The following is a 64,399-nucleotide window of genomic DNA, read 5'->3' as shown; positions in this document are numbered from 1 at the left end:
AGCTGTAAAGAGGGCTTCAGTGACATCTATAGGAGTCTCATTCTTTTAAAAATTCAAAGCACGTAATGGCTAATGGTAGCATTTATAAAATCTGAGTAGTAGACGCATAGGTATATGTTATGACATTTTCTGCACTTCTATATGTTTAAAAACTTTTTTTAAAGAAAGTATGGGGGGCAAAAAGACAATTTACATAATCCAGAGGGAATTTCACAGAACTCACTGTGGGGACGAAGCCATGGGCAGGTGAGGGCAGAACGACCAGGAGGTTTGGTGAGAAAGTGGACAGAGGGGGAATCGGGAGTGTCGCCCGCGACTGGTGGGGGTGGCCAGGTGGATGACTGTGGCATTCATGGATTTAGGGAACACAGAGAGCAGTGGGTACATGGGAGCAGCGCAATGCCAGGGGGACATCCAATAGAGCCATCACGGGCAGCGGGCCCCTGAGGTGTGTTCCCAGAGAGAGGCAGCCACCTGTCAGTGATGGTTCAAGCACAGAGTAAAATGGCCAATGGGAGGGGGCCAGACAAAAAGAGCCACGCCGGCACTCACAGCCAGGCAGAGCAGCAGAAAGCGCTGGAAACAGGAGAACTGCAAGCATCGCTACGTCAAAACAGCCGAATTTTAAAAAGCAAACAGAGGAAAAGGTTCACAACAAATAAAACAGACAAAAGATTGCTATTCTGAATAGTTACAGTGTTCTTACCATGAATAAATTAAAAACACCAAGATTCTGATCACCAAGCAGGTAAAATACTTGAATAGATGATTCACCAAAGAGGAATTAAACGTGTTAACAATCCTATGTGGGAAAAAATTTAAAGAAATGAACCTGAAGCTTTTCACTTACCACGTTGCTGGTGTGGTGCTGATGACAGTAGTTTGGGGGATTGTTTTTAATGAAGTCTTGCTGGTGAAGAAGTGATGACGTGCATTGCTGGTGTTGGTGATGGTATGTGATTGCACGGCTTTCACAAAAGCAGCTTGAGAACAGGCGTCAGAGGCCTAAAAATATCACATACTTTGCTTGCATCTAATTGGGTCAATTTATGCCAAAGGTATTTTTATTTATAATAGCAAAAAAGGAGACATAATGTGCAATAAGTTTAGTCTCTCCACTGCGGAAAACGTAGTTCCCACAGATCATCCTTACAGAGTTTATAGTAAGATGAGGAAATGCTCACGTTATTATAAAGAGACAGAGTTTCACTCTTTTCGCCCAGGCTGGAGTGAAGAGGCACGGTCTCTGCTCACTGTAACTTCCACCCGTCACCGGGTTCAAGCGATTCTCCTGCCTTAGCCTCCTAAGTAGCTGGGATTATAGGCGCCCGCTACTATGCCTGGCTAATTTTTGTATTTTTAGTAGAGACGGGGTTTCGCCATGTTGCCCAGACTGGTCTCAAACTCCTGACCACAAGTGATCCACCCACCTCGGCCTCCCAAAGTGCTGGATTACAGCTGTGAGCCACCACGCCCGGCCATAATATTATTTTTAAAAACAGAATTTTTTTGATCAGTGCTAAAGGAGAAAATTAACGGCTTATCCCATATGCAAAGATGAAAGAGAAAAATGTAATGATCTCAATAGATTTAGATAAAGTATTCAGGGAATTCAAAGTTTATTCACACACACAAAATACACCAATAACAGACTGTGAAGAAAAAAGAACCCGTTCATAATAACAATAGTGGTAGAAATCTACGTGGTACTCAGAAATAATTTTAATAAAGTATGCACTTGTACATTTGTAAAGAAAATTACAAATCATGACTAAGAGAAATAAAATATTAATGCAAACATGGCAAGGTGTTAAACTGCTGAGTTCAAGTGGTCCTCTTGCCTCAGCCTCCCAAAGTGGCTGCCTGACTTGAATTTTGAGACAGGCCTGGGCAACATGGCCAAAAATACAAAAAAATCAGCCAGGTGTGGTGGTGCACACCTGTGGCCCCAGCTACTCGGGAGGCTGAGCAGGAGAATCACTTGAACCTGGAAGACGGAGGCTGCAGTGAGCCAAGATCACGCCACAGCACTCCAGCCTGGGCAACAGAGTAAGACCCTGTCTCAAAAAAAAAAAAAAATCAGGCATTTGTTACAATTGTCATACTTACACTAATTTTATGTATGTTCAAAATAGTTTCTTATGAATTTTAAATGAAAATGTATTTAATTTGCCGTAGCTGTTACATCTTCCATCACAAAGAGCTGTAACTGCCAGGGTGCAAGTGCCGGTGCTTTTTCCTGTATTTTATCATCATCATCCTCAGCTGTTCACTGGCTGCTGACCTGGGGCTCCGAGCTGCTAGGCCTGTGGGAACCCCATGACACGGGAGAGAGCCAGTGGCAGTTCCACCGCGAGCAGGTTCAGAATAGTCGCCAATCCATGTCAATGCTTGTTGTGCTACAACGGCGCCACCTACTGGTCGGTTCTGGTTCTGACATGCGTCCCCGGGTCTGAAGGGACACCACCATTGGGTATTGGGTATTGGGTAGTCTGTTTCTAGCCACTCTGTGTAAAGAGAATAAAGGATTCAGGACTGGAGCGGATTACAGTTGCTCAGCTCCTTTCTCAGTTAGCTGAAGCAGACCAATGCCTTCCCCTCCAGAGAATTTCGATTGTGCTTTTCCTCCCGCCTTGCAGAGGTTAAAGGAGTGGAGTCCTATGTTCTGGAGGGCTCCCTCCCGGCATCCTTGCCAACACCACGGCAATGTTTGAAGCTCTTTAAAAATCATGCCTCAAACCCACATTTGAAGTGAGATTTGAGGGGGAGAACTATTTCTGTAGTAGGATAGGAAAAAAACCGCATGAAATGAGAACATACTTTTTTCCGTTTCAAAGCAAGTTGGTCAGCGATGCTATGTAAATGTGTTGGGGTGGTTTTTAGAAATCGTGGAATGTTAGGGCTGGACAAGACCTTAGAGATATGTTACTAATTCCCCACGAGGCATTTGAATATCGAAATGTCCAAGAATGTAAGTGTGAAACTAAGAACAAAATTGACCCAATAATACTATATACTAAAATTACTAAATTTTACTAAATATACTAAAATACTAAATACTAGTATTTCTAGCACTACATACATGTGTTCCCACACCATGCGATGAGGCGTACCTTTCTTCTTCCATGCTGTTTATCAATTCTCTACATCTGCACAACAGCAGACCACTAACGAAGCTGACTGCTTACTTGTATTGATGGTGAAATCATCAACAGCCTGAGTACTTTGTGCTTCAGAATTACTGAAAATCAGGCCAGGCACAGTGGCTCAAACTTGTAATCCCAGCACTTTGGGAGGCCGAGGTGGGAGGATCACCCGAAGTCAGGAGTTCAAAACCAGCCTGGGCAACATGGCAAAACCTTGTCTCTACTAAAAATACAAAAATTAACCAGGCGTGGTGGCACATGCTTGTAATCCCAGATACTCGGGAGGCTGAGACAGGATAATCACTTGAACCTGGAAGACAGAGGTTGCAGTGAGCCAAGATGATGCCACTGCACTCTAGCCTGGGCGACAGAGTGAGACTCTGTCTCAAAGTAAAATAAAACAAAATAAATAATAAAATAAACATTAAAATAAATTACTGAAAATCTATATCTTCATGGAGCAATATTTGTGTCACAGAGGCTACAGAGCATCCCCTAGTCACTTCCTTCAATTAGTTTTATGATTTACTTGGATAACAATGTAATGATCATTGCCAGCATTTTGTGCTGTAAGTTGTCAAGCACTGCACTTGGGGCTCTAGTTACAGTAGCTCATTTAGTCTTCTTGATGATCCAATATGTCAGATACTCTTTGCACCCTTTTTACTAATGAAAAACTTGAAGTTCAGAGAAGCTAAGATACTTTCCTAAGGACACACAGCAAATGGTAGGAGGTAGAGCTGATATCAGCAGCTAGGCTGCCTGAGGCCAAGGCGGGCTTACTTAGCCACAAAGCAGCAGGTAGCAAAGAAGCCCTGGCCCAACACTGCCCACAGGTGTACTGGAGAGATCCCTGGATTGGTCCCTGTCCTTCACAGTTGGAACCCAATACCCATCAGCTGAAGGACTCAGACAAGTCACCCCATGAGCCTCAGTTTATCCATAAAATGGGACTTAAAACCTACCTCACAGCATATTAATGGTACTTTCGCCGTTAATATGAAAAGTACATAATACAGTACATGGAAATGTACATAATACAGTAAAGTACATAATACAGTAAATGGAAATTTGCTTGATGAATGCCAACGTGCCACACAAATGTAAGTTGTCTGTATTACAATATCTTTCCCTCCTAGTTTTAGTTAACCATTTTTGGAAGCTTGTTTTTTGCAATGACTATCCTTACTCAGCAAAGCTTCTGAAATGTTCCTTAATTATGATCTTATGAAATGTTTGTTTGTGTGCCCACTGTGTGACCATCTAGCAAGTCAGTCATTCTTAGCTACTCTTTAAAAGTCAAAAAATAAAAGATGTTGGCAATGTTGCAGAGAAGAGAACGCTCATACACTGTTGGTGGGAATGTAAATTATTCAGCCCCAGTGGAAAGCAGTTGGGAGATTTCTCAAAGAACTAAAAATACAACCACCATTCACCCCAGCAATCCCGTTCCTGGGTATGTACCGAAAGGAAAATACATTATTCTACCAAAAATACATCTGCACTCACATGTTGATTGCAGCACAGTCCACAACAGCAAAGCCGTGGAATCCACCTAGGTGCCCATCAGTGGAGGACTGGATAAAGCAAACGGGGCTTCTCTTTGCAGCAACGTGGATGCAGCTGCAGAACATTATGCTAAGTGAATTATCACAGAAACAGAAAACCACTTACAAGTGGGAGTGAAACGATAGGTATACACAGACATAAAGATGTAAACAATTGGCCGGGCGGGGTAGCTCACACCTGTAATCCAAGCACTTTGGGAAGCCGAGGTAGGATGGCTTCAGGCCAGGAGTTTGAGACCAGCCTGGGCGACATAGTGAGACCCTGTTCCTACAAAACATAAAAATAAAAAATGTGACTCATGCCTGTAATCCCAGCATTTTGGGAGGCCAAGGCGGGCGGATCGCCTGAGATCAGGAGTTTGAGACCAGCCTGACCAACGTGGAGAAACTCCATCTCTACTAAAAATACAAAATTAGCCAGGCATGGTGGCGCATGCCTGTAATCCCAGCTACTCAGGAGGCTGAGGCAGGAGAATCACTTGAACCTGGGAGGCAGAGGTTGTAGTGGGCCGAGATTGCACCATTGCACTCCAGCCTGGGCAGCAAGAGCGAAACTCCGTCTCAAAAAAAAAAAAAAAAAAAAAAAAAAAAAAAGTCATTCTTAACTCATTTTTACCAAATGTAATGTTAAAAAAAAAAAAAAAAAAAAAAAAAAAAAAAGATGTGTCCTGACTCTCAGTTTTATGAGCCATTCTGAATGGGTGCCATGATGTGGAGCCAGATTAAGATGGGGATTAATGGAAAAGATTTGGGTGTTTACTTCATATTTTTCCCATTAACATTCAATCGTCTTTTCTTGTAAACTTTTAAGAAAAAATTAAGTAGATCCATTAATGAATAAAATGATGTTATTGGTCCACTAAAAGGATGTGAGTATGGAAAGTGAGGTGCGATAAAACTGACAGATGAAATATCTGGCAGATGAAATAATACACGTGATTTTTGTAACTGATACAGTGTAAAATAAAAGCAAGACATGTATTCTTGTGTGATTTTTGTTTTTTTGTTTTTTGTTTGTTTTGAGACGGAGTCTCACTCTGTTGCCGAGGCTGGAGGGCAGTGGCGCAATCTCGGCTCACTGCAAACTCCACCTCCTAAGTTCAAGTGATTCTCCTGCCTCAGCCTCCTGAGTAGCCGAGACTACAGCTGCCACCATCCCAGCAAATTTTTTTTTTTTTTTTTTGGTGGAGACGAAGTTTCCCTATTTTGGCCAGGCTGGTCTCGAACTCCTGACCTCAGGTGATCCACACACCTCAGCCTCCCAAAGTGCAAGGATTACAGGCGTGAGCCACCGCGCCCAGCTTCTTGTTGTCATTATGACAGGCTGCTGAGGGTTCTCTGGACGTGGGAGAAGGTCCCGTGCCGCAGGGTGGGAAGCCCACAAGGCGCTCCAACCTTAGCCCCAGGAAATGGAGACAGAGAAGACAGAGCTGCCTCCTCACTCCTGCGCGTGGACCCAAGAAAGGTCTTCTTCCCCCCAGATCACGCCTCCTACGCTGTCTTTATTGAGAGCAGGTTTTGACAAGGACATGAAGGAGGACGGTGGAGAGAGAATGGGGTCAACCAAGGGCCCTAAGTGATTGTCCCACATTAGTCTCTTACCCTGGGCTGGTGGTGACTTACCCCTTGACAATTTACCTGCCTCTGAAGGTCATGACGTGACCAGAGCAGGGAGATGATAGACTCAGCAGTGACAGTCAACTCCCCAGAGGTGACAATAGGGGTTGGGGAAGGCCGGTGGCAATGGGCGCAGGGCTGGCCTCTGCTGTGGACTCTTCCCAGGACCTTGGTGCAGCCAGCTGCCTCATCGCAGGCCCAAAGCTCTGCCATCTGGCTTCTTATGATTTCTATTTCGAGGCTCACAGCAAGACCGTCCTCCCCACTCCTCCAGATGTTCCTGTCTCTGCAGACACTGGAGCAGAGGAGGGTGAGAGCCAGTGCTCAGAGCTTCCCAGCCATTTGCCTTCAGGGCCCATGGGCTTGTGAGGAGTCAGGGTGACCCTCATCCAGTTTGCCCGGGACTGACGGGTCCCCCAGGATGCAGGACTTTCAGTGCTAACACTGGGATGGTTCTGGGCAAGCTGAGTGATGGGTCACCAAGGATTCCCAGGATTCCAAGTGGCTCCGGGCTCTTTGTCTCCCTCCATTTGGAGACTGTGTCCAAAGGACACAGTCTTTCTGCACCCACAAAAGCGTTCAGTGGCCTCATGGCCCAGGGGCTCTGTGACTGGGTCAGCTGCAACTTGGGATCCCTGATATTTTCTCCCTGGGGCAAGAGTGATGGGTGCTTGGCAGCCACTGTCACAGCCTTTGATGTGATAACAGCGCTGTCGTGGGCCACAACCCCCAGCGGGGGCTGAAAACAGCCACAAGCCTGCCTGGACTCGCAGCCACACTGAGATTAGTGCCAGCGAAGTGCCCTCTGTAGGTGGGACAACTGTGCACCCTCGACTCACTCTGCGAGGAGCATAATGACAGCCCTAAGGTGCCAGGGCCTGGGGTCGCGGAGCTCCCATAGCCGAGGATAGTGCTGTTATCACATCATGCCCAGCACTACCATGCCCACCTAATTTTTTTATTTTTTGTAGAGACAGGGTTTCACCATGTTGCCCAGGCTGGTCTTGAACTCCTGGCCTCTACAAGGCCTTTACAAGTGATCCACCCGCCTCGGCCTCCCAAAGTGCTGGGATTACAGGTGTGAACCACCACTGAGCTATCACTTCCGGCCAGACACCACTTTTTTTTTTTATCCACTCATCGGTTGATGGGCACTTCGGTTGAATCCATATGTCTGCAATTGTAAATTGTGTTGCAATAAACATATGCATGCAGATGTCTTTTTTTAATTAGTATTTAATGACTGAATTTCCTTTGGGTAGATACTCAGTAGTGGAATCGCTCCATTGAATGGTAGATCTACTTTTAGTTCTTCGAGAAATCTCTATACTGCTTTCCTTAGAGGCTGTGTTAATTTACATTCCCACCAGCAGGGTATGGGCATTCTTTTTCTACCACATTCGTGCCAACATCTATCATTTTTTGACTTTTCAGTAATGGCTATTCTGGCTGGGGTAAAGTGGTATTTCGCTGTGGTTTTAATTTGCATTTCCCTGATGATTAGTGATATTGAACATTTTTTCATACATTTGTTGGTCATTTGCATATCTTTTTGAAAAATGTCTGTTCATGCCATTTGCCTACTTTTGTAATGTGATTATTTGGGGTTTTTTCTTGCTGATTTGTTTTAGTTCCTCATAGATTCTAAATATTAGTGCTTTATCAGAGGCATAGCTTGCAAATATTTTCTCCCATTCTGTAGGTTGTCTGTTTCCTCTGTTGATAATTTCTTTTGTTGGGCAGCTTTTTAGTTTAATTAGGTCCCATTTATTTTTGTTGTTATTGTTGTTGCATTTGCTTTTGGGGTCTTAGTCCTAAATTCTTTGTCTAGGCCTGTTCAGAAGAGTTTTTCCTAGGTTTTCTTCTAGAATTTTTATGGTTGCAGGTCTTAGATTTAAGTCTTTCATCCATGTTGAGTTGATTTCTGTATACAGTGAGAGATGGGGATCCAGATGGGGATCTACACATAACAATCCAATTTTCCCAGCAGCATTTATTGAATAGAATATCCTTTCCCTAGTGTGTGTTTTTGTGTGCTTTTTGAAGATTAGTTGGATATAAGTATTTGGCTTTATTTCTGGATTCTCTATTCTGTCACATTGGTCTTATGTGTCTATTTCTGTATCAGTACCATGCTGTTTTAGTTACTATAGTCTTATAATATATAATTTGAAGTTGGGTAATGTAATGCCACCAGATTTGTTCTTTTTGCTTAGGATTGCTTTAGCTATATGTGCTCTTTTTTGGTTCCATGTGAATTTTAGGTTGAGGGTTTTTCTAATTCTGTAAAAAATGACCTTGGTATTTTGACAGGAATTGTATTGAATCTACATATTGCTTTGGGCAGTATGGTCATTTTCACATTGATTCTTCTAATTCATGAGCATGGAATGTTTTTCCATTTGGTTATGTCATCTATGATTTCTTTCATCTACTTGCTTTCATAGTTCTCCTTGTAGAGACCTTTCATCTCCTTGGTTAAGTATATTCCTAGGGTTTTTGTTTGTTTGTTTGTTTGTTTTGTTTTGTTGAGACAGAGTTTCGCCCTTGTTGCCCAGGCTGGAGTGCAATGGCACGATCTTGGCTCACCACAACCTCTGCCTCCAAGGTTCAAGCGATTCTTCTGCCTCAGCCTCCCCAGTAGCTGGGGTTACAGGTATGCACCACCACGCCCAGCTAATTTTGTATTTTTAGTACAGACGGGGTTTCTCCATGTTGGTCAAGCTGGTCTCGAACTCCTGACCTCAGGTAATCCATCCGCCTTGGCATCCCAAAGTCCTGGGATTACAGGCATGAGCCACCGCACCCGGCCTTTTTGGTAGCTATTATAAAAGGAACTGAGTTCTTGATTTGACTCTCAACTTGGTTATTGTTGGTGTATAGCAGTGCTACTCATTTGTGTACATTGATTTTGTAACCTGAGAATTTGTTTATCAAATCTAGGTGTCTTTTGGATGAGTCTTTGGGATTTTCTAGGTATAAGGTCATATCATGGCAGAGATAGTTTGACTTCCTCTTTTACAATCTGGATGCCCTTTATTTCTTTCTCTTGCCTGATTTCTCTGGCTAGGACTGTCAGTACTGTGTTGAATAGAAGTAGTGAAAGTGGGCATTCAGGTCTTGTTCCAGTTCTTCGGGGGAATGTTTTCAACTTTTCCCCATTCAGAATGATGTTGGCGGTGGGTTTGTTGTATGTGGCATTTATTATTTTGAGCTATGTTCCTTCTATGCCTAGTTTGTTGAGAGTTTTTATCATAAAGTGATGCTGAATTTTATGGAATACTTTTTCTGTATCTATTGAGATAATCGTATGGTTTTGTTTTTAATTCTGTTTATGTGGTGAATCACACTTATGGACTTGTGTATGTTGAACTATCCCTGCATCCCTGGGATGGAACCCACTTGATCATGGTAAATTATCTTTTTGATGTGCTGTTGGATTCACTTTGCTAGAACTTTGTTGAGGATTCTTGTATCTGTGTTCATCAAAGATATTGGTCTGTGGTTTTCTTTGCTGTGTTCTTTCCTGGCTTTGTTATCAGGTGATATAATTGGCTTCATAGAATGAGTTAGGGAGGGTTTCCTCCTTAATCTTTTGGAATTGTTTCTGTAGGATTGATAGCAATTCTTCTTGGAATATCTAGTAGGATTTGGCTATGATTCCACTGGGTCCTGGGCTTTTTAATGTTGGGAGATTTTTTTATTACTCATTCAATCTCACTGCTTGCTATTGGTCTGTTCAAGATTTATATTTCTTCCCGATTCAAGCTGGGTGGAGGTGGGATTTGGGGTTAATTTTGTTTTGTTTTGCTGAGGTCAGTGGGAAGAGTCAGCTCAGAAGCTGAAAAGCAGCCTGGAATCCCAGTCCACCAACCCCTTGCTTTTCCCCCATCTAGCCCAGCCTCAGTTTATTCTCCCAGCAAAAGAAAGAAACCAAAGCACTACTGGCAGATCTTCACAGGTTTATGTGTGGGTCTGAGGCCTGAGCCAACTAAGCACATATTTTGAACATCCCACTTTTCAACAATAAAAAATTATTTCTCATTTCCTTTCTGCTAAATTAACAAGATTCCAGCATCTATTTCTGTAACAGTTATTAGGCTCTCAGGTCCCTCCTCTGGAGAGAGAAACCCCAATTAGGGGCCTTCAAATGCTAACCAAACAACCTTTCATGCAGATTAGAGTACTTTTTTTTTTTTTTAGACGGAGTTTTGTTCTTGTTGCCCAGGCTGGAGTGCAATGGCACAATCTCAGCTCACTGCAACCTCTGCCTCTGGGATTCAAGAGATTCTCCTGCCTCAGCCTCCCGAGTAGTTGGCCACCACATCCGGCTAAGTTTGCATTTTTAGTAGAAACGGGGTTTCTCCATGTTGGTCAGGCTGGTCTCAAACTCCTGACCTCAGGTGATCTGCTCGCCTCTGCCTCCCAAAGTGTTGGGATTACCAGCGTGAGCCACCACACCGGCCCCTAGAGTTACTTATAAATGCGTTCATACTACTATTTACACTGAAATCTTTTTAGCCTAAGTAACCATAAAGATAACACAAAACCAACCTTTGGCAAGTTGCTTCCAGCACCTCAGTTTTCTGTTCTATGAGATAGAATTAATGGCGTGCATCCCAAAGGCTGTTGTGAGGGTCCCAGGGTGATTCAGAAACAGGGTAGAAGGAATGTGCACAATGAACCCAAGCTTTGTTTTGAACCAGAAGGTGAGCTCTGTGACAGCAGGATTTTCCCCAGGTCCTAGAACGGAGGGCATGGATCGGGGCCTCAAATAGCGTGCTGGATAAATGAATGAATGAACCAGGACATTTTTTCAGAAATCCCTAAACTGACAGAAAGACCCTAGGGCCACAAGCTCCCCCTGTGCCTTGAGCAAGTGACTCGGCCTCCTTGGACAGGCGTCCCCTCAGGACCTCTGAGTTTCCTCCAGACTCTACCCCACAGTGAACAGACCAAGCCACACACAAAAGTACACAGGCCCAAAGGACGAGGCCCAGGATTGCTCAGGGTCCCTAACCTGCCCCAGGAGCCCTCCTTCCTTGCACATCAGCCCAGCTGCCCACGGGTGCTGCAGGCGCCAGCTGCACTCGCACACTCTGGAAGGAGGCTGACTCGTCAGAATTAATAATAATAGTAATTCATCCGCTCTTCCTCAACCCCTCAGCTGTGGAGGGCCAGGAGCCCAAAAGGAGGTGGGAAGAGGCCAGGCGGCGGGAGGCAGGGCAGAGCAAGACATGCAGCTCTGGGGACTCTCTCGGGGGATTCTCAATGAGGATTGTGGGCCAAGGAATATGAATGACACGGCCCAGGGCATCCAAAGGATAACTGCCATTCTGTATGAAATATGAGTCTGAGCCCCTCCCAGGCTGTGAACCCTGATGGCAGGGGCCATGCGGTCAGGTCTTACAGCGGAAGAAATGGGAAACCTCTTGCCACTGAGGTTCCTAAATCACTCTGGGTAAATAAGCAAAGGAAAACCTCCCCACGACCCCAGGCAGAGCTTTGACAACAAATCAAAGGTCAGCAAAGCCATAAATCTACTGCCTTTGCCACAAACAGATCATGAAGAGCTATTTTGAAAATGACTGGGCCAAAAAAATTCCCTGGAGCCGAATCAGCTCAAAGAGCTCAAACAGAGAACTGGAAAATCTTCCTCCTCTTTCCCAAGAGACCAGACCATGAGGCCCCAGAGCCAAGCACCCACAGTGAGGGCTGCCTCCTTGCACTGATGAGAGCACAGTCCCTAATGCCAGACCCAGGACCGTGTTGGCAGCCTTGGGGGCTGCAGACTGACAGGTCTTCCCCCAATAGCCACTGCAGCCTGCAGCTGGCGGCTTCCTAGAGGAGCCTCCCAAGATCCTTCACTCCCCGCCCCAGGAGCGAGGGCCCGCACAGGGTTTTCCAGCAGGGCAACCAGGCACGCTGCTCACCTGGACTGTACGCGTGGGTTCAGGTCTGACAGCCCTGGTGCTAGCCAGGGACCTGGTCCACGAGAATTTTCTTTCCATGAAATATGTACACATGCCTGTATGTGTGGAAAACGGCCTGAAACGATCCACACTAGTATTATCAGATGTCACTGCAAGATCCCTGAATTTTACAATGGCTACATTCTGTACAATAATTTTTTACAAAGATGACTGAATTTTCTGAATAATGAATGTGTGTGTTATACTTTTAAATATAGCACTGTTTGGTAAAATTTTTTTCATGTTACCAAAGTTATTAAATACAGAGATTTAGAAAAATAGAAACCAAAATGGGGAGAAGATCACCTGTAACCATAATCCTACTATCGAGATCTATTCTGATGGTCTTTTAGTGAATTCCCTTGGTATTTTCCTATAATAAGCATTTTTAATAAAAAAAAGATTATATAGGACATTCTTTTCCTTTCTTTTCTTTTTCGAAACGGAGTTTCGCTCTTGTTGCCCAGGCTGGAGTGCAATGGCACGATCTCGTCTCACCACAACTTCTGCTTCCCAGGTTCAAGCGATTTTCCTGCCTCAACCTTCTGAGTAGCTGGGATTACAGGTGCATGCTACCACACCAGCTAATGTTTGTATTTTTAGTAGAGGTAGGCTTTCTCCATGTTGGTCAGGCTGGTCTCAGACTCCCAACCTCAGGTGATCTGCCCGCCTCAGCCTCCCAAAGTGCTGGGATTACAGGCGTGAGCCACTGTGCTCGGCTGGGACATTCTTGTTTATAACCTAGTTCACTGCTTCACAACACGTGCTCAACACTTTCTAGCTCATAAGCATCCTTTGCAATATCATTTTAATGCCCTGTGGTATTCCAGTCAGTGGATGTACCATGCTTCTTTTAACTCATTCTTTCCTTCAGGATTTTCAATCAGCAAGTGTTTCTCTCTAGGCTTCCACAGGCAGATTGTCATGAGTGCTATTCTCCAAATATGTCAACCACGTGCAAACAGTGGGATCATGCTTTCTTGTCCCTAGAAGTTAGGTGTTGCCATGTGACTTGTTTGGGCCAGTGAAATGGAAGCAGCAATGACATCTGGACAGAAGCTTCAGGGTCCAGTGCACATTTCTGAACATTCTCTTTCCTGGAGGTAACTCACTGTGAGGCTGGAGGCAGAAGCTGCTTCCACCCAGGTCTCTGCATGCAAGCCCCAGCCAACCTACCATGGGCATCTAGCACAAACCAATAATCAACTCAGTGGTCTTACTCACCGGGATTCAGGCCTGCATTGTTTCTGAGCTTGTCCTGACTGACTGGCCTCAGGGCTGATGCAGGAACAAGGCTGAGACAGAATCCCAACCCTCCGAGTGTGCGTGGACCAGCTGGGGAAGTCCAGCCTACATGTAAGGGAAGAGTTCAATGACGCACAACAAGTAACCGTTCAAAGCAGAACTGTTGCCAGCGTGCCGCGGAGCAGAGTGGACCAGTTCTGCCCTGAAGGGACAGCGTTGAAGCAGTCTGAGAATAAGGGGGGCTCCTGGCACTGGAATGGCCTGGGCAGATGCCCTGGAAGAAGGGTCAAGGGGAGGCCTCTGAAGGATGGAGAGATTTGAGGCGTATGGAGATAACAGATGGAGAAGGGTGGGAGAGCAAAGGGGTCATGATGAAGCAAAACACAGAGCCCAGAGGACTGCAGGTGGGTGATTGCTGTGAAGTCGGAGCTCCAAAGAACTGAGAACTGGAGACAGCCTCCGAGAAACAGCAAGGAGCCAGATGGGGAAATCACCCCCGTCAGGGGAGGAACCTCAGCCCCCTCCTGTGCTTCCCAGGCTTCTTTTTGGGGGAAATGTTTCTGTAACTGCCACATTCAGGAATGCCCTCTGTGAAGCCTAACTTTGGAGGCTTAATCTGGCTTGATGTCATCACACGTATGTTATAATCAGGAGTAAGACTGACTGCAGATAAAGTCAAAACCACTGTGATTTGCTAATTCTATTTCAGTAATCACTCTCAACAGCCAGCCACAGGTCCTGGCCACACTTCAGTGTCGTCAGCTAGTGCCACTCAGCCAGTGTCAGCCAGCCAGTGTCAGCCAGTGTCAGCCAGTGTTAGTCAGTCAGTGTGTCAGCCAGCCAGTGTCAGCCAGTGTGTCAGCCACTGTCAACCAATGTCAGCCAGTGTGTCAGTCAGCCAGTGTCAGTCAGCCGATGTGTCAGCCAGTGTCAGTCAATGTCAGCCAGTGTGTCAGTCAGCCAGTGTCAGTCAGTGTCAGCCAGTGTCAGTCAGCCAGTGTGTCAGCCAGTGTCAGTCAGTGTCAGTCAGTGTCAGTCAGCCAGTGTCAGTCAGCCAGTGTGTCAGCCAGTGTCAGCCAGTGTCAGTCAGTGTCAGTCAGCCAGTGTCAGTCAGCCAGTGTGTCAGCCAGTGTCAGTCAGTGTCAGTCAGCCAGTGTCAGTCAGCCAGTGTGTCAGCTGGTGTCAGCCAGTGTCAGCCACCCAGTGTTTCAGTCAGCCAGTGTCAGTCAGCCAATGTGAGTCAGTGTCAGTTGGCCAATCATTGTGTCTGTCAGCTAGTTGGTCAATCAGTGTTCATCCATTAGTCTGTCAGTGTCAGTCTGTCAATCAGTGTCAGTCAGTCATTGTCAGTCACTTGGTCAGTCAGACAGTGTCAATGAATCAGTGTTAGCCAGCCAGCCCATCACTGTCAGTCAGTCCATGTCAGCCAGCCAGTTAATAAGCACAGTGTTCAGGTGGTTTCTGAGCACTGGGCCTGTTTGCCTTTCTGTTTATTTAACCAGCACCTTTCCTGTTTCTGGGCATTTGAATAGGTGTGTGTCATCCCTCCGTGAGGACAGAGAACTGTCCCCAGGAACTCAGGACAAATTAATTACCCAGCTGGGTAATTAAAGGACCAACGTCACCTTCTGACTCTGCAGAGCCTCTTCCTCCCCGACAGGGGTTTTTGGTGGTGTGCCACAGCAGGGCTCCTCTGGCCACAGTCCCAGCATTGGCGAGATTAACATGATGATACCTCTGGCTCTGTGGCAGCGGCCCTTCCACCTTCCTCCCACAGGAGACCGTGTTGTCTATGGATGGGCGGACACAAGGGTTTTCCTAACAGCTGCCGCTTTCTCACATAGGACCAGGGTAGAGGGTGGAGGAGGGCAGGGCCATGCCGAGCCTTGGTGTGGTACCCAGGTTTGCACATTGCTGTGGGCATCTGCGTTGTCTGCCTAAACAGTGTCCCCCCTTCTCTGAGGGCACTGCTTATCTCCCTCTCCCCAGCCCCCACCAACCACATGGGTTCAGAGATGAGGTGAGGAGCCAGAGGTGGGCCTGAGATCCAGGCTGGACCAATTGTAGTACTTCCTCATCCCACAGTGATTGGTCCAGGGATGGGCACGTGACCCAAGCCAGGCCAACCAGAATCCTTCCCCAGGATCTTTCTGAGGCAGTCTCCTCAAGTCCTTTAGTTGGAAAGATGTGTGCTTAAGCCGGCCACGAGAATGGCTCTCAATGTGCAGGAAAAACCTTGGAAGGAGAGAATAAACAGAAGGTAACAGGTGCAGAAAGAAACAGACAAGAGTCTTGACAGGGTTTTGAGGTCCTAATTCCAGTCAACTCCACAGCTGCCTTCTACCCCTGGCCTCCTGCCATTTGGTTTTGTGAACCACACTTGTAGCCAAGAACCTTGGCTAATACAAACTAGTATAATTCTAGAGCTACCCCGACAGACATCTCTCACTCATTTGGAAGTGGACAACCCAGAGTGTGATTTACCCAAGCCCCTTGACTTCTCCCCTTCCAGGGAAAGCCAAGGGAGCCCCACTTAGTCCTCAGGTGGCTGCAGTGAGCAAACCCTCAGGTAGAGGCTGGGGGACCAGCACCTGCTCCAATGCCATGGCCTTTTCTAGCAGTGAAGCACATGCATCTTGGCCTCTGACTTCTTTCAGTCAATGTTTTGTTCTGAACACACTCTCAGCACTGAGAATGTTCTCTTTCTTGTCTTTTAGGTAACTCCATGCAGGGCTAGATTCCTGGGTATGTGACCTGTGCTGTCGCACAGGGCCCTATGCTTAGAAGGAACCCGTGTTTGGTTTCACGCTCTGCCAACATCTTGAAATTGTTATACATTTTGAATAGGGAACCTTGCAGTTTGATTTTGCTTAGAGTCCCACAGATTATGCCACTGGTCCCGGCTCTGTGCCATCCCTCTTGGTAGGATCTGTGATTCCAAGGAATTGCTCCAGTTTCCAGAACTCCTCTCCCGATCACCCTATCTTGTGTCTTCTTTACCTTAATGCCTCCCTCCCCCCATCCCTGACTTCTATGGTCTTCTCCCCACCACACCCCATAGGTGGACTTTTTCCCCCAGAAGCCCACAGCCTCTGTGGCCTCATCTGAGCTGTGTCCATGCCAGCCACAGCTGGGGCATGGCTCCTCAGCTGAGCTCCATGTCAAACCAAAGCTGGATCCATTTTATTTGGAAGAATGCCAATTAGAGTGGCTTGTCTTGCTTCCACCCCTCAACCCCCGACATTCTGCAGTTCTGCCCCAAACCCCCTTCCAGAGGCCTCTGGAAAGGCTGCCCCAAGGCAAACCCAGGACGGCAACGGCCTCTGGTTTGATCAGTCGAGGAGAGCTCTGCTGCAGGTTTAAACAAGAAGAGCGACTTCTATGAGTCAACTTCATAGTTCTGTAACGAGGATTTTAGAAGTCTAGGAAATGGGCAAGCAGCCTGTGTCCTTGGGAACTGCCTGCTACACATCCAGCAAAGGGAGGTCCTTGCCATGGCCTTACTGCTTCTCCTGGAAAAGGTGGATTTGAGCCCCTCACATCCCCCCAGGTGGAGCAACACGGAACTGCAGCTGCTGAGACCGGCCACAACCTCAGTCTTCTTCACACCCACTTTTTTTTTTGAGACAGTCTCGCTCTGTCATCCAGGCTGGAGTGCAGTGGCACAATCTCAGTTCACTGCAACCTCCGCCTCCTGGGTTCAAGTGATTCTCCTGTTTCAGCCTCCCGAGTAGCTGGGATTACAGGCATGCCCCACCACGCCCAGCTAATTTTTGTATTTTTAGTAGAGACAGGGTCTCACCATGGTGACCAGGCTGGTCTCGAACTCCTGACCTCATGAAGCCCGCCAAAGTGCTGGAATTACAGACATGAGCCATTGGGCCCAGTCTACACCCACAATTTTTAACAGAACAGACCAATCTGGGGGAAAGTCAGCAGGAGAAACTAATAGACAATTTGACAATAAAGAATCCAGGTGTGGTAAAAATGATTTATTTTTGAAGCACAGTAACAGCTATGCAACTGGGAGCATTTCATTTACCTGTCCCATCTATGTTTTTGTGTCACAAAGACATATACTAAGACTTCGGAAAAATTCCAAAGGGGATTACACTTGAAATGTGCTGTGTTTTCACTTTTTTTTCTTTTTTGAACTTGTCTTATTCACAGTGAATCAAATAAAATAGCTTTACAGCTTACTAAAACTCAAACTTGTTCTCAAAGGAAGCAGTTTAAACATTTTAACTGAAAAATCAGCAACACATCGATTCTACATCAGGAAACCGAACCAGTGGACAAAAAGTAGCTCTAATAGAAAGCGTGTCTTGTCAAAAGGTTAAAAATAAAAATAAAGGCCCAGTGCAGTGGCTCATGCCTGTAATCCCAACATTTTGAGTCTCTACAAAAAACAGAAAATATTAGCTGGACGTGGTGGCGCAACTGTAGTCCCAGCTACTCAGGAGGCTGAGGCACAAGGACTGCTTAAGCCTGAGAAGTCAAATCTGCAGTGAGCCCTGACTGCACTACTGCACTCCAGCCTGGGTGGCAGATGACAGAGTGGAACCCTGCCCCGTTCCTCTCCCCCGCCAAAAAAAAAACCCACACACATCATGAGGAAAATCCAACTTATTTACAAAGAGTGGGCCATCTTCAGGACTGAGATCCCAATATGATACAGTAAAACTGTGGGTGCACCGTCCTCTTTGGAAAAAGGGGGTGAGGAACAGGTCTGTCTCAATCCATGCTAGGAATCTGGTTTTAAAAGATCAAAGGAGTCTCAAAGAAAAACCTAACATCACTATATGCCACAGGGGTGTCATTTACCATGAATGAAAGGGCTGGGAACACACTCTCCCTGAGGTGCCCCCCAGGCCTGCCAACCTCTCATGAAATCTGGTAGTAAACTGTCAAGAGATCCCTCTGAACCAGCAGGCTGCAGGAAGCTTGTGGGGTTGAGGGCTGGTCTTCTCCTGGGAAGTACCTCCTGCTTTCCCCAAACTGCCAAGCTACCAAGCCCTCTAATGAACAAATAAACCATAGCCTGGAGGGCTGGCAAGGTAACCAGAATGGGTGGATGCTGCCAGGAGAGGCCAGGGTCCCCTGAGGATTCGGGGGTCGGCACTCTGGCAGCACCATCTCACTTCTTAGCCATTGCAAATGGGTAGGCCCTTTCTCTTCAAACCCAGAGCAGTAGCTGGCTGAAAGAAACAGCACCAGGAGGATGGCAATAAACTCTGACTGAGCGCATGTCAGCTTTCTGCTGACCCACCTGTAGATTTCAGAGCAAAAGTCCTGACTCACCCAGTCCCAGTTTAACTGTGAAGTGTGGCTCTCGTGCTTACAGTCCCAGTTACTCAGGAGGCTGAGGCAGGAGGATCGCTTGAGTCCAGAAGTTTGAATCTTCAGTGAGCTATGATCACACCACTATACTCCAGACAGAGTGACAGAGTGAGACTCTGTCTTTTTTTTTTTTTTTGATGGAGTCCCGCTCTGCCGCCCAGGCTGGAGTGCAGTGGCATGATCTCAACTCACTGCAACCTCCACCTCCTGGGTTCAAGCGATTCTCCTGCCTCAGCCTCCTGAGTAGCTGGGACTACAGGTGTGTGCCACCATGCCTGGCTAATTTTTTGTATTCTTAGTAGAGACAGGGCTTCACCATGTTGGCCAGGTTGGTCTCAAACTCCTTACCTCAAGTGATCTGCCTGCCTCAGCCTCCCAAAGTGCTGGCATTACAGGCGTGAGCCACCATTCCGGGCCGAGACTCTGTCTTATTACAAAAAAAAACACACACACACAGAAGAAAGAAGAAGAAGAAGTAAAAGAAGGCGGCTCAGCTGGTACGGTAGAAGGCCTATTCTGGAAACTGCCATGATGGGTGGCTAAAAAAAAAAAAAAAAAAAAAAATTGAAGATACTTAACCGTGAGCCAAACGGTATGTGTCTGTGTGGTGTGTGTGAGTATGTACATGTGTGAGGCTGCATATGTGTGTGTGTGTACATTTGTGTGGTGTGGGGTATGTGTGTGAAGGGGGGTGAAGGTCCCAGAGGCGGCCCTGGGACAAAGCGCTCCTGCCACTCGTCCCCAGCATGGCACAGCCACACAATTCAGAGCACAGCAGAGCCCACACCTGGAGGCTGGGCTCCCCTTGCAGGTGGGGTTAGCAATAGCCAACATGAAAAATTCCAGATAGCAAACCTCCCCTGGCCACCTGACTACATATTTCAAACATTATCTGATGTAATGAAATTCAAGACCATTCACAGTCTTTTTTAAACTTCTGACTACAACCCACATTGAGGTTAGTTACACGGTTGCCAAGAGGGTAGGGACACAGGCTAGGTAACAAGAGTTCAGACTCAGCCTGATTGCACAGGGTGCGCTCTGACCTGTCCCAGTCCGCTGTTTGTGGTGGTGACCCACTAAATTGATTTTGTGACCCACTTGTGGATTCTACTGCAGCTTGGACCTGCAGTCTCCGTGCACATGGAAAATCATTCCCTCCACGGAAGTAGGTGGGCCTCCCCGCAGCAGGCCCCAGCCTCAGTGAGTATCACCAAGTGCCACCAAGCCCCCACAACCCTGCTGAGGAGGAGGAAGCAGGCTTCCCTAACCATCTTTAAAGAAAAGGGGGCGCCACGGTGGGCCCACTCAGGTCCAGGCTGGCAACCATAGGTCCACCCGTCCAAGACCCAAGGCGAGGCTGGGCCATTCCCTGCAAGGGCGTGGTGGTCCCTTAGCGCTTGCCCAGCGGCGCCCCAGCGCTCTGGGATCTCTGCACCAGGAGGATGAGCCTGGCGAGGTCGGAGAGCGCCGGGAACGCGGCCATCACACGGTCCACCTGGTCGCGCGGGAAGACGCTGTAAAGCGCGATGCGAGCCCGGGCGCGAGCCTCCCCCTCGTCCTCGGCCGCATACCCTGAAAGTCCCCCAGTGGCGCCGTCGCCCCAGGCCGGCTCCGCCCAGGCGGAGCGCCCAGGGAAGCGGTCGGAGCGGGGTAGACGGGCCCACGGGTCGTCGGGCAGCCTGCGCGAGGAAAGCAAGTCGCCGTGCAGGTCCCTAGGGCGGTGTTCGCCCCGCGGCTGGAGCTGCAGGCCGGGCGGAGGCGGGAGGTCGCCTGGGGAGAACTGGCTCTCCGGGCTAGGGAGGCTGAGCGGGCCTGGCACCTGGCAGCCCGCGGAAACCCAGTCGGGCCCTCCCAGTCGGGGCGTGAGGCCACAGGCGTGGCCCTGGGGAGGCGGCCCGAGGGGCCCCGGGTCGTCGCTGAAGGCCAGCCGAGAGAAGCTCCCCTGCAGGGCGACCAGGTCTGGGGACCCCCGCGCCAGCGGGAGGCTGTGCGCAACTGGCTCCCGGGGTGCCGCCCGGGCTCCTGCGGGGCCGCCCGGGGCTCTCGGTGGCAGCTGCTCCTCGGCGCCCGCGCCAGGCCTGGCCCCTGTCTTGGCGCGGAGCTCGTCGGCCACCGCCAGCTGCGCGTGGTGCGGCCTCTCCGGGTGGTAGAACTTGCACTTGATGCCATAGGTGCATTTCTTGCCTGAAAGGGGCGGGGGCAGAGAGGGCGAGGCGTGAGGCCGGGGGCGCGGAGGGGCAGTGCTGCCTGGTGCATCCGGGGAGTGCCAGCCCGCCCGCCTCTCCGTGGAGAGTCCGCCAAGCAGGCCCCCAGGCCGCCGCGGACTCCGAAGACTTAGCGCTCTGGAAACGCCTCAGGATCTGGGCTCGAGACCGAGGTGGGGAGAAGTGCCCAGGAGGCGCGGTCGGCTGGGCACACTCATCCCAGGGTATGCAGAGGAGTGTCGGTCCCAGGTCCCTTTGACCAGGGACTAAGACCAAATCTCTGGATTCAAAGACTTTCAGCCTCCACTTCCCCAGGAACCCTGTGGATAAGGCCAGGCTTAGGGAGTGGGCGGTAGGGAGTGGGCGCTCCGGGCATAGAACTGCCCCTGCAGTGCTGCCTCAGTTCCTACCGTTCTCCCTGTTCGCTGTGTTTAACGCTTGCCTTCACCCTGCACGCTGTTCTAACAGAGTCGTGAACAAAAGATCAAGTGTTACCATCCAGACCCAGGGCTTCTGAGAGTGAAAGGGGGAAGGAGTCAGCCTGAATGTATGCATAGTCACCTAATTCTAACAAGAATTGATTGACTGTCACCCAAGCCTTTACTGAACTTGGAGACATCAAATAACTTGGTGAAGCAAGTCTGTGAAAGAGCTGACTAGAAGGCTGGCATCCCCCTGGGTGCTAGGATAAAATTCTTAACTCTTCATGGATAGCAGTGACCAAAATCCATAAGGTGGGGGGGTGGGGTAGGGTGAGGACAGAAGCTGCCGGGGGCCAGGTGAAGGGACTGAGACCCGCAGCTGGGTTTGTGTCCAGCCTCCTGGCTTCTCAGACATAGCGTTGCTGTGTGCATGATCTCTGCATCCGACCGTGGCATGGGACCCTGGCTCCCATGAAATCACCAGCCAGGATGTCAGTTCTGCAATAACCCTGTCAGGAAAGTTCACTCTCCAGGGTGGCATAGCTGGAGGGCAGAATTTGGGCAAGAGCCCAGGCTGCTGAGCACCAGGCCAGTGCTTTTTGACTGTGCTCCTGTACTGCCCCCACATAAGGCCCTGAACAGGGCCCGCGAAGCACTGGGCACTACCCACCATAGGGACAATGCTGCCAGGATGGCTCTGGGGGCTTCGGCTTCCTGCTCAGGAAGTTGCTCAGGGAAGGTCCGTGGCGGCCCAGGGGGTCATCAGGAGGCATGAACCTGGAAAATAAGCACAGGCGCAACTGCAAGACCACCTGGGATTTGCCACCAGCACCTGTACAAAAGAAGCAGGCCCAAGTTCCCCGAGAGCACCAGGAAGCATTCGGCCCTGGGCCCACCATAACCCAGCAGGATGTCACAGCATCTTAAAGCAAAAGCTTCCCTTCACACTGAACCCCATGCAGAGCACACAGCACAGCTCTGGGCTTCTTTGGGTGTTTCTCCCGCTGTGGTTCAAGCCAGCAGTGTCAGAATCACCTAGCAGCTTAAAAGTGCAGTCATCTGAGTGCAGTGGTTCACATGGGTAATCTCAACACTTTGGGAAGCTGAGGCAGAAAGATCCCTTGAGCTCAGGAGTTCAAGACCAGCCTGGGCAGCATGGTGAAACCTTGTCTCTACAAAAAGTAAAAAAAAAAAAAAAAAAAGGAAAAGAAAATTAGCCGGGTGTGGTGGTGAATGTCTTTAGTCCCAACTACTCGGGAGGCTGAGGTGGGAGGATGACTGAGCCTGGGAGATGGAGGCTGCAGCGATTCGTGATTGTGCCACTGCACGCCAGCCTGGGTGACAGAGTGAGATCCTGGCAAAAAAAAAAAAAAAAAAAATTTGCAGCCTCCGAGCTTCACACAAGACCTGACTCATCAGAATCTGAAGTTGTTCAGGAATCTGCTTTTAAGAACTTCCCCTTTGGAAGGCCGAGGCGGGCAAATTGCCTGAGCTCAGGAGTTCAAAACCAGCCTGGGCAACACAGTGAAACCTCATCTCTACTAAAAAATACCAAAAAAATTAGCTGGGCGTGGCAGCAGGTGCCTGTATTCCCAGCTACTCAGGAGGCTGAGGCAGGAGAATTGCTTGAACCCAGGAGGCAGAGGTTGCAATGAGCCGAGATCACGCTACTGCACTCCAGCCGGGACGACAGAGTGAGACTCCATCTCCAAAACAAGAAAGAACTTCCCAGGTGATTTTTATCCAGGAAAATGAAAGTATAATTGCTCTAAGGGCTCCTCTGGCTTCCCACTGTCCTCAACAAAAGGTTAGAAACCTCTATGAGGTTAACAAACACTTCCAGAAAAGCCAAGAGTGGTGTCATACGCCTGTAGTTCCAGCTACTAGAGAAGCTGAAGAGGGAGGATCCCTGGAGCCCCGGAGTCCAGCCTGGGCAAGAGAGCTAGACTCTGTCTCTAAACAAACAAACAAACAACAACAGTTCCAGAAGGTTTCAGAGTTGTATGAGCTCCTTGAGGCTTACGTCCCATTTCTCCTGTGTTTCACCCCTTGAAACAGAGCTGTGTGACACAGCTCTGGGCTGTGAACCTGCAGGTGAAGAGGTTCAATAGGAACAGGGAGTTTGAATCAGTGAGGAAGTGGACCCCAAATGCTGCCTGCACATACAGCCACCTCACAGACTTAACCTCCTCTGCACACCCTGGGGGCACAGGATCTGGTCGCAGTTTCCAGGCTGCCCTGCCCCCGACCTGCCCTTCTCTTCTCCCTGGCATGGAGCCCTAATGAGGAAGGGAATGCATGCTCAGAGTTCAACAGGGAAAACCCAATTCCTCAGAAGGAAAACGCCCCTTGCTAAGTGAGGTTCCACTTTCTATATAAATACTTTTGTTCCCAAAGCCACTTCCAGGTCATACAAAGGTTCTGTAGAGAGTTTGGGATTCTAAATCAAGGAGGAGATGCTTTTATGGGTTGCTGTCCCCCTAAGAGTCCAGAGTCATGCTGAAGTCCCACTCTGCAGAGAGCTGGGTGATCCCCGGCCCTGTGTGGCCTCCACAGAGCAGCTCCCAGCTGCACAGCCGGCTTCTCAGAATTGGGCCTTGACCAAGAATCTGGGGAACCGCCCACTGTGGTTATTAAAAGTTCCCAAAGACTTCCTCTCCTGCTCTCCCAGGAGCAGAAGCTGTGCCAAGAGGGCCCTGTGGACGTGCCTGGGGCACCAGCGCAGGCGCCCTCGCTCACAAGCGGGCGGCAGGCCCTGCCTCCTGGCAGGCCCTTAACAGAGGCCAGTGCGTCAAAAGGACTTGGCCCCGGCCCCAGGCTGTCGTCAGGCCAGAGATGGCCGTGTCCCTGAGAGCTCAGTGAGGATTTCATAGGCCCAGACTAGCCAGATTCCTCCAGGCCACAGATGGACAGTGAGAGCCACCGGCCTTTTGCAGCTGGAAATGACAATGGGGGCTCCTGCAGGGCGCTGCTGCCATGCCTCTAGCCCTCCACCTCCATGGCTGCAGGAGCAATTGGCCATGGGGACCACAGTACCCCTTGGGGCACCATGTCCTGGGAATAGCTGCTACCACTTCTGGGGCACAATTGTCTCTAGTCCTCACAATGATCTCAGAGGTGACACTATTAATCCCTTTTCAAGCTAAAGAACATTCAGCTCAGAGAGGCTGAGTGGTTCCCCCTTGACTCCCAGCCAGTAAGCGGCAGGGCCTCAGATGGAAACCTCACCTGCCCCAGCCCTTTCTCAAACATCACACTGTGTCCCTGGGTCCAGAGTCAGGAGCTGCTCAGTTGTGTGCAAACAGCCTGAGCCCAGACCTCTCTCCCCATCGACCCTTCCCCGGGCCACGGCCATTCACTCGGTCATTCCTTTACAACTAGTTACTGCACGCCTGTGGGTCAGGCATGCTGGAGACACCACACGTGAGACAGATACAGTCCCTGCCCTCACAGAACTGAGGAGTTTGTCTCAAACCACATTCCAAAAAGTCAGTCAGAGAGCCCAGAATGAGGGCTAAGCTAACACTGCCTGGAACAGAAATGGAAATGGGAGCAACAGGCCAGCTGGCTGTGCTCTGTCACACACTGCTGTGGTCTCCAGACCCCCATCCACCTTGCCAGTGTTGCCCTCACCACCTGCTAAGCGGTTTGTGCCTGTGGCCCTGGTGTCCCTCTCCGCCTCCAGCCATAGCCAGTTGGTCTGGGATGAACTGACCCAAGGGTCCTATTTCAGGGCTACATGAACCAGCCAGGTTCTCCTGAACATTTCAACCCAGAGGTACGGAGACAGTCAGGGCCAGGCAAGGGGAGATCTTTACAGCCCAAAACAAAAGATTCTGGGCGGGTCTCAGTGGCTCACACCTAAAATCTCAACACTTTGGGAGGCTGAGGCAGGAGGATCCCTTGAGCCCAGGCGTTCAAGGCTGCAGTGAGCTGTGATCATGCCACTGCACTGCAACCTGGGCAACAGAGTCAAAGCCCTGTCAAAAAAAAAAAAAAAAATCTGTTGCCCACTCCCATATGTAATTCAAAACTTTTGTTAAAAAAAAAAAAAAAGCAGTGGCTCACGCCTGTAATCCCAGCACTTGGGGAAGCCAAGGTGGACAGATCACGAGGTCAGGAGATGGAGGCTATCTGGCTAACACGGTGAAACCCTATCTCTACTAAAAATACAAAAAATTAGCCAGGCATGGTGGTGCGTGCCTGTAATTCCAGATACTCAGGAGGCTGAGGCAGGAGAATCACTTGAACGCCAGAGGCAGAATTTGCAGTGAGCCAAGATTGAGCCACTCTAGCCTGGGTGACAGAGCAAGACTCCATCTCAAAAAATAAAATAAAATAAGACAAAAACCTGAAATAAGTGAAAGGCAATACAACAAAGTATAGATCTTTTCCATGATGACTCTTTCAATAATCTGAAGTATGCAATTCTGTTTTTTTTAAGTTAGTGGTGCCCTAAGCGCATGCTTGCATGCTTGGCCCACATCTTGGGCTTCTCTGTAGTGTGTCAGATGTGGCCCTGGGAACAGCAAGGTCAGAGCAAAGCAGCCCGCCGAGAATGCGGACCTGGGAGAGCTCTGTCTGCGGGGCTGAGTGACCGGGTGACCCCAAGCTCCGCCACCTGGAGGTGGGCGTGGCCACTGCCCCGCCCCCGAACCCCCGCCCGCCCGGGTGTCAGGACCCCAGCCGGCCGTACCGGTCGTTGACAAAGGAGAACATGAGCAGCCTCTGCTCGATGAACCACTTCCACTCGGGGTTCTCGCTCTGCAGGTCCCGGTAGTTGTCGTTGGAGACGATGACGCCGTCCTGCTCGTAGGCCACCTTCACGATGTAGCGGTCGTCGTAGCAGACCAGGCGCTTGCCGTGCACCTTGCGGGATGGCGTGTACACCAGCACCGCCTGCCGCTCCAGCTCCGCCAGCACGTGCTGCTCTGGGGGCGGGCGATGGAGATGCGGGTGAGGGCCCAAGGGCACCGCCCCTGAGGACCACCCCCAACGCGAGGCCACCCGCCTCCCCACCCGCTTCCCGGGCCGGTCAAATGAGGGCCAGGGAGGTTTTGAGGGGAGCGGGGGAAAAATTTTTCAGTTTTTCCCGCCATAGCGTTCGCTCCTTTCACCCCATTTCACTGAATTTGCCTGAAGCCCCAGGTAAAGCGGGCGTGTGGCTTCCGTCCTGCCCACGTCATGACAGGAGTCCACAAAGCCGTACTCTGCAAGGGAGAGTCACTTTAGAAGGAAGCACTCAGCCACAGCCTTTGTCCTTTTGAGGGATCCATGCCACAATGCCCCTACGGTAGCAGGCATAGAGGCCTCCTGGAGAAAGACATTCCTGTATTAACCGGGACCTTGGTGATGCCTTCAGCATGATGGGGAGCCTTGCCTCCACCTGAAAAGCCCTGCATGGGCCCCTAGCTGGGAGTCAGAGGTCCATCTTCTCCCACCATACAGGAACCTGCCTGGGACACCTTCGGGATGGAGCACCCCATCTCTGACAAGAACATCATAGAAAGCGTCCAGGACTAGGAATCCAGCCTGGAGTCTGGGCTGGGCTCCAGTTCCTGGGTACTTCACCCCCGTTTAATGTCCGTCCGGTTTTATATTTATAAAATGAAGATAGCAACGCCTCCTCTTCTGGTCTCAGAGTGTCTGTAAGTGGACTGAGCTCAAGGGAGTGCGAGTTCTTGCAAAAACTACTCGAGAGACAAACATACACCAGATGGTACAAACATTACAAGTCCTTTTTTGTCAGAGGTTAAAATCTGCATCCCAGGAGGGCCAAATGTTTGATCTGAATTTTGCCTTTGGAGACATGCAGGAAAAAAAAAAATCCATTTGACACGTAATAATTACTCAGGTCCCTCAAGTTTAAGTCCTTTCCCATATGACACTGTTGGCTGATTTTTAAAAGGTGCATAATGCAGCTATGGTACAAAGAACAAAAATAAAGACACCACATATCCAGCATCTCCTTTGAGAAACAGGTGGTGGCTCATGTTTGGAAGTCCCCTTTGTCCCCTCAGTCTGCAATCCTCTCCATTCCCCTTAAGCCTTTAGGATAACCCTAGTTTTAGAACGCCGTGTTTATAATTTCCTTGTTTTTAGTTTTAAAAATGCAGATTATGAGAATCATTTTCTTTCTTTTTTTTCTTTATTTTTTTTGACAAGATCTCACTGTGTCATCCAGGCTGGAGTGCAGTAGCACGATCATGGCTCACTGCTGCTTCTACCCTCCAGGCTCAGGTGATCCTCTTACCTCAGCCTCCCGTGTAGCTAGGACTGCAGGCATGCACCACCACGCTCAGCTAATTTTTGTATTTTTTGTAAAGATAGGGTTTCACCATGTTGCCCAAGCTGGTCTCAAACTTCTAGACTCAAGCATCCACCCACCTCAACCTCCCAAATTGCTGGGATTACAGGGGTAAGTCACCATGCCCCGCTGAGGACTATTTTCAGTGTGATTACACATTAGTCTTGACACAAATGGAATCATACTATACCTATACTTAAGCAGCTTGTCTTTTTTGTTCATCATTGTGTTTGTGAGGTTTGGTTATGTCATATGTTCATCACTGTTAGTCTTGCATCTAAGTCCCTGGCACAGAAGAAGCAAGAGCCTCTTCAGGGTATATCTCCAAGGGTGAATATGGATTAGCGGTATGGAAGGCACTTTACAAGGTAATGCCAAATTGTTTTCCAGAGTGGTGATGCCAAGTTACATACCGAACACAGCACATAAGACAACCTTGCCGACACTTGGCATTTTCAGGCTTTTGAATTTTTGCCAATCTGGTGGGCACAAAATGGCCTCCTACTGTGGTTTTATTTTGCATTTCTCTGGTTGCTAATGAGATTGAGTATCTTTTCATACGTTTGTATGTTTATATGGCCATATATGTTTCCTTTTCTGTAAACAGCTTATTCATGCTTTAGCCCATCTTTCTGTTGATTCATTGTCTTTTCTCATTGATTTGAAGAAGTTCTCTCTAGACCTAGGCAGTAATCCTTCATCAGTAATGTGTGATGTATAACCCACCCCCACACTCTCACCCCAGTTTGAGGCTTATCTTTTCACTTTTTTGTTTTTGTGGTATCTATTAATGAATAAAAGCTTTTATTCATTAATAGGTTGAGAGGGCGGTAGGGAGTGGGTGCTCGGGGCATAGGACTGCGCCTGCAGTGCCGCCTCAGTTCCCACTGTTCTCCCTGTTCGCTGTTTCATTAATAGGTTGTGTGGGCCTCTTTGGGTGTTTCTCCCGCTGTGGTTCAAGCCAGCAGTGTCAGAATCACCTAGCAACTTAAAAGTGCAGTCATCTGAGTGCAGTGGTTCACATGGGTAATCTCAACACTTTGGGAAGCTGAGGCAGAAAGATCCCTTGAGCTCAGGAGTTCAAGACCAGCCTGGGCAGCATAGTGAAACCTTGTCTCTATAAAAAGTAAAAATAAAAAGGAAATTAGCTAGGTGTAGTCAAATTATACCTGACATACATGTATGTATTACATTTATTACATCATACATAATAAATAGTGAAATTTATTCATCTTTCCTTATAAGTTTGCATTCGTTGTGGCTTATTTAAAAATTCCTTCCCTACCCCAAAGGAATTTCTCTACTTTTTCCTACATTATATTTAAGTATTACACTACTGTTGAAATTCACCATTCTTCATATTCAAACCATAAAGAATAATTCAGGACAACCAGTTCATGACAGGGAACTGAACACAAGTATTTATATTTCCTCCTTCTCATAGTTCCAATGTAATGAAAGGTGGAGGAGAGCTGTAATCATGTTAAAAGTAGGTTTGGGGACAGCAGCAAACCCCGGATTTTGACATATTTTAGGAAGACAGAAAGCAGCGAGGATCTTATTGATTGGGGCATGAAGGGAACCACAGCCCAGAATGTGTGCAGAAGGCTGGAGTGGAGGTGGGAGCCATTTCCCTGCAGTCTTGGAGCACTCCCAGTGGTGGAGATGGAGTGGACGTTGGTAAAGTCAGGATGACTAACAGGTGAGCTGAGCTACTCCCTGGCAGCTGCTCCCAGGAGCATGGACGTCCACTCATTTCCCATCCCCATCCCGATAAACAAAGTGAAGATACAACCAGGAAGGAGGAAGCCTCCCATTGTTGCTGTTGACCTCCTAGAATAAAACCATAAAACCATCATCATCCTGCCATTGGAATAAGTGGTGGGCAGAGGTGCCAGGCTGCCTGCCTGCCTGCCTACTCCATGCCAGGTATACTAAAGTGAAAACTGCCAGTCAACACAAATGGTCCGCACTGCCATTCAGGGAGAAGTTATCATACTAGGAGAGAAAACCCATGGCAATTGCACAGATACACAGTCATGTGCTGCATAACAATGTTTCAGGCCATGTGTGTGACAGTGGTACCATAAGACTATAACAGAGTTGAAAAATTCCTATCATCATAGCCATCCTGACCTTGTAGTGTGACACGTGACTCATGTGTCTAAGGTGATGCTGGTGGAAACACTCTACTTTGCTGCCAGTTCTGCAAAAGTCTAGCGTGTACAATTATGTACAGTATATAACACTTGATCATCATAATAAAGAGCTTTGCATCTGATCTCTTCTCACACGTGAGCATCCCTAATCCAAAAATCTGACCAACATGATGTTCAAAGGAAATAGTCACTGGAGCATTTGGGATTTGGGATTTTTGGATTAGGAATGCTGAACCAGTAAGCATAATGAAAATATTCAGGAATTCAAAACACTTCTGGTCCCAAGTATTTCAGATAAGGGATACTCAACCTGTTTAAGAAGCCAAACAACAAACAAGACCCTGTTTGTTTAAACCACAGTGTTCTCACCGTGCCTAGTGGCTCATGCTTGTAATTCTAGCGCTTTAGGAGACTGAGGCGGAGGGATTGCTTGGGCCCAGAAGTTAAAGACCAGCCTGAGCAACATGGCAAAACCCTGTCTCTACAAAAAACAAAAACTAGCTAGGGCCGGGTGTGGTGGCTCACACGTGTAATCCTAGCACTTTGGGAGGCAGAGGAGGGTGGATCACCTGAGGTCAGGAGTTCAAGACCAGCCAACATGGTGAAACCCCATCTCTAATAAAAATACAAAAATTAGCTGGGTGTGGTGGCGCGTGCCTATAGTCCCAGCTACCTGGGAGGCTGAAGCAGGAGAATCGCTTGAACCTGAGAGGCAGAGGTTGCAGTGAGCCAAGATCGTGCCATTGTACTTTGGCCTGGGTGACAAGAGTGAAACTCCATGTTGAAAGAAAGGAAGAAAGAAAGAAAGAGAGAGAGAGAGAGAGAAGAGAGAGAGAGAGAGAGAGAGAAGAGAGAGAGAGAAAGAAAGAAAGAAAGAAAGAAAGAAAGAAAGAAAGAAAGAAAGAAAGAAAGAAAGAAAGAAAGAAAGAAAAAGAAAGAAAGAAAGAAAGAGAGAAAGAAAGAAAGGAGGGAGGGAGGGAGGGAGGGAGGGGGGAGGGAGGGAGGGAGGGAGGGGGGAGGGAGGGAAGGAAGAAAGGAACCAGCTGGGTGTGGTGATGGGCACCTATAGTCCCAGCTACTGAAAAGGCTAAGGTAGGAGGATCTCCTGAGCCAGGGGAGAGCAAGTCTGCAATGAGCCATAGTGAGACTCCATCTCAAAAATAAATAAATAAATAATAAACCCGCAGGATTCTAATATTTGTAGCTTAAAATATTCCTAGCTGATTGAAGAATTAAAAATGAAGAGGCTGGGTGAGGTGACTCTTGCCTGTAATCCCAGCACTTTGGGATTTTGAGGAGGGCAGATCACGAAGTCAAGAGATTGAGAAAATCCTGGCCAACATGGTGAAATCCTATCTCTACTAAAAATATAAAAATTAGTTGGGTGTGGTGGCGCGTGCCTGTAATCCCAGCTACTCAGAAGGCTGAGGCAGGAGAATCACTTGAACCTGGGAGGAGGAGGTTGCAGTGAGCCGAGATCGTGCCACTGTACTCCAGTTTGGCGACAGGGAAAGATTCGGTCTCAAAAAATAAGAAGAAGAATTCCCTGGGTCTCAGTTTTCTTCTTCTTTTTAAATAAAGAGATTAGATGAGGTATTCAGTAAATAAATATTACCTGACCAAATAAATGTCTCTTTCAAATCCTATAAACTATTAGGAGTGGAATACAGATCCAGTGTCTCTTCAGGTATTAAAAGGTGTCAGGCACAATTATTTTGATAACTTAACACACCAAAAGAGTAATTTGTTCATTCATCTACTCAACAACTGCTTAATGAACACCTAATTTTGAACTACTTATTGAATACCAGGTGTTAACGCTAGGTGCTAGGTGCTAGGTGATGGGGCTATGGCATTGAACAGTCATAATCAGTGCCTTCATGGAGCTTATAGCACAGTGAGGAAGACAAACATCATTAAACAAACAACTAAGTAGATATTTGACTATTGATGTTAGAAGTGCACCAAGGAAACGTGTCTAGTACCTCTTGGGCATACATCTGCTCCAGCATACCTTTGATAGGGGTGTCAGCTCTTGGTGGGTCCTTCCTCCAGGATGGAACAAAAACTTTGATGTAGGTATGTCCTCTGTCCCTGAACCAGTCCACAGCCAGCTTGATTCCCCGGCAAGAGAAGGTTTCTTTATTTCCATGGCTACAATGGGAAAACAAGAAATCTGTAGAGACACTGCAAGTGTTCTTAAGAGTGATTCCCTGTGAATATCCTGGATCACAGTCTCATAATCAAGAGGGAACCAGGAAAATCTACATATTAGGCCAGGAGCAGTGGCTCACGCCTGTAATCCCAACACTTTGGGAGGCCGAGGTGGGCAGATCATTTGAGGACAGGAGTTTGAGAACAGCCTGGCCAAAATGGTGAAACCCCATCTCTACAAGAAATACAAAAATTAACCAGGTGTAGTGGTGGCACCTGCAATCCCAGCTACTCTGGAGGCTGGGGCGGGAGAATCACTTGAACCTGAAAGGTGGAGGATTCAGTGAGCCGCAATCCCACCACAGCACTCCAGCCTGGGCAACAGAGGGAGACTCTGTCTCAACAATAACAACAACAACAACAACAAAACACACACATATACACACACAGGAAAAATCTACATTTTAAAGATAGTTCATTCTTTCATTCACAAATAATATCCATTAACAAGAACCACATAGCGTGTGATAGGTATGTAGAGGGTCTTGGGCTCTGTGATAGCTAATACTGAGTGTCAACTCGATTGGATTGAAGAACGCAAAGTATTGTTCCTGGGTGTGTCTGGGAGGGTGTTGCCAAAAGAGATTAACATTTGAGTCAGTGAACTGGGAGAGGCAGACCCACCCCCAATCTGGGTGGGCACCATCTAATCAGCTGCCAGCATGGCTAGAACAAAGCAGGCAGAAGAAAGTAGAACGAGCAGACTTGCTGAGTCTTCTGGCCTTCATTTTTCTCCCATGCTGGATGCTTCCTGCCCTCGACATCAGACTCCAAGTTCTTCAGCTTTTGGACTCTTGGACTTACACCAGTGGTCTGCCAGGGGCTCTTGGGCCTTCAGCCAGACTGAAGGCTGCACTGTCAGCTTCCCTACTTTTGAAGTTTTGGGACTTGGACTGGCTTCCTTGCTCCTCAGCTTGCAGATGGCCTGTTATGGGACTTCACTTTGTGATCGTGTGAGTCAGTACTCCTTAATAAACTCCCCTTCGTATATACATCTAGCCTATTAGTTCTTCGCTCCAGAGAATCCTGACTAACACAGCTCCAAGGAGAATATATTCTGAGGACTAACAGACAAGACCCTCTCTTTAACCGAAGCTAAGAAAGATCAACATAAGACAGAAAGGAGTAGCCATCTACAGAATCACTCTCACCCTGAGAGATGGTCGTAAATGTGTTATTGGGTTTCCCAAGTCCAAGCAAGGAGGCCAATGCACCTCAAATTCCACAGAAGACTTCAGTGGAGGCAATAAGGAGAGAGTGGTTTGAGATCAGGCAGGGCCTTGCAGACAATATGGAAGATTCCTTTCTTCCTCCTAAGAGGAATTAAAAAGCCACGGAAGGATTTTAAGATTTGAGGTAGATGATGTGATGTGATGTGATGTGATGTGATGTGATGTGATGTGATGTGATGTGGTGTGGTGTGGTGTGGTGTGTGTGGTGTGGTGTGGTGTGGTGTGGTGTGGTGTGGTGTGGTGTGTGATGTGATGTGATGTGATGTGATGTGATGTGATGTGATGATTCAAAAAGCCCAATCTGAGGCCAGGGGTGGTGGCTCACACCTGTAATCCCAGAATTTTGTGAGGCGGAAGCGGGTGGATCATGAGGTCAGGAGATCAGGAACATCCTGGCCAACATGGTGAAACCCTGTCTCTACTAAATATACAAAAATTAGCCGGGCGTGGTGGCGCGTGCCTGTAATCCCAGCTACTCAAGGGGCTGAGGCAGGAGGATTGCTTGAACCCGGGAGGCGGAGGTTGTAGTGAGCCGAGATCGCGCCACTGCACTCCAGCCTGGGCGACAAAGCAAAAATTGACGGTGACTTGGACTAAGCTGGTGGTGGTGGATGAGGGAGAAGAGTAGGTGAACTTGAAAGATATTTATTTAGAAAGTCAAATCTCCAGAACTCAATGACTGATTGGATATGGGAGTGATAGAGAAGAAGGCATCAAAGATGACTCAAGATCTCTGGCTTGTGTAACAGGATGGTGGGCTATTCACTGACACCAGGAATTCTGGAAGGGAACAGGGTTAGAGGGAAAGATCATGAGTTTTATTTTAGACACATATCAAGCTGTTAACATTTCCACTTAGAGGAAATGTTAAGTAAACAGTTATGGTGCAGAGGAGATGCCTGAGTGATTAAAGCTGTAGGCCATCTCTGTGTAAGCAATAGCTGAGGCCACATCATGGACAGAATTTCCTGCTCGCCTGGAGAGAAAGTGAGCGGCCTGGGCTGGACCTGGAGGAACTCTGCGACTTTGCAACTGGTTATAGGTAGATGGGGGGCAATATCACATGGGACTCAGGAGGGACGGATCTAAGAAGCAGGAAGAAAACTAGAGGGTGCGCATCAGGAAAGCAGAGGGAAAGGGGCCACCAAACGCTGCTCCAAGTGACTGGTGAAACCTGAAAATGTCCCTCAGACTCAGTCAGTGGGGTCAGTGGGGTTTCGCTGGAGGGAGACAAGTGGATAGATTTGAGATATTGAGAAGGCAAAATCAATTGGACTTAGCCATGGATGAGGCAGAGCCTGGCCTCAATTTAGATCACTCTGCCTCCTCTTCCACCTTCAGATCCCAGCTTCATCCTCACTTCCTCAGGAAAGCATCTGCTACTCCCTAGACTCCATCAGATCCGTCTCACGAGCTCTCAATGCACCCTCCCGCTCCTTCCTGGCACTGGGGAACATTCGCACCCATCCAGGGGATCGCCTGGGTCTCCCTTCTTTAAACCATGAGCTCCTCTTGCTCACCACCCAACTCTCAGTGCCCAGCATTGTGCCTAATAATTGTAATGACCCAATTTAAAAGCCGTTGAATAAACGAATGGCTAAGAAGAAACTCAGCTGAGAAGCAGCTAGAAGAGAAGCCAAAGCAAAGGGAAGAGCTGACTGGAAAGATCCAAACACAGGCGTGACTGACATGGTCTAAGGATCAGAAAGACAGGCGTGGGGCTGGAGCACAAGGAATGAGCTCGGGCAACAGGTGTAAAGGGAGAGGCAAGGATAAGTTCTTAGAGAGCCAAGGACCACCACGCCACTCATGCCCTCTCCCGAGAAGCCTGGCAGCCAACCCATATGCAGACAAGGATGACATTTTGAATTCGCATTGCTGTGGTCTCTCTCATATGTGACCTTTTCTGCTATTTTCTCAGGGGAGATTAGGATAGTCACAGTTTATAAAAGAAAAAGGACGCGGTGGCTTATGCCTGTAATCCCAGCACTTTGGGAGGCCGAGGTGGGTGGATCACCTGAGGTCAGGAGTTCAAGACCAGCCTGGCCAACATGGTGAAACCTCGTCTTTACTAAACATACAAAAATTAGCTGGATGTGGCAGTGCACACTTGTAATCCCAGCTACTGGAGAGGCTGAGGCTGGAGAATCTCGTGAGCCCGGGAGGCAGAGGTTGCAGTGAGCTGAGATTGAGTCACTACACTCCAGCATAGGTGACAGTGTGAGATTCTGTCTCAAAAAAAAAAAAAAAAAAGATAAATATCCCTTTCACTATTGAGGCTGAACTCTGAGGCTTGTACAGTGAGGAGAAAATATCAACAGGGATGTCTGTGGTCAAAAGGAAGAGGAAGGCCAAGCGCGGTTGCTCACGCCTGTAATCCCAGCACTTTGGGAGGCCAAGGAGGCAGGATCATGAAGTCAGGAGATCGAGACTATCCTGGCTAACACGGTGAAACCTGTCTCTACTAAAAATACAAAAAAATTAGCTGGGTGTGATGGTGTGCACATGTAGTCCCAGCTATTCGGGAGGCTGAGGCAGGAGAATCGCTTGAACCTGGGAGGCAGAGGTCGCAGTGAGCTGAGATCGCACCACTGCGCTCCAGCCTGGGCGACAGCGAGACTCCATCTGAAAAATAAAAACAAAAAGAAGAAGAGGAAGCAGATCGCTGGTACCTTCCAGGCCAGCAGAAGTTGAAAAAGAGGGAAGATGGAAGGAGGAGGAGGTCCTCACCCCGCATCCCTACTCCGGCTCTACCCAGCCCAGCCATACAGGAGGGGGAGATGGAGAAACATCGAGACTGTGTGAACAAGAGGCTGAACCAAAGGCTGAACCTTTGTTTTTCAGCACAACCCGGGCAGGTTGCAAGCCTGTCAGAGAAACCTGGTTTCTGTAGGGCTGCCTTGGAGGAACATAGCTGGAGAGGTGAGTCTGAAGCAACACCCCATCCCTCACGTGCCCCCAGGCCTAGTGGACTGTCCGGGGATGGACAAGCTGGTGCCAGTGAGCAGACAGCACTTTAAGCCAGTATGGCTCCCAGAAGGCCACTTCCATGTTCCCTGTTTAGAGGCCAGGCCAGCCCAGCCACTGTGCAGCAGAACCCAGTGAGGGTCCCAGACCCCTCTTCCAGCCAATACCAGGTCTCAAAGGCCCCAGAGGCCATCTGAGACGGGAGGGGGTGGAGAGAAACCACAGAGCCTGAGTCGCCGAGGAGACAGAAGAAACGGAGGCCCCACCTGAGGTACACTGGCAAATGTAAGATGTACACGCCCCCCACACCTGAAAAAGAGGGGAAGAGATCGTGCCCGTCATAGGAAATGAGGTCCGTTTTCTGTGTCCCTGAAGCAGTAAAGTGAACAATTGATGACACCCTCCCCCACATCACCCCGAGACACATGCATCTCTTCAGTGTAGTCAAGTCCACCCTCGGTTAATTCTCAAGAGAAAATAGCACCACCACAATTATTTTAAAAGTTGTTTCTTGGCCAGGCGCAATGGCTCACGCCTGTAATCCCAGCACTTTGGGAGGCTGGGACGGGAGGATCACAAGGTCAGGAGTTCAAGACCAGCCTGACCAACATGGTGAAACCCCGTCTCTACTAAAAATACAAAAATTAGCCAGGCGTGGTGGTGCGTGCCTGTAATCCCAGTTACTCAGGAAGTTGCGGCAGGAAAATCACTTGAACCCAGGAGGCAGAAGTTTCAGTGAGCTGAGATTAAGCCACTACACTCTAGCCTGGGTGACAGAGCGAGACTCCATGTCAAAAAAAAAAAAAAAAAAAAAAAAAAAGCTGTTTCTTAATTGTTGGTCTCTTTTCAGTTCTCCTTACATATTTGCGTTTAACCATTCACAAGTCATCTCTGACACCTTTGGTGGGTGTAGGAGGCAGTGTTCAGTGGTGAGAGAGAGGAAGGGAACCTGGGCCCTGGCAGAGCTGTCAGTCTCCCTTGGAGCCCACTCCCCAGCACACAGACAGGAATGCACACACCAAAGGCATCCACTCATCTGCGCGTTCCTTCACAGACTCAGCGCAATTCCTGAATATCTACTACAAGGCTCTGCATTCGTGCTAAAAAGAGACATCACCCCTGCTTCTTGGAGCTTTTTTTTTTTTTTTAAAGAAATGGAGTCTCGCTCTGTTACCCAGGCTGGAGTGCAGTGGTACAATCATGGCTTACTGTAGCCTCGACCTCTCAGGCTCAAGCAATCCTCCCACCTCAGCCTCCCAAGTCGCTGGGACTACAGGTGCGCACTGCCATACCTAGCAAATTTTAGAAATTTGTTGTAGAGATAAGGTCTGGCTATGTTGCCCAGGCTGGTCTTGAACTCCTGGCCCCAGGTGATCCTCCAACGTTGGCCTCCCAAAGTGCTGAGATTACAGGCATGAGCCACTGCACCTGGCCTTGGAGCTCATTTTTAAGATCTGTAGAAGGTTCTGTCTGCCAGGGCACTTTGCACGTTTTGCCTCATTTAATCATTACAACAAGCCGTTGAGGAAGTTACCCTGTCCCCATTTTACCCTTGAGGAGACTGAAGCAAAACAATGTGTCCAACTCTCTGATCTAGGGGCAGCCTTCAAAACCTGACCCCTTAGGCTGCAAACTCTTCCTCCCTAGTCTCCTGAAGACCACTGATTCCCCCCAACTCCATCTATACCCCAGGATCCAGATGGCAGCTCCTTTGGAACAATAGTAACCCACAGTTTAACTGCTCGTGCTTAGAGAAGGCACCTCATGCCTTTGTTAACCAATACTGTGAACCAGCTCATCAGGCAGCAAGCCAAGAGCCAGGTCCTGGGAAAAGGAGACAGGAGCTGGGAGTTTTGTTTTTGTCTTTTACTTGTTTTTGAGACGGAGTTTTGTTCTTGTTGCCCAGGCTGGAGTGCAATGGCGCAATCTCAGCTCACCGCAACCTCTACCTCCCAGGTTCAAGCGATTCTCCTGCCTCAGCCTCCCGAGTAGCTGGGATGCACCACCACACCCAGCTAATTTTGTATTTTTAGTAGAGACAAGGTTTCTCCATGTTGTTCAGGCTGGTCTCAAACTCCTGACCTCAGCTGATCCGCCCACTTCGGCCTCCCAAAGTGCTGGGATTACAGGCATGAGCCACTGCACCCCGCCAGAGCTGGGAGTTTTGAATAACCAAAGGTACAAATAGGAAGTGGGTTGGCACCTAAGGCAAATTTTGCCTGCCTGACAACTGTGCGTGGGGTAACTGCAATCAGAGTGCCAGCCAGTTTCAGTAACTAGACAATCCAATTGTACACCACTGCATCTTTGACTATTGCCAAGAAGTTCCTGCAAAGGCTAGGGGCTCCCAAAGCAGTCACAGGTGGAGGAAGGTTGTGGCTGTGGGTGGGGGGAAAGAGAGGAGGCATGATTCCTCAGGGGTCTGAGATGTGAAGGGAAGCTGCTGTTGCCAATTCTGTTTCTTACTGGGGGTTCAATTGCAAACACCCTGACCTCACCAGGAGATCTCTCCTCAGCTCAAGACAGGGGAAAGAGAGGGTGAGCAGCGGCTGCTCTGGGAGCTTTCAGCTTACAAGAAATGGGTGCAGACAGGAAGGAGCCCAAGGCTAACGTCGGACAGAACAGATTCAGGTCTGACCCCCAGCCCTGTCATAAACCCCACCATTATCTTTCTTGCCTGCTGGGAACCCACTGAGAGGGGCATGATGAAAACTGAGAGGATGGCCGGGCGCAGTGGCTCAAGCCTGTAATCCCATCACTTTGGGAGGCCGAGACGGGCAGATCACAAGGTCAGGAAATCGAGACCATCCTGGCTAATCCGGTGAAACCCCGTCTCTACTAAAAAATACAAAAAACTAGCCGGGCGAGGTGGCGGGCGCCTGTAGTCCCAGCTACTCCGGAAGCTGAGGCAGGAGAATGGCGTGAACCCGGGAGGCGGAGCTTGCAGTGAGCTGAGATCCGGCCACCGCACTCCAGCCTGGGCGACAGAATGAGACTCCGTCTCAAAAAGAAAAAAAAAAAAAAGAAAACTGAGAGGTATGATTTCAAGCCTGATCTCTCTCTTCCTTGGAGATCCCTTACTCCAGCACAAACCAGAGCCTGCAGAGTGTCCTGAGAGTATAAAAATGTAAACAACAGCCAAAGCGAAAAGCCCTGTGCACTCCAAAATGAGGACACATTTACATGAAACCCTACTCTGGGGCAGTAAGAGGATGTGAAATTATCAGGTGGTTTCCCCCCAAGCTTGTACTTCAAATCCCGCCTTTTCTAGATTTGCCTATGAATGTAAAACAGGCTGGGCACTTGGGAGTCTGCCCGCCCTAGGCAAGAAAATGCTGCAACTGTTGGCTCGTGAGAATTCATGCTCTTCCCACACGCCACGATGCCGTTTTGAACATGCTTTCAATGAAAGATACCTTCTTTTTAAAAAGTTGCTGGACATTATTCTTAAGGCGAGGTATCTATGGACTCAGATATTCAGCTGAATGATCCAAGCTGATGTCCCTCTCTTTGTCACAGAAACATACACACGGCCCTACCTTAAAGGTATGGAGACTGCACTCGGAAACCAGTCTTTGGGCTGCTAGTCCATGAGAGCTACTATTTGAGGCACATGTGGCACCCTGAGGGCATCCTGGGCACCTGCCCTGCAGAGGGCCCCTGTGAAGGGAGTGGGGCCTCACACCTCCCGTCTGCAGCTGACAAGTCCAGGGCTTGTCAACTGCAGCCAGAGCCCACCTGTGCTCTGCCAGGCTCTGGCTGCAGGTCAAGAGCCTATGGATCAGGGTCTCCTACCCTGTGGCCCTTTCCTAGGCCAGGGGAAGAGCAGAAGGAATGGTAATGTCTCAGGGGAACACGAGGCATTGAAGAGAGCACTGAATCCAGAGCTGGCTCTTCTTGCTCTGTGACCTCAGGCGAGTTACTTACTCTCTCTGAACCTCTAAAGAAGAGAAATTCCTTTTTGAGAAAAATGTATTGACCAGGCACGGTGGCTCACACCTGCAATCCCAGCACTTTGGAGGCTGAGGTGGGTGGGTCACTTGAGGTCAGGAGTTCGAGACCAACCTGGCCAACATGGTGAAACCCTGTCTCTACTAAAAAAATACAAAAATTTGACCAGGTGCAGTGGCTCACACCTGTAATCCCAGCACTTTGGGAGGCCGAGGCAGGCAGATCATGAGGTCAGGTGTTCGAGACCAGCCTGGCCAACATGGTGAAACCCAGTATCTACTAAAATTACAAAAAATTAGCCAAGCATGGTAGCACACGACTGTAGTCCTAGCTACTCGGGAAGCTGAGGCAGGAGAATTGCTTGAACCCAGGAGGTAAGAGGTTGCAGTGAGCCAAGATCTTGTCACTTCACACCAGCCTGGGCAACAGAGCGAGACGACAGAGCGAGACTCTGTCTCAAAACAAACAAACAAAAAACTACAAAAATTAGCCGGGTGTGGTGGCAGGCACCTGTAATCCCAGCTACTCAGGAGACTGACGCAGGAGAATCGATTGAACCTAGGAAGTAGAGGTTGCAGAGAGCCGAGATTGGACCACTGCACTCCAGCCTGGCAAAACAGCAAGACTCCGTCTGAAGAAAAAAATAAAATAAAATAAAATGTATTTATTTATTTCAAGCGTTTGTAAAATAGCCACCTTGAATCCTCACCTGTTAGAGATGAAAAGGCCTTTTAAGGTTTAGTTCAACCTCCTAATTGTGTAAATAGGGCTCAAGCCAGGTGACTTACCTGAGGTCACACAGCTGGATGGCTGAAAAGGGAGAGCTGTACAGTCCAATCTGTAGCCACTTGCCACACCTGGCTATTCACATTTAAATTAAAATTAATTTTAAAACTAAAATGTAGAAGCCAGTTCCTTGGTTGCACTGGCCACATTTGAAGTGCTCGATGACCACACGTGGCAAGTGGCTTTGGGGGGACAGGGCAGGGGTGGGCCTTGCCCTCACTGTGGGGAGTTGTGTTGGGCAGCCCTGGCCTAGCAGTCCCATGCCTCTGACCTCCCTTGGTTTCCTTTATGGGGTGCAGCAAGAGGTCCAGCAAAACTGGGAGCAACCATAGGTCTGTTTACCAGGTCCCTGTCTTCCACTCTTCCCACATCATCACTTGTAGTTCTCGTTATGTTGACCCGCCTCTTAAACAAAATGATGAATGATGCCAGTAGTCCTGCTTAGAAGAGCCCATTTCTGTAAAAAGCACTGGGCCAGTGGCCCACTCTGTCAGCCTCCAGAGAGCGGCAGCCAGGCCTTCTGGGTTCAGCCAACCATGACCAATGGCCTTGGGCTAAACATTCTGAAACACTGGGGAAAGAAGCCCACAGAAACTTCTACCTATTGTGTCATGGTTAGGAAGCACAGGTGGGGGTCAGGGTCTGATTCAAGTCATTGTTGACCATTGTCAAGCCTGTCAGGTCCCTTCCTGTGTAACTGAGAGGGTCAGAACAAGGACTGATGGCCTGTTCTAACATTCTCTGTGCTAACAGGGGACACATGGCCTAGTGCCTCCTGAAAGGCAGAGGAAAAGTAAATCCCTGGCCATAAAGCATAGTATTATCTGTAATTTCTCATTCTATGTCAGTGGGTTGTCATATTCTGGGGATGACAGGCCTTTTAAGTATCTATTGAAAGCTATAAATCTTTCCCCCAGAGAAACACATATATGTACATAGACATGCCACATTGTGTGTATCATTTCAGGCCATCGCTGGCTTTGAAGATAGAAGGGGCCATAAGCTGATGAATACAGTCTCTAGAAGCTGGAAAAAATAAAAAGATTCTCCTCTAGAATTTCCAGAAGGACGTTTCCAGGGGACAGAGCCACAGCCAGGAACAGGCACACTGAAGAACATTCCCACCAACAGGAGCCATACTTCTCATCCGCTCAAGGAGGGAAGAACAGGTGTCCCATTCAGTCTTTAAGCCCCTCCCCACCACTGAAAGGCCAGACAGTGCATGAAGCAGTACTGCCTTCAAAAATGGAAAATGGCAATGTCTGCAATACTACAAAACCTCAGTGAAAGGGAATATTCAGAAACCATGTTTCTGAGGTTAATTGAATTTTGAGGTCAACAGATAACAATGAGACACCACTTTGGGTTTCAATCACCCATTGCCTGTGAAGGGTCAGCACCCGCTTGAACCTTTCATGACTAAGGATATGGCAGACCCAGGGAACGTGTGTCCTGCTGAAAATCCCATTGGAGGACACAACAGATGTCACTACAGAAGGGGCAGAGGATAGGGTGGAACCTCACACCCCACTCTCCCCAGAACTTGCCTTTAAAAGGAACAAATTAAGTCCCGTGATCAGGTGGCGGTTGTGCCATTTGTCTCTTTTCCCTAACTACTGGGATCCAGGGGCAGAGGGAGGGGATATGTGTGTGTGTAGACACACTGTGTGTGTGTGTGTCCATATATGACACACACAGAGCATAGGTACATGTGCTCTGGAACTCAGGGGTTTTGGAGGTAGCCAGTGTGTGAAAACATTTATGCTCTGACACATTCTTCGTAGTAAGTCTGAGTAAGGGTTTCGATGTGCAACCCACACAGACTGAGCATGAGAAAATTATTCTGATTGCAATCATGGGAGGTGAGGGGCAGAGGTGGGCGATCAATGGGTGTACCCAGGACACATTACAGTCATGTGCTAACAGACGATGTGGCTTAAGTTTGACTCCAAGCAGCCACAGAGTCTCCCATAAAAACAAAACCCTCCACCACTATCCTGTTATAACAATTTCTAAAACATGCCTGGTCCCCAAAGAGATTCTCTGGAGACCAGGCATGTTTCTTGTTGCCCCGAAATAGTCTTTTTACCCTACAGCCACTCTGCTCTTTTGATTTGGAATCACAGAACTCATACAACCTTAGGGCTGGGAAGGTCTTTGATTTAAGCATTCAAAGCCTTCTTTCTATGGAAGCCCAGACAGAGAGGTTCCTTGCTCAGATCATATAGAGGCCAGGCCCTTCTCACAACCCCTTCTAGACTTTCTAGGACCCTCGGAGCCTACTGGATTCTTAAAAATCCTTTTAGCTTCCCAGAGATCTTAAATTGAGCAGGATTTCATAGGTTTACCTATCTGGTGCCTATACATGACATGGGTGAGAATGCAACAGAGACCCCCTGGGCCAGCCCCTAAGTCCCAGGAGAAAGAGAGGGCTCCATCGCCTGCTGATGTCATCAATACCAAGGAGACTTAGCTGGTTAAAAGTTGAAAAAAAAAAAAAAAACCCTCAGTACACACCTCAAAAAGGGCAGGGACAGCCCCTGAGGCTGGACCATCTGGGTTGAACCATTGCAAACCTAGGTCCTGCAACACCAAACCCAAAGTGAGCCCAAATCCCCAGGAGAAACTCTTGGAGGCTCTGTTGACACATTCGGCACTGTGGAGAATTGCTTTTATGGATTCCCACCTACGATGGAAGTAACTCAGCTTCTGAAAAGGGAAGCACATATATTTACAGCTGTGAGTAAACCATTTCCTATGGCTCTGCCCTTTGCACGGCTGTAACAAAGCCAAGTGGTAGAATAATCCACTTGTTTGAGCAATGCCCCACTTCACCCAGCAGGGTATTGGGGCAGGCTGCAGAGATTCCGTCACAGAGGAGCGTAGCCAAGACAGGCAGATAACAATTCGGGCATGAGGCTGGCATTTCCGAAACCCACAAAGATGCCAACACACAAATGTTCACACAGCCGCATCTGTAGCTGAGGGGGCCACAAACAAATCTCTCAAACTTAACTGGGGAACTGCAACACCACCTCCCCAGCAACCCCAGCAGAGGGCTTCCAGCACACTTCAAAGCACACCAGCCCCTCTGATGCTCATAACCTTGAGAGAGTAGAAGAGATATTTGTGGGCCTTTTTCACAGAAGAGGAAATGAGTTCTGCAGCTTTCCCAGAGTCTCGCAGCCGGTTAGGAACAAACTCCCAACAAGAAGCCACATCTGCCAACACTTGACCCAGGGCGCCTCCCTCATTACCACACCTTCCCCAAAAGAAGGCTCTTCCTCTGGGTTATGATAATAACAGCTACACTTGTTGAACACTTACTCTGTGTCAGGCACTATCCTAGGCATTTTGTGCACAAAAACCCTCTACGGAGATTTTATCCCAACTATACAGATGGAGAAAATGAGACTCAGAGGGGTTAAGTGACTTGCTTAATGCCACACAGCTACTAAGAGACGGCACAGGGATTCAAAGCCTGATCCATTGGCCCCTGAGCTCTTTGGACCAAACCACAGCGAAGAGGGACAGTTCTCAGGGCTCCTGCGAACAGGGGCCTCCCCAGCCCCAGCTACAGGATGAAGGGAAGCTACCTCATTGCCACATTGCTGCCATCGATCACTATGGGTCGCAGAGAACTGGCCAGGGCTCCGAAGTCCTCTTCCAGGGCTGTCCCCGGGCCACGCTGGGCAGAGTCCAGGGCCCCACAGGAGCCCCGAGGCACTAGCCTGGGTGCAGCCGGGTACTCCAGGGCCCCCGGGCGGCTGCCCGTGCGGATAAGCTCCTGCAGCACGTCGTTGACCAGGGCGCCCTCGCCCAGCTTGCCCAGCACCCGGAGCACGTCCTCCCGGTCGTAGCCCAGCTTCTGGAAGAACTCCATCTTGCTGGGGTGCTCCATGCTGTGTCCAGCGGCCACCGGCACAGGTCCTGCCCCAGGCTTCCTCCTCTCAGAGCCCTGCAGGCGTGAGCTAAAGAGAAAAAAAACGCATCCATCAGGTGTTTCCTGGGCAGACTGGGGCAAGGGCAAGGTATGCCTGCGCTGGCTCCCTCCCGGCCTAGCTGTCAGGAAATCAGGTGGAGCCCAGTCCCCTTGGGGACTTTCAGTTGCTCAGTGTGGCTGCGGAGCTGCAGAAGCAATCACGTTGCTTTCACAGTGCGCTGTCTGAGGCCTTCACCCCACACTGCCTGGCAGGGAACCCCGACCACACACCAGGGCTGCAGGGGCTGAGCGTGCACCCAGCACTCAGGACAGGCCAGACACAGATTTCTTGTTTCTCAGGCTCTGTAGGGGGCTGAATAGTGACCTCCCAAAATTCCCATGGTGAATTCCTTACCCTAGTGCCTCAGAGGGTGACTATATTTAGAGCTAGGACCTCTAAAAGGAGATCCCAAATCCAATATGACTGGTGTCCTTATAAGAAGCGGAAATTTGAACACAGAACACACAGAGGGACCACCATATGAAGACTCATGGAGAAGGGAGAAAGCGACCCTGCAGGCACCTTGACCTTGAACTTCCAGGCTCCAGAACTTTGAGACAATGAATTTCCCTTAAGCCCCTAGTCTATGGTGCTTTGCTCTGGGGCCAAGCAGACTAACAGAGGCCCCTGGCTTACCCAAGGCCAAGTGCCCCCTGGTGAATTCTACTCCCAGAAAGGCAGTGCTCCCACCCAAATTCTGCTTGGTGCCCTGCACAGCTTTCCCTAATGATTAACTCAGACCACACTGAACCTCTGCAATAGAAGGGCCTGCCCCGGCCGGGCGCAGTGGCTCACGCCTGTCATTCCAGCACTTTGGGAGGCTGAGGCAGGCAGATCAAGAGGTCAGGAGATAGAGACCAGCCTGGCCAACATGGTGAAAACCCGTCTGTACTAAAAATACAAAAATTAGCCCGGCATGGTGGCGCATGCCTGTAATCCCAGCTACTCTGGAGGCTGAGGCAGGAGAATCGCTTGAACCTGGGAGGCAGAGGTTGCAGTGAGCCGAGATCACAACATTGCACTCCAGCCTGGGCAACAAGAGTGAAACTTCATTTCAAAAAGAAAAAAAAAAAGAGCCTACCCCAAATTTGATCCGTCCCAGCCAGGCATTACGTCCTGGCCTACACCAGGGGGTGGGGGGTGACCTGACAAGGGGGTTGCAGCCTGATAGATGGTTTCTAAAGGAAGACGACTAAACCAATAGGAACACTCTAGACAGCCTGGGTCCCTCTCTCTTTTCTACCCGCAAAGACTGACATATTCAAAAAAATAAATTTTTTAATACAGAAATAATCATGAAAACATATTTACTACAAGCGAAAACTCCAAGCAACGATGAATAAAATACATGATGCCTCTCCTACGCACCCCAACCCACTCGCTTCCCCTACGTTTTTCTGCATCCCTCTAGTGCTTTCTCTATAAGTTTACTTGCATGTCTAATAGATAAACACAAATATTGTTTTAGAGTTGTTTTGTTTTAGTTTCACACAAATGGTCTCATATTACACTTATTGCTAAGCAACTTACTTTTATTATTAAAAATGCATTTTGGGGGCTGGGTGCAGTGGCTCACACCTGTAATTCCAGCACTTTGGAAGGCCAAGGCAGGTGGGTCCCAAGGTCGGGAGTTCAAGACCAGCCTGGCCAGCACGGCGAAACCCCGTCTCTACTAAAAATATAAAAATTGGCCAGGCGTGTGGCACATGCCTGTAATCTCAGCTACTTGGGAGGCTGAGGCAGGAGAATCGCTGGAACTTGGGAGGCGAAGGCTGCAGTGAGCCGAGATTATGCTACTGCACTCCAACCTGGGTGACAGAGTGAGACTCCATCTCTCCAAACAACAACAAAAAAAAATGCATTTTTGACTGGGCGCAGTGGTTCATGTCTGTAATCCCAATACTCTGGGGGGCGAGGCAGGTGGATCGCTTTAGCCTAGGAATTTGAGACCAGTCACAGCAACATGACAAAACCCTGACTCTACAAAAAAATAAAAAAATTAACTGAGCACGGTGGCGTTGGCCTGTAGTCCCAGCTACTCAGGAGGCTGAGACGGTAAAATCTCTTGAGCCCAGGAGTTTGAGGCTGCAGTGAGCCGAGATCATACCACTGCATTTCAGCCCAGGTGATAGAGCGAGACCCTGTCTAAAAAATAAAAACAGAATGGAATGGAATGGAATGGAATGGAATGGAATGGAATGGAATGGAATGGAATAGAATAGAATAGAAAGAATAGAATAGAATAGAATAGAATAGAATAGAATAGAATAGAATAGAATAGAATAGAATAGAATTGCAGTTTGGAAATCTTTCCATGCCAGTTTACCTGTTCTGCTGCTCACTGTATCCCCAGCACTTAGGACAGTGACTCACACGGTTGAATTCAATGTACACGTGTTGATTGGTGAATGAATGAATGAATGAATGAATGAGTGAATATGTTCTTCAGTGTTTAACCATGTGTCGTAGGATGAAGGTCTGTTTTCCATTTTTCGCTGTTACAAATCAGGCTCAGTGAACATTCTGGCATATCCACCTTTCTACACCATCTTCATCTCAGTATCACAGGCTCCTGACCTTCAGTCCCTCTTCTCCTATTTGACTTCTTTGCGTCAATCACATCTCTCAGCCAGGTTCCCACTTTGGCCTGGCATTCTCCGCAGGCCTGTCCCAGGAGTTCAGGAGCCAGAGCAGATCTAACAATGGCAGGGTCTGGCAAGTGAAGGGCATTTCGCAGCCAGTCCCCTGGACAAAGAGGCCTCTGCCACAGCGGCCACCTGCTCACCTCCCACTCCACCTCAGCCCACTGATGGCAGGCACCACGTGAAATAATGAAACCGACCCCAGGGGCACCAGCCCCTTCTAACTGCCAACTCCAGCAACATCTTCACAGTCCTTGCCTTATGCCACCTCTCTGCCGTTTTTGAAACTGGGAACCACTCCTTGACCTGTTATTTTAAATTAAAAATTGTGGACTGCCCTTTCTTGAAACTATCTGTTCCCTTAGGCTGTATAACTTGGCCTCATTCTTTCCCTAAATCGGTCCAGCTCTGTCCCCTATCCTTCAGTGTTGGGGTGCCACCCAGACCCTCCATCAGCCCCTATATTCTGATGGGCCCCACAGCTGCATGATTTGCTCACACCTCCCACGGAACACTGGGCAGTTATAAGTCTGTGAGACAAACGCTGTGCATGCTATTTAAATATTATGGGAACTCAGAATGCTGTCACACAACAGATATTTGCTAAGTGACTACTTCAGTGGTTCCCAAGGTGTGGTCTAGGGAAGCTTGGGGGACTCCAGGATTTTTTCAGGGCATCTTCAAAGTAAAAACTATTTTTAGGCCAGGCACAGGGCTCACGCCTATAATCCCAACACTTTGGGAGGCCAAGGCGGGCGGATCACGAGGTCAGGAGTTCAAGACCAGCCTGGCCAATATAGTGAAACCCCCCTCTCTACTAAAAATGCAAAAATTAGCTGGGCATGGTGGTGTACACCTGTAGTCTCAGCTACTCGGGAAGCTGAGGCAGGAGAATTGCTTGAACCCGGGGGGCGGAGGTTGTAGTAAGCCAAGATCGCGCCACTGCACTCCAGCCTGGACAACAAGAATGAGACTCCATCTCAAACAAACAAACAAACAAACAAAAACTATTTTTATAATAATGTTAAGATGTAATTTCTGTACTTTACTCTTATCCTCTCCTATGTGTACAACAGAATATTCTAGAGACTACATGTTGTGTGACACTGCAACAGCTTGAATGCAGAAGCTAGTATGAGAATCCAGCTGTCTTCTGTTAACCCAGACATTAAAGAGATTTGCAGAAATGTGAATCAGTGCCAGGCTTCTTACTAATTTTTTTTTGTTTTGGAAAATAAAGTTATTTTTCATGAAGATATGTCATTTATGTCAGTGTAATTGGTTTATTATTTATGTAGAAATAAATGAATTTTTTTAAGTTCTTCGTTTTCATTTCTAATAAAGTACATATTCAGCGATAGATAGAACCCACATAAACAAAGACTCTTAATAATTTTTAAGAGTATAAAGGGGTTCTGAAATTAAAAAGTTTATTCTTAAATCTAGAGCTGTTCCAACAGGTATTTCCACATAGCTAACTCCAGTAGGTGACCTATAGACATGCCCTCCTTCACCCAGGGCCCCAGTACAGAACATCCAGAGTCTTTACTCCCTCAATCTGGCCCTCTCAAATCTATCTCCTACTGTCCTCTGCCCCACCCACACCTCAGTCCTGCCGTCTTCACCCCACACCTGACAACTGTAACAGCCTCCATCTGACCTGTAGCCAGTCTGATCATGTTCGCCACCTGCTCCGAAATCTCCTCATTGGCTACAATAAATACACCAAATTCCTAGGCAGGCTGATGAGCTTGTCACAAAGCAGCCCTGATATCGTCCACCTCACTGCCCACCCCTGGCACACCTGACCCCTTCTCTAGAGCCATGCTGAACATTTGCCTGCTCCCTAGGCATTCCAGAATGTTCTCACACCAAGCATAGTGGCTCGTGCCTGTAATCTCAGCACTTTGGGAAGCTGAGGTGGGAAGATTGCCTGAGGCCAGGAGTTCAAGAATAGCCTGGACAACATAGTAAGACCCCATCTCTTAAAAAAAAAAAAAAGTTAAAAATTATCTGGGCGTGGTGGTGTGTGCCTGAAATCCCAGCCACTCAGGAGGCTGAGACAGGAGGATTACTTGACCCCAGGAGGTCGAGGCTGCAGTGAGCTGTGATCATGTCACTGCACCCCAGCCTGGGTGACAGAGCAAGATCCTATCTCTTAAAAAATAAAACTAAACTTAAAAAACAAACAAAAAAACAGGATGTTCTCAGCACTGTGTTTCTACGTATGTTTTCCTCTCTACCTGGAAGGCTTTTTTTGTCTTGGAAGACATCAAGATTCAGCTCAGATGTTATTCAGAGCTGTCATCCCTGTGCCTTCAGACAGAATGAGCAGCTTGGCCACCTCATCTACCACAGCACTTTGCTCACACCTGTCTTATAACACAGTGAATTGTCATTCTTCTGTTTCTCAAGACGCTGAATTACTCAGGTATCCTGACCTATTGCCTCAGAATCACCAGCACCAGCATGATGCCTAATATATCTGAGGAGTTTAATGGATTTTTTTTTTAATTTTTAGAGATAGAGTCTTACTATGTTGCCCAAGCTGGACTTGAACTCCTGGGCTCAAATGATCCTCCCACCTTAGCCTACTAAGTATCCAGGACCACAGGTGTGTGCCACAATGCCCTAATAGATTTTTAAAACTAAATGTCCAAAGCTAAAATTATCTTGTCTCCTCAAATATTTTTTTCCTTGGGCTCCCAATCTTATTGAATGGCATCTCCCAGAGGCCCAAAGAAGAAATCTCGAAGTCCCCTTTCACTCCTCTCTTTTCCTCACCTCTACATCCCATTGGCCAATAATTCTACTTCCTGGACATTTTCCATAACCACCCTCCCCTTCAAACTCACACCACCACCACCCTAGCTCATTCACTCCTTTGTGTGTCCTTTGCGTAACAAACATTTGCTACTCACCAACTCAACACCAGCACTGTGCTGCACCCCAGCTCTATGAAAACAAAATAAGACAATCCAATGCCAACTCATTCACAATCAGTTCAATAAAACAGACAAAAAACATTAACAATGAACCGTAAACCATGAAGATAAGCATGTACATTCAGTTAGAAAAATGTGCTTTCAGATGTGGTACATATACATCGCGGAACACCATGCAGACATAAAAAACAAAATCATGTCCTTTGCAACAATATGGATGGAGCTGGAGGCCATTATCCTAGATGAATTAATGCAGAAACAAAAAACCAAATAGCACATGTTCTCACTTATAAGTGGGAGTGAAACATGGAGTCCACATGGACACAAAGAAGAGAACAATAGATACCAGCACTGACCGGGCCCAGTGGCTTATTCCTGTAATCCCAGAACTTTGGGAAGCCGAAGCAGACCAGCCTTACCAACATGGAGAAATCCTGTCTCTACTAAAAATACAAAATGAGCCGGGTGTGGTGGCACATGCCTGTAATCCCAGCTACTCGGGAGGCTGAGGCAGGAGAATTGCTTGAACCAGGAAGGCGGGGCTTGCGGTGAGCTGAGATCATACCATTGTGCTCCAGCCTGGGCAATAAGCTTGAAACTCTGTCTCAAAAAAAAAAAAAAAAGATACCAGAACCTACTTAAGGTCGGAGGGTTGGAGGAGGGCGAGGATTGAAAAACCACCTATCAGGTACTAAACTCATTACCTGAGTAACAAAATAATCTATACACCCAACTCCCACCACATGTAATTTACCCATGTAACAAACCTGCATACGTATCCTTGAACCTGAAATAAAAGTTGGAGCCCGGGCACAGTGGCTCATGACTGTAATGCCAGCCCTTTGGGAGGCCAAGGTGAGCGAATCACTTGAGCCCAGGAGTTCAAGACCAGCCTGGGCAACATGGCAAAACCCGACTCCACAAAAAATACAAAAAAAAAATTAGCTGGGCGTGTTGGCTCACACCTGTAGTCTCAGCTACTCAGGAGGCTGAAGTGGGAGGATTGATTGAGCCTGGAGTTTAAGGTTTCAGTGAGCCATGATTGTGCCACTGCACTCCAGCCTGGGCAGCAGACTGAGACCCTGTCTCAAAAAAATAAAACAAAATAAGAAAGAAAAAGAAAAATGTGCTATCAAAATACAGGTGAGGATGAGGTTGGGAGTTCGAGACCAGCCTGACCAACATGGAGAAACCCTGTCTCTACTAAAAATACAAAATTAGCCAGGCGTGGTGGCGCATACCTGTAATCCCAGCTACTCGGGAGGCTGAGGCAGGAGAATCACTTGAACCCAGGAGGTGGAGATTGCGGTGAGTCAAGGTTGCGCCACTGCACTCCAGCCTGGGCAACAAGAGTGAAATTAATTTTGTCTCAAAAATAATAATAATAATACAGGTGAGGAAGGTCTTATCTTCCGTTGAGGGGCAGGGAAGGCCAAGGAACTGCTGGAGAGAGACTGGTTCTTCCAAGCAGGAAGAAGGGCCGTGTCACACTCCACGCCACCATCACAGCCGGGCCCAACACACCCTCCAGGCTCTTGGTCACCTGTCTCCAGCCCAGCCTCACCTCCTCCCTGACTGGTGACCAGTCCTTCTCTCTCAGGACAGTTGTCCCCTCAGCTGAGGTCCACCTGTGGCCCAGACTCCATAAAGGAAGAGGACACTCACCCAGCCTGGCAGGCCAGCCTCACACCAGGGCCACTCACTGAGCCCAGAAGGCCTCCAGTCAGGCTCTTCCCTCGCCCAGAACGCCCAGAACATCTACCTCACAGGCAAACCCCACTGCCACACCTCTCAGAAGCCTTCCCACCACTGACAGCCCGGCCACCTCCATCCCTCCCCACACAGGCACTGTGACATTTGTTTTAATTTGGAAGAAAAAGAAAGAAGGGAAGAGGGAGGATATGTGGAAGAAAGAAAAGAGGGTGAGAACTAAGAGAGAGAAAGGAATAGAAGAAAGGAACAGGTGACAGGAACAGAAAAGTTCACTTCCTGTGGCTCAGCTTTTTTTTTTTTTTTTTTTTTTTTTTGAGAGAGAGTCTTGCTCTGCTGCCTAGGCTGGAGTGTAATGGTGCGACCTTGGCTCACTGCTCACTGCAACCTCTGCCTCCTGATTATCAAGCGATTTTCCTGCCTCAGCCTCCCGAGTAGCTGAAACTACAGGCACATGCCATCATGCCCAGCTAATTTTTGTATTTTAGTAGACATGGGGTTTCACTATGTAGGTCAAGCTGGTCTCGAACTTCTGACCTCAAATGATCCACTCGCCTCCCAAAATGCTGGGATTACAGATGTGAGCCACGCTCCCCGCCGTGGCTCAGCCTTTGTATCCAAGGCCTTCCCGTTACCCCTGGTGGGAAGATGGGGTAGATACAAGTGTTCCCTTCCTGCTGGTGAGGAAACTGAGGCTTGGAAAGTAAAGGCTGCATGGCTAGTAAAATGGTGGAGACGATCGGCAGTGACGAAAATAATTTGTCGTTTTGAGTTGTGGTCAGGACACAGGCAGCATCTTGTTAGCTAGGTCAGGTGACTTCTCTTCGGTTACCAAGGAACGGCTCTGAGGAAAGTCCTTGCACTCCATGTGACAGAAACATGAACGTTTCCAAAACGAAAACACTGGGGGCTTTCGCCTGATGGGCGCAGGGAGAGCCGCCCGGCCAAAGTTGGGGGCAGCTCCCCTGGGGGCCCTCGGACCACAGCCCACAGCCCGTTTTCTGAGGAGACCAAGGGGCAAAGCGTGGCCAGGAGAGCTGTTTTCACACTAAACTAACTGAAGGACCGCATCTACTTCAGAGCCTCTTTCTCCCTTGAGACTTTAAAATCAACTCGGTTCCTTTTTAAAACTTCTAAATACGGAAGAAGCAGGGTGAGGGTGAGGTGCTGCTCCTAGGAGCCCCCCAGGCCCTGGGGCCGCAGCCTTCCCCCAGGACATGATGGTCTCTGAGCTGCAGCTCTGCCAGCCGCGACTCGTTTCTTCCTTCCTATTTTGAAGACCTGAAAGTCTGAACGACTTCATTTCAGTTTCCTTCCTCCATCCTGACTGGAAGTCACACACTGTCCAGATGATTAGCGACAACACTTAGAAATCCTCCAAGCGGCCCCGCAAGGCCCTGGGAGGTCACAGGAGCAGCTTCCTGTGGTCAGAGCGGGCCCCTGGGGGTGGGTTCGGGCGGCCTGGAAGAGCAGGGGCCCCACGGCTGGAACAGATCAGATCTGTCCATTCTAGAATCAGTCAATCCAAGGGAGGGGTCCCAGGTTCTAGTCTGCAGCCTCTGACTAGAAGGGCCTGAGGAAAAGAAAATCAAAGAGGAGAGAAGGAGGGTGGGGGAGAAGTGGCAGCTCCCATGGGCGCTTCCTTGTGTATTATCACATCTGTGGGAACCTCAGTGTCCTGGGAACTACCTTATTATTCCCAGTGCAGGGGAGGAAACTGAGGCAAGGAGAGGCTTTGGTGACATACCCAGGCCCCTACTGTAAATAGGAGAGACCAGACTCCCAAAGGTGGCGATTCGCCGAGGCCAGAAGGCACTTCCCAGGGCTGCTCAGGTGCCACCCAAAGGCCACCGGCCACCATGAGGCACCATGGAGCAGGCCACAGCCACCCCAGTCCCAAGACCAGCACACTCAACACCTCGCCCCTGCCCCCCAAGTCTGTTCCCGGGTCACCTCTGCCAGCTCCACAGAAATCCACGACATTATGGCCTCCAGAACTCAGCCACCAGGGTGAAGAGAAAGTTTCCTGCCCTGAGCTTCTCCACAAAAGCCAAGCAGAAAGTTTCTGGTTCAGCTCAGAGCTAGAGGCCCTCAGTGGAGCTGTCAGTCAGTTAGATTTTGAGGAAGTCACAGAGAGGCAAAGACTGTGGTTCATGGGACTAGTGTTTCTCGCCTGGCCTTCTTTTTTTTTTTTTTTTTTTAAGGGAACTTGTACTTTTTAAAAATTTTCTTTAAATTGTGGTAAATTATATGTAACATAAAATGTACCATTGTAACTATCTTAAGGGCACAGATCAGTAGCATGGAGCACATTCAGACTGCTGTGCAACCATCACCACAGTCCAGCTCCAGATCTCTTTTCAGCCTGCAAAACTGAAACTCCCCGCTCATTAAACAGTAACTTCCCATTTCCCGTCCCCAGCCCCCGGCGCCCACCTTTGTACGTTCTGTCTCAATAAATATGATGATTCTAGGCAGCTCTTAGGAGTGGAACCATTCAGTATTTGTCCTTTTGTCACCGGCTTATTTTGCTCAGCATTGTATCTTCAATACAAACTCCCAGGCTCAAGCAATCCTCCCACCTCAGCCTCCTGAGTAGCTGGAACTACAAGCACACATCCCCATGCCTGGCAGGTTTTTTTAAAATTTTTTGAGAGACAGGGGTCTAACTAAGTTGCCCAGGCTGGTCTCAAACCCCTGGCCTCAAGGGATCCTCCCTCCCTGGCCCCACAAAGTGCTGGAATTACAGGTGTGAGCCACCACTCCCAGCCAATTTCTCTCATTTCTAAGGCTGAATAACATTCCTTTGTATGTATACACCACATCATGTTTATCTATTCACCCTTCGATGGATACTTGGGTTGTCTCTGCCTCTGGGCCTCTGCGAGTGATGTTGCTGTGAACAAGAGTGCTGGCCTGGCCTTTTACTTTCTCAAACTTGTCCCCTGCTCTTCTGCACTGTGATGGTTTCTCTAAGGTAGACACACAAGCATTTAAGCCCTGATCCACATCCCGGAGCAACTCTACCGTAGTCCACACCCCAGCCTGCTCATGTGTCAGCGATGGGCACCCCGTGATTGGCATCGCCTGGCCTTAGAGAAAAGCTCATCATCTTGGGGGCCACAGCTGAGGTTTCTTATGGAAGCAGGGAATTTGTCTTCACTGCAGTCAGATTAAGATTTAGTTCAGTTTCCTCATTAGCCTTCATGAAGCCCACAGAGGCATCCTCTGTAAGAGACACTACCAAAAGTTACTGACTGCATTCAGCCTGGAAACTAGGCTTCCCGTAGACGATAACTAGTCTGGAAGATGCTCTCCTGAGCATGGTGACAGGGCTCAAACGCGCCTGAGAGCTCTACTCTTTCTGATTTCCTAACATGTAAATATCTTCAAAGGCCACAGCGGATCTGAAGGAGGTTTTACTGAAACTGAAGAGCTTCCTCTGTTTAATCTTTCCCCCAAAAAACTCATCTGGAAATTAAGCACAATTTTGCTAAAATGAGCAAGGATTTCACCTAAATGAAATTAAAGACGGTTATCTTATTTTTTTATTTAGCACTTAAAATAATTTAGAGTGTGAGAAATCAGATTGTTCAGGGTCACACTCCCCCGAGGACTGTTCTCTAACAGCCTTCCTCCCGCCCCTGCCCCAGGGTTCCAGCCTCTCTCATCCACCCCTGGACTCAAGTCTGCGTGGTGTTGGCCACACTGACTGACAGCCAGGGGACATGCACTCACCAGCGGGGTGTGTCCCTCCGGTCTTCACAGTGGATGCTGGCCCAGTCACCAGCAGCCTTCACACCCGTGTTCTCCCACCAGTGAGGCCAGGCCTCCAGGTACCAGTGGAGTCAGAGGAGGGCAGCTGGCGTGCGCCACACAGCCACTGGGAGCCACTTCATGCCAATGCTCCACTTCCTGCACGCCACAGTCACGTTCAGCTGCAAAAGTAGTTATGCTTTGGGTTTTTTTTTTTTTTTTTTTTAAGAAAAAAAAAAGGAAAGGAAGAAAGCAATTAAATGGGGGGGGTGACTTAAAGTTTACGCCTCAGCATGAGTCACAGAATCAAAGTTCAGCAACCACATGCAAAACGAACCCTCCGTGAGGGCAGCAAGTCTCCGTGAGGGCGGCTGGGGTTGGCTGCACAGCAAAGCCAGGAGAGGCACCATGAGAAGAACAGCATTCAGAGTCCGAGGGGGAGAACCCCTGTTCCAAGTGGGAACTTGGAACAGAAGTTCTCCTGCATCCAGCTGAGAAGATGATCAGATTCTAGCTGCTCCTGGGGAAAGTCGGTACTCACAGCTGGACACAAACATAGCTTGCAGGAGGAAGAGTGTCAGGGCAAGAGAGAGAGCAGAGATGACTACGGGGATACAGGTACATATGGGGACGTGGTGCAGGCAGGACTCTGTCCCTGCCTTCATGAAGGGGAATTCCAAGCAAGTCACGAAGTCCTCCTGACTAGGGACTAAGGCACTAGCCTATGTCAGAGATAACATGGCCCTGTGGCTCCCTACTGCTACCCTGCAGGGCGTGGGTGGTAGCTTCTCTCCCACTGTGGCAGGGGAGGTCTGACCCAGAAGTCTGGCCCCACCTGACCGCAGCATTCTGCAGGCTGCCTGGCCTCCAGCCACACCAGGTACAGGCAACAGACCCAGAACTCTGAAATGATTTCCTCAATTTGCCGATGCTCATCAGGTGTCAGAAGAAGAGGAAAGAACACAATCAACCCACACAGTAGCCCACCTCCCAAAAGACCTCCGTGTCTCAGGCAGCAACTTGCTCAAGGACACACAGTCGACCAGCTGGCCAAGGTGGGTTTAGAACCCAGGTGTTGGTGCTAGGGAGGTAAGAATGGCACAAGGTAACTGGAATGTGTAGCTCTATTTATTTATTCACCACCCGTCTCCCAAAGAAAATAGGAAGCAGTGTAGATTAAAACACATAGAGAATGGAATAATTAATATAATAAATAAGGCCAGGTGCAGTGTCTCATGCCTGTAATCCCAGCACTCTGGGAGGCCAAGGCGGGAGGATTGCTTGAGCCCAGGAGTTCAAGACCAGCCTGGGCAATATGGCCAAACCCCAGCTCTACAAAAAGTACAAAAATTAGCCAGGCATGATGGCACACACCTGTGGTCCCAGTCACTCTGGAGGCTGAGATGGATTGCTTGAGCCCGGGAGGTTGAGGCTGTAGTGAGCTGTGATCGCACTACTGCACTCCAGCCTGGGTGACAGAGTGAGATCCTGTCTCAAAAACAAATAAATAATTTTTTTTAAAAGTTCAATCAGAAATCCTTACAAGAAAAAAAGACTATCATACTTGAAAGCTAGATTAGAGTAGTCACTGCATTAGAACACTAATTCTAGCTTTGAAATTTTCTGGTACAATGGATTTTCAAGTAACAGCTCCCATTTGTTTCTTTTGTTGTTGTTGTTTGTTTGTTTGAGATGGAGTCTCGCTCTGCCGCCCAGTCTGGAGTGCAGTGGTGTGATCTCAGCTCACTGCAACCTCCGCCTCCTGGGTTCAAGTAATCCTCTTGTCTCAGCCTCCCACGTAGCTGGGATTACAGGTGCATGCCACCATACCCGGCTAATTTTTGTATTTTTAGTAGAGACGGGGTTTGAACATGTTGGCCAGGCTGGTCTCAAACTCCTGACCTCATGATCTGCCCACTTCGGCTTCCCAAAGTGCTGGAATTACAGGCATGAGCCACCACACATGGTCGACAACTCCTATTTATTTAGCACCAATGATATACATGGCAGTTTACATCAAAGTATCCTAATCCCCACAACAGCTCAATGGCATTGGAATAATTATTCCCATTTCCAGATGAGGTCATTGGGGTTGAGAAACGGTAGCCAACCTGCACCCATTCACTCATTAAGTGGTTGAGTGAAGATGGAAACCCAGGGCCATCAGGCTCAAAAACATGCTTTACACAACCACATGTTGCCTCCAAGCTCCCAAAACCATAAAAAAGGATGCAGAGTTTCCAAGAGAAATAAATACATTCCTGATGTTAAATTTTAGGAGAGATTGGTTGGGTGTGGTGGCTCACGCCTCTAATCCCAGCACTTTGAGAGGCCAAGGCAGGTGAATCACCTGAGATCGGGAGTTCGAGACCAGCCTGGCCAATATGGTCAACATGGAGAAACCCCGTCTGTCCTAAAAGTACAAAAATTAGCTGGGCGTGGTGGTGGGTGCCTGTAATCCCAGCTACTCGGGAGGCTGAGGCAAGAGAATCATATGAACCCGGGAGATGGAAGTTGCAGTGAGCCAAGATCGAACCATTGCACTCCAGCCTGGGCAACAAGAGTGAAACTCCGTCTAAAAAAAAAAAAAGAAGAGATCTAAGTCCTTACATTAAGTAAGAAATCAGTTAATATCTTCAGCTCAAGTCCTGTAGAAGATGCCATGTTGGTCTTCAAATGCCCATTCTTCACCACAAGCCCCAGTAAAAGCTGAGGGTATAACCTCATACCTCAACTCAAAGGAAGGCGTTTCTACGGGGAAATGAGCTACCACTGTCCAAGAGCCTTGCTCTCTGATCGTCTAACCAAATAAAGCAACAGAACTCAGAGACACATAGTGCAATGGCTTCCCTGGATGATCTCTTTCAAACACTAGATGACTGAGCCACATTTTTTGCAGGTATGAGATAGCAACCTATCAAAGAGGAAACTCTGTGAGGATATTGCTAAGTGCAACCTGGCTGTGCCTTTAAGAAAAGATGAACCTGGGCAATGCAATTTAGGAATCCTGATGTGTACTCAGCCCCAGGTGAGCAGGCATGCCTGCACAGGACAGGGGCCACAGTGGGCAGCACCTACTGCTTCTCAAAAGAGATTCTGGAATCGGCTCAACTAGCAGACAACAAGCATTTGGTGGAGGCCCCCAAAATTCTGCCTTAAATTTTGGAGACATTATTTAGGGCAGAAAAATGGTTATTCAATTTAAGAAAAGAGCCATGCTACAGTCTTTTTACGGTATCTGATTTAGAGAAACCTCATCTTGAATCCTCCACAGCTAAAATGATTTTGCTGCCATGACTCTGAGAAGCTGGAAGAATGAAATCATTGTTGAGGATATTTATTGCACACTTGAGCAAAAAGTAAGGCCTTCCAGGGGTAACAACAAGTTTAGCTACAACATCACTGAACCAAAACTAGGCTCTGCCTCTGAGAGATGTAAGAGATGTAAGAGAAGGCAATGGCGGCCGGGTGCGGTGGCTCACACCTGTAATCCCAGCACTTTGGAAGGCTGAGGCAAGTGGATCGTGAGGTCAGGAGTTCAAGACCAGCCTGGCCAAGAGAGTGTAACCCCGCCTCTATTAAAAATGCAACAATTAGCCGGGCATGGTGATGCATGCCTGTAGTCCCAGCTACTCGGGAAGCTGAGGCAGGAGAATCACTTGAACCTGAGAGGCAGAGGTTGTAGTGAGCCAAGATCGTGCCACTGCACTCCAGCCTGGGCAACGGAGTGAGACTCCATCTCAAAAAAAAAAAAAAAGAGATAGAGAAGGCCATGGCTTCCCTCTTGCTGTGGCAGTGGGGCCAATGTCCACACATCTCTGGACACTATTAGAGCACTGAGAAGAGAGTGGGGCAGTGAGCCTCACATACTTTCTTCTACCTTGTCTAAAATTGTCGTTGGATCTGTACCAAGGCTATTTCTGCCCATTCTGGCCCTTGTGGTGAGACTGAGGTCTGTGCTTTCAGGAAGCAGTCCAGAGATGCTGAGATGGTGGATGGCAGACGTGTGGGTACAGACCGTCACCACAGAGGAAGACACAGGTGCCCAGAGAGATAACATTTGTCCTGGAGACTGGGAAGCCCATCCATGGGTCCAGGAGGGGACCCCGTGGCTTGCCTGTCCCCTTCTATCTACAGCATCAGTGAACATCATGAATATCATTGGTTGTGGAACCTGTTTTTCCAGTGAGCTAAAAGAGAGTATATAGAGCTATTTGCAGTGGTGACATGGACACGCATGGGTTAGGCCCCACTAGAAACTGCTCAGCTGCTCTCCAATGACTGGTTCACCAGCAGCATGGTGGGGGGGGTCCCCATTCCTCCATATCCTGCCAACATCTGGGATTGAGACAATCTCAGTGCTTTCTGCTAATCTGATGTGTGAGAAATGGTATATCATGATTATTTTAACTTTCATTTCCTTGGTTCATAGTGAACTTAAGGATCTTTTTATATGTTTCTTGGCATTGCAATTTTCCTTTTTCACCCTTCCATTGCCCATTTTCCTATTCTGTAGACGTTTTTCTTTTTATTCGTATTAATGTTTATATATTTATTTTGTTCATTTCTCTTGAGATAGGGTCTTTGTTGCTCAGGCTGGAGTGCACTGTCATAATCACAGTTCACTGCAGCCTTGAACTCCTGGGCTCAAGCCATCCTCCCAGCCAAGTAGCTGGGACTGTACTAGCAGGGGTGCACCACCACACCCAGCTAATGTTTTCAATTTTTGCAGAAGCATCCTCTTGCCCAGGCTGGTCTCAGACTCCTGGGCTCAAGTGATCCCCCCAAAGTGCTGGGATTACAGGCATGAGCGACAATGCCCACCCCAAGTTTTATTTTTTTACATTCAGGTCTTTAATCATGACCTGGAATTTATTTTGATAAATAGTATGAGAAATAATCTAAGCTCTTTTTTATTGTTTCTTTTTTTCTTTTTTTGCATATCTTGGTAGGGAAAGAATCCAAGCTTATAATGGCAGGCAGTTTGGTGTCATGAACTTGAAGCCAGAGTGCTCTGCTACTTATTAACTGTGTAACTTCGAGCAAATTATCTAACCTCTGTACTTCGGTTTCCTAATATGTAAAATGGGAATAAATAATCTTACCCACCTCGTAAGGATACTGTAAGAATTACAGGAATTAGTGTCTGTAAAGTACTTAGAAGAGTGCCTGGTGTATAGAGACCCATTTTTCTGGAAGCTATAGTTCTCTTACAAAAAGCCCCTAGGGAACTCTAAGATGGCCTGTACTAACACGCTACCCATTGCTAGGAAGAGAGACTGAATGAAAAGACACGAGCACTATGGGAAACAGGTAGAGGAACCTTGGGTTGAAGGCAAAGAATGAGTGATGATCGCATGTTAACATGAAACACCAACTCCTGGGCTAATGATGTGGGCTTACAAGTGGTCACATTTGAATGCCTGCAACATTCTGTATTTAGAAAGTTGGCCTCTAAGGCTCAACTCAGTATCTGCTCAACATCTTTGCTAACCTCTAGCCAAAGTGCTGGGTAGTTTTTCTTGAGCTCTGCAAGCACCTTACACCCTGTAGTGGGTTAAATGGTTAAATTGTGCCCCCAAAAAGATATGTTCAAGTCCTAACCTCCAATATCTGTGAATGTGACTTTATTCGGAAATAGAGTCTTTGCAGATAAAATCAAGTTAAGAAGTGTTCATGCTGGATGAGAGTGAGCCCTAAATCCAATGACCCAATGACAGGTGTCTTTTTCCTTTTTTTTTTAAGACTAAGTCTTGCTCTTGTCCCCCAGGCTGGAGTGCGATGGCGTGATCTCAGCTCACTGCAACGTCTGCCTCCCAAGTTCAAGCGATTCTCCTGTCTCAGCCTCCCGAGTAGCTGGGATTACAGGCACCTGCCACCACGCCCAGCTAATTTTTTGTATTTTCAGTAGAGACGGGGTTTCTCCATGTTGGCCAGGTTGGTCTCAATCTCCTGACCTCAGGTGATCCACCTGCCTTGGCCTCCCAAAGTGCTGGGATTACAGGCAGGAGCCACTGTGCCCAGCTGGGGTGTCTTTTTAAAAGAAAGCACGGAGAAATTTGGAAGGAGTCGCAGGGAGGAAGGCAATGTGAAGACAGAGGCAGAGATGAGGATGATACAGCTATAAGCCAGCGAACGCCATGAGAAGCTAGGAAGAGGCAAGGACGGATTCTTCCCTAGAGCCTTCAGAGTGAGCATGGCTCTGATGACAGCTTGATTCAGACTTCCAGCCTGCAGAACTGTGAGATGATAGATTTTATTTTGCTTTGTTTTGTTTGAAACAGAATCTCACTCTGCCACCCAGGCTGAAGTACAGTGGCACAATCAGCTCACTGTGACCTCAAACTCCTGAACTCAAGCAATCCTCCTGCCTCAGCCTCCTGAGTAGCTACGACTACATGCATGCACCACCACACCTGGTTAATGTCTTAATTTTTGTAGACATGGGGTCTTCTTATGTTACTCAGGCTGGTCTTGAACTCCTGGCCTCAAGCAATCCTCCCACCTTGGTCTCCCAAAGTGCTGGGATTACAGGTGTGAGCCACCATGCCCGGCCTTGTCTTAAGTCACCCTGCTTGTGGTAGTTTGTTGTGACAGTCCCAGGAAACTAATACACCCCTGGAGCCCACAAACACTTTCCCTCAGAGTTCTTGGTTGTGACAACGATTTACTCACAGCTAAGCACACTCTCGCTGTCTAATGGGAAGACAGTGAAAGAGCTATGGAGTGAATCCTTGAGCCTGAAGGATGGGTTGGCAGGCCATGGGGCAGCTGTCTGCACGTGATGCAGTGTTGCCTGTGCCTGCCCGTGCTGGGGTTGTGCAGTGAGAGGGAGATCTAGGACAGACCTAAAAATTAAGCACGTATCATGGTCATGCCTGTCGTGTTATTTCCTATAAGCATATGCCAGGGGAAAAGACCATGAGTGTGTGTTTTTGGTGTGTTCTTAGAGAGTGACCAGTAGAAAATGATCAATGCAGCAATGAAGCATCACTTACCGTGAAGGTACAAGTGCGCACTGCCGCCTGCTGAGATTGCAGTGTTTTTGAGGCTACTTTCCTGCTGTATGTGAGGCACTCTCTCCTGCGTGCCAGACATGCCATGAATCCAACAAAGAGCCTGTGCCCAAGATGCTTCCAGGTCAGCCCATGAATGCAGCACAGGCCACGGTCGACCTTGTGGGCTCCATTCTGATCCTGCTTACCCCCTATCAGGTTTACTAAAACCACATCCATCCCTGGTCATGCTGAAGATACTGGTATTATTTCTGTGATGCCAGATGAGTGATTAGGTAACAAAGACTGTATGACTTTAACGTTGTTGTTGTTGCACCTATTCTATGTTCTAGCAATGCACCAACTTGGATATCAAAAGCAGAAGAGAAGTCCTCAGCATGTGCGTCATCTCCTCTGGGAAGCCTGCTTGATGTATGTCTGCATTTGGGGTGATGTGTGGAATCAGTATTGAATGAAATCATGTTCAATGCCACGTGAGGAATGTGGTGCCAACCCATGGTAAAGGTCCTACATACAACACCCAGAGTAACTTTTCTCAACTATCCCAGTGCCACTTTCTTCCGGGGGCCTGGCAAAGCAAATCCAAGCTTCTCAGTTTTGCATTTGGGACTCTCCCCTTCCCGATTTCCTCGCCCCTCCTGACATTCATTGCCTTCCCAGCCTCGGCGGTAGTCAGACACCACCCTGCTCTCCCTCTGCACCTGGCTTGTTACCACCTTCATATGCCTTTGTTCCTGACTCAGGTTTCCCCAGCTCTCTCCACCAAACCAAGCAAACACAACTTTTCTCTTTTTCAGAAGCCAGAGGTCACTGGTCTTGTTCTAGATTCACAGCAGCAAAGAAGCATTGCCTACCTTCTCGTTTTATACAAACTCTCTTGCTAGAATGATACTGTATTTGCAACCTTTATGTGTGTCCAGCTTCCTAGTACTCTACTCATGTAAGTAAATAACAGCAATACAACTTTTTTTTTAATTTTTGAGACTGAATCTTGCGCTGTTGCCCAGGCTGGAGTGCAATGACGCGATCTCAGCTCACTGCTGCCTCCGCCTCCTGGGTTCAAGTGATTCTCCTGCCTCAGCCTCCCAATTAGCCGGGATTATAGGCATGCACCACCACACCTGACTAATTTTTGTAGTAAAAATGAGGTTTCACCATGTTGGCCAGGCTCATCTCAAACTCCTGACCTCGAGTCATCCACTTGAGGTGGATCA

At 48.4% G+C, this 64,399-nt stretch overlaps 1 protein-coding gene across 3 annotated transcripts; it reads right to left on the bottom strand.

Annotated features, from left to right (window-relative positions):
* Nucleotides 1-17,519: 17,519 nt before the first annotated feature.
* On the bottom strand, nt 17,520-56,514 carry ZC3H12D (zinc finger CCCH-type containing 12D). 3 transcript variants are annotated; one of them, XM_050787155.1, is made up of 7 exons: nt 56,152-56,383; nt 50,680-52,042; nt 44,730-45,104; nt 31,998-32,137; nt 26,214-26,448; nt 22,188-22,294; nt 17,520-21,075 (listed from the first exon to the last, which is right to left on the bottom strand). In XM_050787155.1, exons 3-7 carry the CDS (start codon nt 45,032-45,034, stop codon nt 20,282-20,284), a joined length of 1,581 nt encoding a protein of 526 aa, XP_050643112.1. In that variant the 5' UTR covers nt 45,035-45,104; nt 50,680-52,042; nt 56,152-56,383; the 3' UTR covers nt 17,520-20,281. The 3 variants fall into 3 exon arrangements, with proteins under 3 accessions (XP_050643112.1, XP_050643109.1, XP_050643110.1); XM_050787152.1 differs by lacking the exon at nt 50,680-52,042 and having other exon boundaries at nt 56,152-56,514; XM_050787153.1 differs by lacking the exons at nt 50,680-52,042; nt 56,152-56,383 and adding an exon at nt 54,367-54,645.
* Nucleotides 56,515-64,399: the final 7,885 nt, after the last annotated feature.

The sequence above is a fragment of the Macaca thibetana genome, chromosome 4, assembly GCF_024542745.1.
Source record: "Macaca thibetana thibetana isolate TM-01 chromosome 4, ASM2454274v1, whole genome shotgun sequence".
In the NCBI taxonomy this organism is placed as follows: Eukaryota; Metazoa; Chordata; class Mammalia; order Primates; family Cercopithecidae; genus Macaca; species Macaca thibetana.
The sequence above is the reverse complement of the archived record's forward strand: the minus strand, read 5'-3'. Positions and strand labels throughout refer to the sequence as shown.

Bases quoted from the DNA above. Each gene is read 5' to 3' on its own strand.
- ZC3H12D (XM_050787152.1), bottom strand. From the start codon at position 45,034: ATGGAGCACCCCAGCAAGATGGAGTTCTTCCAGAAGCTGGGCTACGAC. The intron at 26,449-31,997 runs GTATGCTGGAGC...GCCCGCCCCCAG, and splicing joins AGCTGACACCCCTATCAAAG to AGCAGCACGTGCTGGCGGAG. The intron at 21,076-22,187 runs GTGGGTAGTGCC...CGCCCCTTTCAG, and splicing joins CTGGCAGCATTGTCCCTATG to GCAAGAAATGCACCTATGGC.